At 58.7% G+C, this 68,967-nt stretch overlaps 1 protein-coding gene and 1 long non-coding RNA gene across 2 annotated transcripts in view; one reads left to right on the forward strand and one right to left on the reverse strand.

The window, feature by feature from the left end:
* Positions 1–30,805: 30,805 nt before the first annotated feature.
* On the reverse strand, positions 30,806–41,277 carry LOC133072662 (uncharacterized). The gene is made up of 3 exons (XR_009696790.1): positions 41,185–41,277; positions 32,945–33,048; positions 30,806–31,785 (listed from the first exon to the last, which is right to left on the reverse strand). It is a non-coding gene; the product is annotated as an uncharacterized LOC133072662 (long non-coding RNA).
* A 4,764-nt stretch (positions 41,278–46,041) lies between these two features.
* Positions 46,042–68,967, forward strand: part of SYT7 (synaptotagmin 7) — a 24,344-nt gene continuing 1,418 nt past the window's right edge. The window contains exons 1-7 of the mRNA XM_061166182.1: positions 46,042–46,547; positions 55,389–55,524; positions 59,935–60,205; positions 63,154–63,323; positions 63,965–64,079; positions 64,585–64,784; positions 66,909–68,967. The exon at positions 66,909–68,967 is cut by the window's right edge and continues 1,418 nt beyond it. Of these exons, the coding sequence (XP_061022165.1) occupies positions 46,042–46,547; positions 55,389–55,524; positions 59,935–60,205; positions 63,154–63,323; positions 63,965–64,079; positions 64,585–64,784; positions 66,909–67,013 (1,503 nt within the window). The 3' untranslated portion in view covers positions 67,014–68,967. The remainder of the gene's footprint in view (positions 46,548–55,388; positions 55,525–59,934; positions 60,206–63,153; positions 63,324–63,964; positions 64,080–64,584; positions 64,785–66,908) is intronic.

Below are 68,967 nucleotides of genomic sequence, written 5' to 3' on the forward strand. Positions count from 1 at the left end.
GCAGTGGGGAGCCATCAAAGTCCTTGGGGCCAGAGATCAGAGTGTGTTGGGGCCAGTGTTAGAGTGTCTAACTGAGGGAGGCAGCTGCCAAGTTTGCAGTGAAGGTGTGAGAGGCTCCACAGAGGAAGACTCTAAAGGATCTGGAAACCCATTAGATGTGGGGGCAGAGCGGGGGGGGGGGGGGGGCTCTGGGGCACCCATCTGGAGTCTGGGAGAGTGATGAGGACTTAACAGGTATGGCGTGATCCTGGGAGGGAGGGACTGCTTCCCAGGGAGAAGATGAGTTCATTCCACCGGGGTGGAGACGCTTCATTAGGAAGGCAGATGCCAGCTTGGGAGGGAGGTCAGGGCCCTGGAGACAAGAGTTGGGAGTTGGGCTAAAGCAAAAGCTGAGGCCTTGGGAGCGGATGAGCTCATGCAAGACAGAGTGTGGGGTGAGAAAGAAATCGGACTGAGGACAGAGTCTTGGAGAACCCTCACAGTTGTGGGGGGAGAGGAGCAGAAAGACAGGGGATCCAGGAAGAAAAGGAGTTTCCAGAGAAATGGGGGTGGTTCCCCTATCTTCTCCCTCTTTTCCAGTGCTACCCACCTTCTTCTCCCCCTTACTTCTCAAGAGGTGGGGTGGGGGCGGCCCAGAGGGACCCTGGTGCCTGCGTAGGCCCCGGAATGCTCCCAGGTGAAAGGCAGTCAAGCCAGACATTGGAGTGCTTGGGTTCTAGAACTCCTCGGAACTGGGGGAGGTTCGGCAGGGGGGACTGCCCCCTCCCTCACCGTTCCTGGCTGTGTGACCTCAGACGAGCCACATCCCCTGTGATCTTCAGCCTTTTCTTCACCTTCCCGAGGGGATCACAACAGGACTTCCTTCATCGGGCTGCTGCGACTATTAAGAGGGATAATGTGCGTTATGCACTTGGCACTTGGGCCTGGCAAGCCCTCAGAGCTCAATAAATGGTGGCTGCTGCTATTACGATTATTACAGGGCTGGGACTGGATTCTGGCGCTCGGTCTAGCCGGGCCAAGGAGCCCAGGAGCCCCCAGAGCCTTTAGCGAGGAAGGGGGCCTGGCAACCTGAACTCGCCCAGCTCCGGGAGGGCTAGGGCCCCTCCCATGACCCTCCCAAGCGCAGAGTCGGGTTTCGTGGAACTGGGGCAGAGTCACAGCTCTCTGTGCGCGGAAAACCGTTTCACCTGCTGAGAAAGGGGACCCTACCCCGACTAAAGTCTTCAACTCCAGATGGGGGGCGGGGATGGGGGGGGGCTCAGTCCGCGGGGGGCCCCGCGCCTGCGGCGCCTCCTCCTCCGGGGCGGACGTGGACGCGTCCTCTCCCGTACGCGGTAATTCACCAGCTCACGCGGGCTCCGCGGCGCCCCCTCCGCGCACGCGCGTCCCCGCCTCGGCCCCCGCCCGGCCCCAGACTCTGCTGCGGGCGCTGTAGGTGGGTCCGTCCAAGTTGACGAGAAGGACAGCCGCGCTGGGTGGGGGCGCCCGTCGCCGGGGGCTGGCGGCCTCGACCCCCATGCCTCGTCCCCCGCCTCCCGCGGATTTTGCCGCAGGGGCCCACCCGAGGCGCGCCTTCTGCGCCGCCCTGGAGGAACGGGAGCGCTGAGGGGCGAGCGGCACGGGCTGTGCTGGGGGCTTGCTGAGGGGGCGAAGGTCTTGAGTCGGTGGCTGCCGGCTCCTGTCCCCTCACAGACTGAGACCTGTACCCCAGACTTTTGAAAGCCTCGTTTTCCCTTTCTCAGACTAAGGGATCTTTTACTGGACCCTGGAAACAGGTTAATCGATCTCGTGGGCCGCATGCCCGTCTATGCAGCCTCATTAGAGAGGGAAGAAGAGGCGTGTTCCGCCAGAGTCTGGGGGATATTTACTCCTATCCCATCCTCTCTGGACCAGGCGAGGGGCGGGAGGTGGGGGGCTGCCTGCGGGGAGCGGGGCTTGACTGAACTGGACCTTCTACCAGCTGGGGTCGGGGACTGGGGTCCCGTCACTGCAGGCCGAGCCGTCCAGCGCTGAGAGGCCCCATTAACTAGGCCACCGCTGGGGGTGGGCGGTGGCGGCTGGAGCTGACCGGCTTGGGTCTCTGGGGGAGGTGGCCGCAAGGGCCAGGGCTTTGAACAAACCACAGAGGATTCTGCAATATCAAAAGAACTCTTAGTCACTAATATGTGGGGGGAGGGAGGCCGTTGGTGAAAGAGCTGCTGCCTGGTTCCCATCAGCGGAGGATCAAAAAGCATTTGGTCAAAGAACCTTTAAATACCTTGAAAGGCAGGTGGAGCCTGTTCAGTAGACTACAGGAGATACTGAAATGTTAAGTCTGAGCTGCCAGCAAACTGGCTCCAGCCACAGCGAGTGCTTGGGGGAGGGGGCCACTGAGGCAGGAGGGAGAAAGGGTGGGGCTAGACCACTAGCCCACCCCCAGCGTGACCCAGGAATCCCTGCTGGGTAGGGTGAGTTGGGCAGAGAACTGGGCTCAGACTGTCAGAGCTGGAAGCCAGCTTATAAACCTCTGGCTCAGGGATGTTTATTTGGAACCTGTAGGACCCTCTCCCCCCGACTTATGGACAGAATGTTGTGTCTGTATTTGAATATGCGTTTTCCTAGGGAAGAGAGGTCCATGGAGTTCATTAGATTCCCAAAGGAGTCCAAGGCCAAATCAAGACTAAAAATCAACGTCCTTGTGGTACAGACTGGTAAACTGAGGCTCAGAAGGATCAAATCACTTACCTCGGGTCACTCATCTTGTAATTGGCAAGCCAAGGTGCTGCCAGAGTGCATCTCACTAGTCCCCTGTGGTTCTGTCTCAGGGGCCCAGAGTTGTCTGAGACTGGGGTAGGGGTGTCTCAAAACAGAGGCCAAAGGCCAAGATTCTGACTGAAACTGTGGCAGGCAGGGACTGGCAAGGACAAAGGGCACTAGCTTTCATCTTTTGGGGTGACGAGTGATTTGAGTGGCTGAACCAACCCTCAAGGGTGTCAGAGTGACCATGGAGAGAGATCCAGAGCCAGAATCTGGATACGGAGGAGGTTACAGGGAGAAAGGATGTGGGTGGGGTTGGGAGTGGGGAAGAGGTTTCTGCAGAGTTTCTGACCCTATGACATGACCCAAGGACGTGGAATGGGGGCCCAGGGCTCTCGGAGGTCAGCTTGGAGTAGTGTCTTTGGTACTTGGGGTCACCCCCAGGGAAGCAAGAAAGACACCTAGCCTTGTCTTGCCATCTCCCAAGTGTATTCTCACTGACCTATGTGGTACAACTATTAGCCCTATTTTATGGATGAGAAAACTGAGGCCCAGAGGTGTCAAGTAACTGGCCAAGGCCAAACAGCTAGATGGTGGCAGAGGCAGGACCAGAATTTGAGTCTTGGATTCTTCCTGGGATGCTGCGGGCCAGACCCTGCCTCTTTAGTATGAAGTATCCAAAGGAGGACCCAGCAGAAGACTGACAAGTGTGGGCCCTGGGTAGACAAGCTTAGGGTCTCCACTGTGATGAGGCGGGCAGAGAGAGGGCTGCAGCTACCTTCTAGAAGTTTGCCGTTGCGTTGTTTGTGGGGAGATGGCATCTGTTAATGTGATACCTTCTCCAGACTTTTGTGTTCTGTAGATGAGGAAAGGGAAGCCTGGGGAGGGTGTATCTGCAGGGATGGGGGACAAGGTGGCAGAACAAGTCACTCCTGGCCTGGCACATTGGCAGGCTCTGCCATTGCCCTGCACAGCTGCCTCTCAGAGCCCGCCCCTCCTGAATCGGGAGTGGTGCTCAGCCTGAGCCTCTTGCTACATGGATGGTGGTGATGAGAGAGGTGTGTTTGTTCTGTCACGTGAGCTGCACAAACGGCTTCCTCAGCATTTTATTAATAATTCAGCCTATGGCCAGAAGGGTAGGGTAGGGGGGGACGGGAGCTGTGGGGAGACAGCAGCATTGGAGACCAGGCCAGGTGGAGACCAGGGGAACCCAGGAGCCCTGCCTCCAGCCGTGACCTAGCAACGGAGCCAGGCGGCCTCAGGGGCCCTGTTTAGGAGAGTGCAGGCCTGGCATCTGCTCCTGTGGGGACAGAACGTCCCTCCCTGCTCCCCATCCCTCCTGAAGCCGACCCAGGACACCTGGGCTCTGATGACAGCACCGTATCAGAAACAGGCCTGAGGGGTCCGCAGCAAGCACTGCACCGGTCCTTGGAGAACCTGGTGCTGCCAGCATTTCCTGCCACGTCATGGAACCCAGGACACAGGGGCCAGGAGCATCAGAGAATGCGAGAGAGATGGGAAGGGGAGAGGCAAAATTCCCAGACCCTCACCACCTGCGAGGGAGCAGACAGAACAGGGGTGATTCACACCCTCTGATCTCCTTTCTCAGAGAAACTGCTTGCTCCCCCAGGCTTCATTTCTTGCTTGTGCCCAGTCCTCAGGGAGTGCTCAGAAGACAGGCACTCATAGTTGGCTTGGCTTTCAGTGATGCTCCATCAGGAGAGGGTAGCCTTCACAAGCAGGAGAACGGTTCAAGGTTAGACATCTGGAAGAACTTCCCTGACAGGCAAAGCATGGGAAAGGGGAGTATGTGGTATCCCTGTTAAGGATGAACAAATGATAATGGCATTCAGAATCAATCAAGACTAAGTGCTATGCTCTCAGTATCATTTTATGTGCTTTAATTGTACCATCTCATTTAATCTTTATAATAGTCAAAGGAAGTGGGCATTATTCTCTCCATTGTACAGATGAGGAATCTGAGGCCCAGAGGTGTCAAGTAGTCTGCCCAAGTTCACAAAGCCATGAATGGCAGAGCCACATAAATCTATATTCTTTCCTCTTTCCGATGACTCTGCATCCCCTAGACAGAGTGACTGAGGCCCAGTGAAAGAGTGTCTTTAGAGCTTTTCCTGTGTCAAGCAGGAAATAAAAACCCACCTGAGGTTTCCAGTGCCCCCGAGGCTTAGATTCCACAATATCTCATGGGGTTTATCCAGTATGTCCGAGGGACTGTCCAGCTCTGACATTCTGAAACAATGGTTGTCTAATGCCTGCCAACAGGGAATGAAATTGAAGTTTTTAGTTTTGTAAGGGATAAGCTATAAGCTCTGGGGTGGGAGCAAGCACTGGATCATCTCACAAATCTCACAGTGGTTGGCACAAGTCTGGGAGTCAGGACCAAGAGTTCTACTCCTGGTTCTGTCACCAGCTCCTGGGGCTTTAGCTCTGGGCTTCTAGCTTCCCCTCGAAGCCTCATTTCCATCATCTGTCACCTGAGGGGTGGCCTGGGTCATCTCTCAGAGGTCCTTTCCACCAACTTTGAAACACTCCATGATTCTAGATGCTTATAAAGACCTAGTGAGTCACAGTGATGAATTCTGCAGTACCCTTTCTGGATTCTCCAGTTGATGGTTTTGGGAGGTTCCTGAACCAGGAGTTTTTTGTGCAGTATCCATTCATGATGGGTGGGGGCAAAGGGGTGGAAAGGGTGGGTGTGAGGGGGGTGCACTATTTGCTCTTCACCAGGGCACTGGGCTTCCCTAGTGGCTCAGACAGTAAGGAGTCTGCCTGCACGGCAGGAGACCCAGGTTCAATCCCTGGGTCAGGAAGTTCCCCGGGAGAAGAGAATGGCTACCCACTCTAGTATTCTTGCCTGGAGAATTCCATGCACAGAGGAGCCTGGTGGGCTACAGTCCCTGGGGTCGCAAAGAGTCGGACATGACTGAGCGACTAACACAGGGCAGTGAGAGAGGCTGCTGGGGGTGCGGGTGGGAATAAACCAAGCCTAGAGACCCTGGAATCCCAGCCTGTTGGCTTGGCTTTCTGGGTTGTGCGAAAAAGGGGTGTGTGAAGAGTACCTGAATTTTTGGCCGTGGATGTGACTGGCTGCAGAGTGTGTGAAACACAATGGCCATTGACCAGGGGCGGAGGAGCTGAGATTTCTGGCCACTGAGGAATTATAGGCTAGAACCTACAGATGCCTTTTTTTTTCCCCCTTCCATTTTTAATTAGAACATTCAATCCAAGGAAATCTGTTCTCTACCGGAACAATCTTCATGGAGGTTTGCTTGGGGGAATTTCCTTGTCTGTTTCTCAACCAGAAAAGCTGTGGGTGGAGGTGAATGTGTGTGTGTGTGTGTGTGTGTGTTATAGGCTCCATGTGAGTTCACGGAGATGGTGTGTGTGTGAGTGAGTGTGCTGGGGGAGACTTGAGATGGAGGCTTGTCCCTGGGGTGCCGGCTGCTTGCTGCTCTGTGGGCAAGTGGAGGTGCGGCTGGGTGTGAGCCATGCAGTATAAAGTCCATTTCTCGAGGTGACAGTAGGAATCCTTGACTCTGGGAAGCCTGGTTTCCCTGCTGACTGCATTCTCAGTGGAGGGGAGGGGTCGATGCTGCGGCAGTCCCCAGGATAACACCCTCCTGCTTATCCCTTCAGTTCAGGGTAGGGGCGGGCCCTGTATCGTTTGACGCTTTGGTGTCTGTACCTCTTTGTGTAGGAGTGTATTTGTGTGCCTGCGCGTGTGTGTGTGTGTGTGTGCGTGTGTGTGTGTGTGTGTGTGTGTGTGTGTATGTGTTGGGGGCGGGGAGTGCTGTGGAGGAGGTGGTGTCATTGATTAGGTGTGTAGGTAGGTTTCTGGACCTGAAACCAGCAATGGTTCGGTTCCAGGCTTTGACAAGCCTTGGGAGATGGCCCCTTCTCCTCCCTGCCCCAGAATCGAACAGTTCCAGTTCTGTGGAGAGAGGAGAATTAGGGTTCACCTGACTTGGACTGTGTTGAGCTGACAGAGGCAGAGAAGGCCAAGTGAGCCCCAGGGTTGGGCGGGGGGAAGAGGCCCTTCCTTCTTACTCACTGAAGGGCTGCGGCCAAGGAAAGCAAGAGGGCAGTGGAGTGGTGAGAGGGAAGCAGGGACAGAGGTTGAGATGTCTGTTTTCTTCTACTGCGTGGCTGGGTTAAGTGGGGAGGGTCACTAGGCCTAGTCTCTCGCTGAGGGTCGAGATGTTAGATCTTTCGGTTCCAGCTGTGCGCAAGCTGTGGGCATGGCCAGGGTGGTGGACCCAGCTCAGCGTTGGCAAAACTCCACTCCTGGTTTTTGCACACACCAGCTTCCCTTCCCGGGACCGCCGCTCTGTCGAGCCACGAGCTGACGCCCTTCAGCCGCCACCGAGTGGAAAACGCGGAGCGGATCTGCTCGCCTTTTGGAACGGAGTCAAAGGGCACCTCGGAGGAGGTGGCCGGCCTCGCCGCCCCGCTGGGTTCGAAGCCGCTGCCATCTGGGGCGCACCGGCCGGCTGTGGCGCCCAGTGCGGTGGGACCCGCAGGCCCGAAGAGCCCCGCCGGCGGGCTCCGTGCCCTCCCCTCGGGGGCTGCGGGCGGGCGGGGCGCGGGGCGGCGGCAGTGCCCTCGGGGCGGCTCCGGGCGGCGGCCGGCGCGGGCTGCAGTACGGCTCGCGGCCGGCAGCGGGCACCGGCGGACGCCAGGCGGTGGCGGTGGCCGCGGCGCTCGGCGGCGGGCGGGCGGCGCCGGCGGTGTCCCGGGCGCGCTCACACACGCGCTCACACACACACATACACACCGCCTCGTACACACTCACACACGCTCCGGCGCGCACACGCGGCGCGCAGGCCGGAGGGAGGAGGCTCGGCGCGGCTCGGCGGCGGCGGCAGCGTGCTCGGCGGGCGGGCGGGAGGGCTGGCGGGCGGCCCCCGCTCCCCGGCTCCGCGGCTCGGTGCAGCCCGCACGGCCCCCGCCCTCGGACCCGCCCCCGGGGGTCGCCCGGCCCCATGCCCTGCAGCGGCGGCGGAGCAACGCGCGGCCGCGGGCGGCTCTGAAGAGCCCGGAGGGAGCCGGCGACGAGGGGACCATGTACCGGGACCCGGAGGCGGCCAGCCCAGGTAAGCGCGGCCCCGCGCGGTCTGGGGCGCCCCGCACCGGCGGGCAGGACGGCGGCAGCGCCGGGCGCCGTCTCGGAGCCCCAGCCGGGGGCTGCTGTCCAACCGAGCCGCACGGACTCCCCTCACCCAGGGTCACCCCAGCCCCGGGGGCGCGGGCTGGAGCGTCAGCAGCTCGGACCCCGGCCCCCGGCAGTCAGTCCGGGCACTGCCAAGCTTGATGCCCGGCGCCGGCTTCGCAGTGTCCCCACAAGGACCTCCCCCCCCCACCCCCCGCAGCCCAAGGACAACGTGTGTGGCGGAGAGGGGAGCTAACGCCCCCGCAGTGCCCTCAGAGGCACCCCTGGGTCCCCTAGCACTGGTACCTACCAGTGCTAGGGGACCCCGGGACTGGGATCCCGGGCAGCTTTCGGCCAAGGTTGTAGGCACCGGGAAGCGGAGTGACATCGGCCGTGACAACTGTGAACCGAGAGGGTGCCAGGGGGCAGGTGGAAATCTGGTGCAGCCGCAGGGGAGGGGGGCTTCTGGAGGGCGGTGAGCCCCGGGAACGATGAAGAGAGAGGCAGGGGTACCTGAAGGGAAAGAGAGCAGAGATTGGTGAGAATAGGGGTGCCAGGGGAATGTTCTCCTGGCCTTGGGGAGGGGGGAAGCAAAGAACCCCAAACTCACTCCTGTCCTGTCGGGGGTGGGAGGGGGAGGGGCCGTGCTCCTTTGCATTTCTGCGGAGCCCAAGCCGGGGAGTGGCCTGAAAGCCCACGTCTGCTAGGCGTCCTGGAAGCAGGAATCTTTCCACCTTTCTCGGGAAATTGCTCTGCCATTTCCTCCTTGGCTCCTGATGACGCCTCCTCACACAGTGCCCACCTGTAGGCAGGTCCCCTGCCACTCCTGCCCAGGCTCAGTCTCAACTCCCACCTGGGGTGCCCCACCCCAGACCCAGCACCCCAAGTCTGCCAGTCCTAGCATCAGGGTCTCTGCTTCTGGGTTTCTCTCTGATGCTGAAAGCACAACACACAAGCCGGAGGACTTGCTCCCAGACCAAGAGCCTCTAGGCTTACTGATGCTAACCTCCGGGGTCTGGGGGCCCTGGGGGGCGGGGAGGGACAGCTCTGAGGCCCTCTGCAGAAGGGGCCTAGAGCCCCAAGGCTTTTGAGGGCACTCCTGTGGTGCCAGCTTTACCTGCTCTTGTCCCAGCCCCACATTTGCTCTTTCCCTCTAGGGGCAGGCTCAGCCTGTCCCCGCGTCTGTCCTCACCCTCATCAAGTCATAGCAGCTTGAGCCCACCCAGGAGGACCTCCTGGGTGCCAGGCATTGTACTCATTCTGCGCTTGCGTATATGCGTGAAAGAGGACTCAGTCTCCCACTCTGCAGCCTCATGGCCACCTGTGAATGTCCTCTAGGTGACGGCTGAAGGGACATTGCCTTTGGAGACCCCTTCCTTCATCTCTCGGGACCCAGATCACCCACCCTGGCATCTTCCCCCAAGTGGGCTGCTAGCTTCCAACACTGGGACCAAGGACAGAGGCGTTCTCTTGCTTTGATCGCCCTCTCAGAAGCCAATAGCTCAGTGCAGAGACCAGCTCTGGGGTGTGAAAATGGAAGGGGCGATGCAGTGAGAACACTCCCCTCCCCCTGCCAGGCTAGCAGCCTCCTGTTAGGCCAGTGGCCTGGGCCCTGCCCTTGTCCTTCTCCTTCCCTCCTCTTCCCTCCCACGCCTGGGCACCATGACATCACCACAACCCCAAGCACCTCTGCCCTCTCCACGGAGGCCAACTTGATGTGCTTGGCATCTTCTGGGCAGAGGGCCTGGAACCCAGTGCTGCCCCCTGGCCTGCTGGCAGCCCCTAGACTTTTCCTTCTCCCCCTTGAATGGGCCTCCTGTCTGGGTCAGAGACCTGTCTTGCCCACTCCAGTTGCAGGACTCACCAGTCCTCTGGCAAGGCCAGTTCTGGTGGAAACAGACTGGCCTTACTTACGACAAGGTTTACTTCTGTCTGAGGTGGGCAGTAGGCTGGATGGGGTCAGAAATAGGCGGCAGAGGGCAGAATTTGCTTTTGATCCTAGATCTCTGGGGATCTCTGAGGAGCCAGGGACCTCAGTCTGGACTCTGTGCCCCCTGGCATCCCTGCCCACCTCTTCTCATCCCTACAGCTCCAGGCCAGGCTTTCCCCCTTCCCCAGCTCACCCCAGGCTCCCCGGACTCTGCTCCCCCAGGCAGGGAGTGTGTCCCCCAAGGCTGGCACTGGGTGGGAGTAAGATATGCCAATGAATTGCTGTGTGATTCAGGCCCATCCCTCTGGCCCCCCAAAGGCCAGTGGACCTTTTACATCCTCATCACTTCATCCCACTGCCTGGAACACCTGCGGCCCAATCCTTTCAAAAAAAGATCTTCGTCTCCTGTCCTCTTCTGCTCCCCCATGCCCTAGGCTGGTTCCAGAAGGTCCCCGTGGTACTCCCTCCTGTAACCCATGCCCTCTGCTGCAGGTCCCCACAGGGCTCAGCCTACTGCTAAGACCCTTACCCCAACAGGGGACAGGCAAGCTCTGTGTGGGCCCCTGGCCCCCAGGCCCTTCTCTTCCGGATCTGAATTCTCTTCCTTGGCTGAAGCAACAGACTGTGGGGCAAAGCCCAAGCCTAGTGAAGAAGGAAGACCAGCCCCCCACCCCACACCTCCGTCACTCCTGCTCCAAACTCTGCCCCGCCTCCCCCCGGCCAGGTCTGCAAGCTCTCCTGCACCCTCCCGTAGACAGGCAGCCCTCTCCCGGCCCACGGCCTCCATCTTCTGTTCATCCCGAAGCTGGCCTGGCCTGGCCGCTCTGTGTCCCTGTCCCCTGGCAGGGCAGGGCCTCGGCCGGCCCACAGGGGTCAGCGTTGCAGTGGGCAGGCAGGACGGCAGCAGAGAGGGAGGCAGGGAGAGATGACCTTGCAGTGAGCGAGTGAACAAGGCCAGAGAAGGAAAGCCTGGGCTGGTGCGGTCGCTCTGGGAGAGAGTTCAGGTCCTGAGGGCCGCCAGCCCTGGCCCCAGCCGTCTCTGAACTTGTCCTTGGGGAGAGTAGTTCTTAAAGCCTCCTCCATCTGTCCACCTGCTAGCGGACTCTGCTCCCCGCCCCCTAGCAGCTCTGCCGGGTACGTCATTCCTAAGGAGTGTGGGGACACCCCACGGGCCAGGGGGCCTTGACATAGCAGGTCTTCTCTCTCAACCCCAAGACCAACCCCTCCACCCGTGATCACAAGTGAGGAGCAGAGGCTGCTGGCTGGTGTGTGGGACAAGAATCAGGGCCTGGCCAAAAGGGCAGATCGGGGCTGTACACTGTGAGGGCCATCAAGGTTAGGGACGGGGGCTGGGGTGTGGGATGGCCCAGGGAGGCCTGACCATCTGACTGCTTCACTGACAAACTCTCCCCTCCCACCTCCCACCCATCCCACCTGCACCGGCCCAGACCTCTCAGGCCTGCCTCCTGGGCTTGAGTCAGAGTCTCGAGCTGAAGATCACAAGACCTCCCAATGGGCCATGGCCCGTCTGAAAGGCAGGGCTGGACGTGTGACTTCTGTGGGGCTTGGGTCAAGGTAGCCAGCGCCCCCAGGCTGTAGCATTTCCAGAAAGACAGGAGCACCCCCCCAACCTTGGCCTTAGGTCGTGCTGTTCAGTGGCCTTGTGGGGACAGCTTGACTAACAGGCTGAGGGGCTCAGAACCAGGGGATGGTGGCGGGGAAGAGAACCTCACAGTCCCTCCTGGTTCGGGAAGAAGGGCTCGAGCAGGCTGGACCGGCATGGGAACCCACAGGCCAGCAGGTGACAAGTGAGGGACAGCTGGAAGGCAGAGGAACAGGTGGGCGTCAGGTGGACAAAGACAGGTCCCGGGCAGCTAGGGCCTGGCTGACCCCAAACTCAGGCCCAAGGGACAGTTAGGGCAGCGTGGGGTGACAATTCGTGACAAGATGACTGTCCCCTTCTCGCTGGCTCCGGCCTGCCCAAAGGACAGGCAGAGGAGGAGTGGGTGGGTAGTCCCCCCTTCCCCCTCCTCTTCCCCCTCCCACCCCCCCCCCACCCCCATTCTCTCAGGGACTTTGAATTCTTATTGAATCTGCTGGACCATTTTCAATAGCTGCTTCCCCCAGGGGAGTGAGGCCTGGAACAGCAGAGAGAGGCGTGGTGAGGGGGGCCTCTAGGAGGGTGTGGGGGCTGGGGGTAGGGGCGGGAGGCCCAGTCCTGAGCAGAGGCTGGAAGAGGAGTCAGCCGCACAGGCTCCCCAAAGGCGCCCAGGTCTCTCAGGTGGGCCCGAGCGGCCCTGCATGGACCCAGCACCCTGTCCCCTGGGCATGCCCAGCAGGTGGCACATGCCACCCGTAAGGTCAGCGCTGTCTGTTGGGGCGGTCACTGGTCTGGCCTGATGCCGGAGCCAGCCTGTGCCAGACCTAGCCCGGGTGCCCGCCCGCCTTGCCAGGGAACCCCAGCCAGTGGTACCAGGTGGACCGTGCCAGTTCCACGGACATGGACGTCCCTGACCTTCTGGGCAGCGGGGGCAGCCTTGCTGGGCCTTGTCCAGCTCGTGTCTAGAGGGCAGGGCTTCGTCTCACCCAGCAGAATTCCCCAAGGGTTGGAACAGAATTGGCAGACAAAATGGGACCTGTGGAAGAGGCTGGATGGCTCCCAGAGCCCGTGCCTGGAACTCTGGACCCAGCTGGTTGGAAGGTGGGCTGGCGCGTCGGGCCTGCCCCGGGAGGCTCTGCAGCATCTGCCTGGAGGGGTCTCTTGACAGAAGTGTATCGCCTGCGGGGCTGAGCTGGGAGCTGACTGGAACGGTGAGCTGGGAGGTTTGGGGAACTGATGATCGGAGTGACTGCGGGTGTGGGGCCCCAGCACCCAGGAAAGGGAGGGCAAGGCGGGTGGGCAGAAGTGCCGGGCTGTGTGTACCTGGGTGCGTGCGGGTAGCAGCTGGACAGCCCTAATAGCTCATCCAAGCGCCGTGCCCGCTGTAAACAGGAGCTAATGAGTGGATTTGTAGCGAGGTGTGTCAAGGTGCGTGGGGAGCTGTGACAGAGAGCGTTGGGGGAGGGCCGCTCCCCTGGCCCTGTACCCAGCCAGGCGGAGCCTGTGCCCTCCAGGGGCCCTGCCTGCCCCCTGCCACACCCTCCCACCTGCCAGCTTGGCTGCCTCCAAGGCCTCCATCTGCTGGGAGCAGGGCCTCACCTGGCTGTTCGGCGTGCACAGCAGGGATGTTCATGGGGGTGGCGGGGGGGTTGGAGCTTTGGTGTGTACAGATACAGGGAGGTCCAGGACAAACTGTGAGTTTGTCAACGTGTGTGTGTGTGTAACTGGGTGTGTATACGTGTTTCTCCGACTCGATGTGTGTGTGTGTATGCACCCCTTCCCAGAGCTCTCAAAGGAGAACTTCCCCCCCATCTTGGTAGTGGCCCTGCTCTTCTGATGCCCTTCCTGGGGCGGAGGGAGCTGGGGTTCTCCAGCTGACCGGGGGAGAAAAAGAATGACCCTTTCTGCCCATCAGAGGAGGTGGGCCGGAGGTATTGGTTGCCTCGGCGAAAGGGGAGAACTTTGCACCTGTAGAACCCCCACCAGCCCCATGGCTCCCGAGCACTTAGGAGCCCCCAGAGTGAGAGACGAGAGGTGCCAAGGGGTCCCTCCTAGCAGGTGGGGGTCTCACAGAGCCGGCTGGCAAAGTGTGTACCCTGCTTCCAGCTGGGGTGGGGGGTGGCGTGGGGTGTGGGAGGCCTCGAGGGGTTCCGGCGTGAGGCGCTCCATGAGGGGAGCAGAAGAGGGAGCTGTGTGGCAAATGTGTCCAATTAAATTACTTCAAACCCTGCCGCAGCAGCTGCTCCCGGCGGGGCCCTGGGTACAAATTGGATCCGTCTCATTACCGTGGGGTGGTGTCAGCGGGGCCATAGAGCAGTGGCCAGCTCAGCTAGCGCACGGCCGGCCCTCTCCTGCCCTGCCCAGCCTGGGCCTGCCGTGACACCTGCAGGCACTGGCTCCCTCCAGCATCCCTCGGGTTCCTCAAGGCCCCTGGGTCCGGATCCTGGGCTCCCTGCACACCTCCTTGCCATCCCAGCCCCCACTCCCGGCAGCCCAAGGCTTGCTCTGCACCCTCACTCTTTCTCCAGGAAAATGGAGTTTCCTGTTTTATGGCAACCCACTCCCATATCCTTGCCTGGAAAATCCCATGGACAGAGGAGCCTGGGGGCTACAGTTCATGGGGTTGCAAAGAGCTGGACTTGACTGAGTGACTGAGCCCACACACCCTGCTTTATAGGGGGTCCAGCCTAAGGAAACCCCTCTTAGATCACCCAACAGACCTTGTTCTCTCCCCTGATAATAACAGTAGGACAATAATAGAAAGTTCTTATTTGTGGAGCATTTGGTATGTGCTACACACGTCACGTCCATGCAGCAAGGGGTGGCTTGCTTAAGCCAGGTCTGTGGGGTCAGACAGCTTCTGGTAGAAACACTTGCCACTGTGTCCCTAGAGCAAGTCCCCCCACCACCCTGGGCTCAGTTTCCTCCCCTGTTAAATGGGTATGATGTTGGTTCTTACCTCCCGTGGAGTCAGAGGATGAGGTGAGATAAGGCAGGAAACATCTTTAACAGAAAGCCCAGCACATAGTAAACACTCAACCAGCGACAGCTGTTATCAGCATTACCCTGCACTGAGTGATTGACATGTGGGATTTGGGTTCTGGAAGCTCCAAGGATGACAGGCCTGCCTCAGCCCCACTCCACCCCACTGCCGGCAGTGCAGAGGGCTTCACGGAGGCAGTGTCGATCCGTCTACTTCAGAACAGCAAAGACATGTGGAGCGTTCAGTAGATGCCAGCTGCTCTTCTAAGCCCCCAGCGTACGTTAGCTGGTCCATCCTCAGACCACCCTGGGACGGGGGGACTTGCAGTTAGAAGTTGATTTGGGACCAGCCACACGGCCAGACCCAGGAGTGTGAGCCTTGGGTCCTGGATTTTGGGTTTTGGAGGGAGAATAAGAGCTTGCCATGTGAGCAGGCAGGGAGGAGTCGTTCCGCGTGGTGGGGACAGCACGTGCAGTGCCCCGGAGGTCTGTCAGATCTCGGCTGGTCAAGGCAGCAGTGGATGTCTAAGCCTGCAGGGCTGGAACGGAGGTCTTTGGGGGGCAGTAGCAGGAGTCGGAGGGCATGGCAACCGAAGTCAGTATTCTTGCCTGGAGCATCCCCTCGGACAGAGGAGCCTGGTGGACTACAGTCCTTGGGGTCACAGAGAATCCGACACGACTGAGCAGCTAAGCACAGCAGGAGTCAAGGCTTGGGTGCAGGAAGCTGGGCCAGCTGATGAAGCTCCTGGCATTCTGAAATAGGAAAACTGGACTTTTTTTTTAATCTGGGCAATGGCAGGCTATGGATGGCTTTTAAGCATATCTCTATGAAGAACTTTAACGCAGCAGTGTGGAGGGTGGGAAGCCTGGAGGCAGGCCCATCTATGGAGCTGGATCCCCAGCCATTAATGTATTTGTTTCCACCCTTGTCCAGCCCCTCCACCGTCTCTTACCTGCACAGGGCTGTGTCCAGAGCACCCGTAGCAGGAGGACTGGGGCCCTGCCCTTGGAAAGCCTGTGGTGGGTGATGGGCAGTCAAGGGAACAGCCTGGTGCAGGGGGGCATGACTGTACACCCCCAGGGGCTTACCTAGGGGGCCAGGGTATCAGAAGAAGTCTCCTGGGGAGAGATGTAGAGCCAAGTGGGGTGGTCCCAGGGCCCAGTGAACACAGTTAAGGCTCCTGAGAATCAGTTCTGCACCCTACCCCCCCCCCCCCACCATGGGCATCAGGGCCTGGCCCTGGAGGAGCCATACTGCTCAAGCTCCAGCTGCCAGGCCTGAGCTCCAAAGCCCCACCGGAGCCAGCCTGTCTCCACAGCAACTAGGCAGGCCACCCCCCTCTCCATGCCCACGGCCCCTGGCACAGGGGCCCATTCACAGCAGGGCCTGGGTACGTCTTCCCACTTCCCTAAGGGGGTCATCCCAGAGCGAACGCCCTCACACCCAGGCACTGCAGCAGATGAGCATGTTGGCATTTGGGTCCGTGTGCACGCACAATGGGTATGCGTGCCCCGTAGCAGGAAGCAGGGGGTGGGGATGGTATATGTTTTCTGCCCACTTTGGCTGGGGGACTGGTTCCCTGGGGGAGAAGGTCTAGTGGGTACCAAAGAGGATGAGCTCTGGGCTCCTGCCTCAAGGACCATGGTAAGGAGGAGGATTTGCTGGTAGGGGAAAGCCATAAGGAGGCTCTCTCAGCAGTGCCTGGTGGATCCACAGACCACCTCGTTCTACACATACGGCTTTCATGTAGCCCTCGCAGGAGGAGCCCCTCGAGGGAAATATTAGCGCTGTTGTACAGATGAGGAAACTGAGGCCCAGCAAGGTGGAGCGTCTCTCCAGGTCACTCAGTAGAGCAGGGATGGAATTGCACGTCAGCCTCACTCCCAAGTCCTGGTCTTAACCACGGCGCCACACTGCCCTCATCCCACTAGATCTGAGCCAGCCAGCCTCTTGATCCATCGCCCAGAAGGGAGGGCTGGGGATGGGTACTGGCCGCAGAGCTGGACCCAAAGTGTGTCCCAGCACCTGCTTTCATGCCTGGCGTCCCCTAAAGCTTTGTTCCCAGGCCCCTGGAGTGGGGCGGAGCCTCCTTCCCAGCATATCTTCTCTCCCTCTCTCTGGGCGCCGTGGAAAGATCCTCTCACTCAAAAGGAGGCACCCCTTACTCCCTACTTGGCACCTGCCAGCCCTGGAGGAGCCTGATGAATCGGCTGTGTGTGTGCCCCCCCCACAACCCCGTTCCTCCCTCTCCAGCCCCCGCCTGGTTAGGGAGGTGCGAAGGGAGCGATTTCACAGCCTGTCAGCTGAGGCCTAAAAATACACAGAACTCCGAGATGCTTGGGCAGGGGGAGGAGAGAGCAGGGACCAAGGATGGGGTGGTGGTGGGGGTGCACCGGTAACTTGGCCAGAGTAGCCCTCTCGGCACCACAGTCCTGCTCGGCAGTGGTGGACAGAACCTCCGTCCCCTGGTTCCCCATCTGGCCCCATATCTGGGAATGACAAAGGGGAGTTGGCATCTCTAGGGTCCTGAGGAGCTCAGCTCGGCACTCAGACCTAAGGGAAGGCTTAGTGTCAGATGGGAACCATAGCCCCCGGGCCCCCAGAGCCTCTGATCGATGGCTCTTTCTCCCTCTCCTCCCCCGGGTTGGCTGGCATCTTTGGGCTGTGGGAGCCAGGCTGGGCCTGTGCCTGCTTCCTTCCTGGAGAAGGTGCCTGCTTCTGTTAGGGGAGAGGCGTGAGGAAGGCAGCGTGGATGGGGGTGCCGGCAGGTGCACGATGTGACGTGTGAGCCACCCAGGCACTGGGGCGGGGGGGGGAACGCAGAGGAGAAGGGGTGTGGCGGCCCACGTCACCGCCACGTGGCCATATGCCGAAGCCTGGCACACGGCTCCCTCGAGTCAGCCAGTGCCCAGAAAGGGGGCCGTGCGTGCGCGTTCATGTGGGCCTGCCAGAGCTGGCCTGTTCTTGCGGACACGGACTGTCATGTGTGGCTATTCCAGACAGAAACTGGGTGGAAGCACAGGAGTGGGCGTGGCAGCATGAGCAGACGCATGTTGTGTCATGCAGACACGTGACGGCGTGTGCACTTCCCATGTGGAAGCGTGATGGCGTGTGTGCCAGGGCCGCGGGACATAAGCGGATCTCTCTGGGGCACCAGGCAGGGGCCGAGAGAGTCATTAGGGAAACAGTGCAGAGTGGCAGGCAGAACGTGGGCTCTGGATCAAAAGTAATGGGGCCCAAATCCCAGACCGGCCATGTATTGATTAGAACTGTGGCCTTGGGCAAGTTACTTAACCTTTCACTGCCTCATTTTCCCATCTCTAAAACAGACAATAATAGCTCTTACTTCAGAGTGGGCTGGAAGGGGCTGCTGAGTTAATGTCCATACACTGCCTAGAACTGTGTCTGTCACAAAGTTAGTGTCATATATACCAGCTCTGCCAGGAGAACTCCATGGACAGAGGACCCTGGTGGGCTACAGTCCATGGGGTTGAGAAGCGTCAGACATGACTGAGCAGCTAACACACACACACACACACACACACACACACACTAGCTCTATTATCTGGTCCTACCCTTTGATGGAGAAGGAAATGGCAACCCACTCCAGTATTCTTGCCTAGGAAATCCCATGGACAGAGGAGCTGGGGTGGGTGGGGCTACAGTCCATGGGGTCACAGAGGGTCAGACATGACTTAGTGACTAAATTACAGCTCTTTGATGATACAGGTGGGAGAAGCAAGGCCCGAGAGGGCAAAGGACCTGCCCAACATCACACAGTATGTGAGTGGCAGAGCCAGAACTGGAACCCAGACACCAGCACTGTAAGACAGAGCTTAGTCAAGTCTAGGATCTCCTTTGGGCCATTGGAAGCCTCCACAACACAGAACTGTAACCCCATTGGCATCTGGGGCCTAGATTCTACCAGGGCTGGGCTAGGATCTTGCAAATTCAGGGCTCTGAGCATCTTCAGATAATGGCAGGGTGCAGGGGTCCTCAGAGCAGTGGCCAGCCACCCAAGCTAGAACCGTGCCACTGGTTAATCTGCAGACTTGGCCAATTACTCAACCCTCCTGAGTCTCCGTTTCTTCCCTATAATAGAATAACAGTAATACATACTTTATAAGGTTATCATGGGGATTAAATGAGATCTGCATGTAATGTCTTAAGTGGCTGGAACACTGTACCTAGTAAGTGCTCAATAATGTTAGCTGCAATTATAACCCATGCAGAACCCTCCCACCCAGGGCTCCATAAATGGTGACTTCCTTTGCTTCCCTTCCAGCCCCTGGCAACCCTTGCTCCCTTCTGCCTGCCACCCCACACTCCTCAAGGCTTAGACGGATCAGGGACTGACTTGCTGGCAACCAGACCTGTCTTGTCTCCTTGGCCCAGGAGGGAACAGGACCCACCACTGAGACTTAGCCCCTGAGCCCTTTTCATCTGGCCTCCTCGCTCACTTGTTCTGTGACCTTGGACAAGCTCTGTTTCCTCTCAGGGCCCTTGATCCTCCCCTCCATAAAGTGGAGGGGCTGGACCACACAGTCCCAGAGCCCCTTGGTCACATGGCTTTGTGACCCAGGTGGGTCGTGGCTTAGCCTGCTGGAGGGGGCGGCAGGTTGGCAGAAAGGAGAGTCGGCTGGCTGCCCTGGATGAGTGAAGCATCTGGGGCCTGAGCCGGCTGGTGGCCTGCCATCCTGCCCGCCCGCACCTGTGGCTGCGTAGGAGGGCAGGCAGGCCCGGCTGGCTGAGCACTGACATTGGGGAGGTTCAAGGACAATGACGTAGAGAGAACCCTTCTTCTTGGGGCCCTGGGAGCGGCCACACCAGCCGTCCTCCCCCGCTCTCCTCCCCTCCTCCCCAGGGCTTTCCTTCAGCAATGCCTCCTTCCTCTCTCCTTCCCCCTTCCTGGAGTCCCCCGGCATCTCCCCACCCCTACCTTTTCCACTTCTGTCATCTTGACCATTTTCCAGGGTTCCGTCTTTCTCTCCCTCAGCAGAGGGGAAATCTCTCCCTCCTCCTCTGTCTCCCTGCTTCCTGAGATGCCTCCTTATTCCTTCCTATGACGTGTCCCCGTTTCTCTGGATCTTCCTGGCTCCCCCTGCTCCTCCTAAGCCCAGGTCTCTCTCTCACTCTGCCCAGCATGTCTACTCTTCTTCCAGCTTCTTGTCCCCTGGATCTCTCTTAAGTCAGAGCTGTAGCATCCCCACCTCCCTTCTTCCCATTCCTTGGAGCACCTGACCCCCCCACCCGTCCCCCCACCCCCAAAAGTTTTCTGGCCTCCTTCCAATGATGGGGCTGGTCCAGGCAGTTGCTGTGGCTGGTGCTGCTCCCTAGGATCTCAACAAATCCCCCACCCCTGTGAGTTGAGAAAAGGGGTCAGCCCAGGGCCCAGGGACTGGCAGTCTTGCCTCCTAATTAGCAGGAAGTAATTGCCTGGAAAAAAAATTTCATTTCGAATGAGACTCCGAGACTCCAAGTTAGAGCTGAGCCAACTGATGGCCCCTAGGGAGCAGGAGCAGGGAAGCAGCTCAGGGCAGGGCCTCAGGAAGCCCCCAGAAGATGAAGGTCCTTAAGACCCCCTCGCTGGTTTGCCTGCGGGACCCAGCCATGAAGAAGTAGGGAGAGAGAGCACTGGGCTGGGAGCCCCGCCATCTTCACCTGCGTTCTGGCTCCATTACTCATTGTGTGACTTGGGACAAAACTTATTCCTTTGAGCCTTAATTTTGCTTTTTTTTTTCCTCCCCTGTAAAATCGGAAGAGGGCCTCAGTATCATGAGAGCTGATTTGAACAGTGGCTTTGAAAGCAATTCGCAGGTTGTAAAGTGCTGTGGGAGGGTGGAGTGTTACTGTCTTCCTCCATGTGGCTCTCAGCTGAGACATGAGGATGGTGGAGGGCTGGGGTGGCTTTGGAAACTCCTAAGGGGGCAGTGAAGCCTCCCAAAGAACATGGAAGGATAGGGTGGTAGACCCAGTTGAGCTGTAAGGTTAAGGGCAGATAGATGTGGTTTCCCTTGCTGGTCTCAGTACTCATCAGCTGCACCAACTGAGTGGTCACCTCACCTCTCTGAACCCCACTTTCCTTATCTGTAGGATGCTTCCCTGGGACATCAGGGTTTGGCCAGGCTAAATGAGATAATGTTCACAGAGCTCTCAGCACAGCGCCTGTCCTGTAGTAAGTGCTCAATGTAAATTAGCCACATCTGCTGTAATTAAGTGGCTTTCCTGGTGGCCCAGCTGGTAAAGAATCCGCCTGCAATGCAGGAGACCTGGGTTCGCTCCCTGGGTTGGGAAGATCCCCTGGAGAAGGGAAAGGCTACCCGCTCTAGTATTATGGCCTGGAGAATTCCACGAGCTGTATAGTCCATGGGGTTGCAAAGAGTCGGACATGACTGAGCAACTTTCACTTCACTCACTGTAATTAAAGGCTATTATCTTTACTCCCTGCCTGGATCCAGAGAAGCTGATTCGGGGTGTTGTCTTCAGGTGGTTTGATTTGTTTTGCTGTTTGTTTTAGGAAGAGGAGAATTTCTGCACCCAATGAGGCTAATACAAGCAATCCCTAGAGACACCAAGTGGCTCTGCCTCTCCAAGAGACCCTAACTGTGGGGTGGGGAGAACAGACGTGGGCTGCAGCTGTGGCCCTCTCCCCCAACCCCCATTCTTCATAGGAAAGAGCTGTGGGCACGATTCTTATTTGAGTGGATGTGAGGTAGGGAGTCTGTGCCCTGGTGAAGGCATATTACAGGCCTTAGTGTTCATCTTGTTAGGACTGGCCTGGCAGCAGGAGAAAAGGTTACGTTTGTTTAAACAGGTCTACCCCACCCACCTTGGAGGAGAGAATAGGAAGTTTCACCTGGTAGGGTCCAGCTGTGTGGGTTGAATTTGCTGTGAATGGAGCAGCACAGCACCCCAAGGCGGCCGGAAAACAGTTGGACAGCCTGCAGCGTTTGGGTGTTGGGCAGCGCTGCAAGCTCAGAGCTCCAGATTGCCCCAGGAGGGGTGAGGGGGCGGCGGGGGCCGACCGTCTGCCGCTCCTTCCCCACACTCCCGGCGCCACCGCTGGGGACCTTCTGTGTGCCTGCTCTGAGCGCAGTACCCGCGCCAGCCGCCAGGAGGCAGTGTGGTGGGGGGCTACCCTGAGGGAAGGGGCTGCCGCATTTACATTATCTGGAAAGCTCTTTTTATCAGGAACAGGGCTGCTGACTGCGGTTCTTGGCATCGGTAGGCCTCACCCAGGAAAGGGGGGCTCTTGAGGTTGGCTGCTCGCTGCTGTGTCTTCAACTTGGGACTTATCAGGGAGTAATTAGCAGAGGAAAGTGGGACCGCCACGCTGCAGTCCCGGAAAAGGGCGCAGCCCTGGGACCGATTTCTGTTTCAGCACCAAGGACAGAGGCAATGTGCCGACCGTGGTTTCAGTACCGCGGACAGAGTTCAGAGCAGCGGGCTCTGTGAATCCATCCAAACCATTTGTAGTGCAAATAATACCACCAGAATATGGAAGAACAACACCCCCAAGAAGGAATCTCAGACCCCTTATATTCTAACGCGGAGACGGGGCCCAGAGAGTTGAGTTAGTTGCCTAAGGTCACACAGCCACAGTGACAGTGGGTGGCAGATCCACAGTGGTTTCTCTCCATCCACCTCCCCCCACACTTGGATCCCAGCAAGTTATATCCCTCCTTCTTGAACATCTTTGGGAGCAGCTTCACATTATGTTGCATCCCTAAGAACTTTGAGCTGGCGAGGATTAAGTGTACCCTCTCTCCCACCAAAAACTCAAGTCGGGAATCTGAATACCAGGAGAGAAGATTCCTAGCCCCCATGGCTTTCATGGCTCCAAGCCTCAGGTGGGAAGGTGTCATGGCAGGACAGGTGCCCTGTCCTGTAAGGAAGTGTATGACTTGGGGAGGTAGAGTTGAGTCATCAGCATAAGGAACTCTTAAGTGCTCTGAGGTCCTCAAATAAAATATAGCACACCATTCCAATCCCAGCTTCTTTGCAGCTGTGTATTATTAATAACAATAAGATGCTGATTTAGGCCAAGGCACAACAATGCATTATTCATAAGAGTAACTAGTGGTCAAGGCCTGCACTTAATCATCACACGTCCCTGATCCTGCCCCCGCTGCACACTCCTGGTGGAGAGGCCCTCAATCTGAGCTTCTCCTTTTTCTGGGCTCTTGCTGCCCTGATGGACATCATCATTTTCATGGCTACCCAGGAAACTCATCAGCTTTGGGGTCAGGGTGGGTGACAGGTTCCAGACTAGCTTCTGGCTGGACACCCTTCAGTCTGAGCTCCCTCCTTAGAGCTGGTACCTGATCCTCTCTGTCCTGAGTGGCTTTCACCCTGAAGACTTCCAGACTCACTAGATCTCCGATGTCTACAGATGTCCTGTCACCCTTCCTACACACACCCTCTTTTGAGGCTGAGGACTGACTGAAGCCAGATGCACCAGACTTCCCTAAGCCAAGAATTGTAGGAGTTTGGGGGTATGGCTGTAGTGAGAGGAGGGAGACACCAGGTAGAAGATACCCCGAACACTTCCATTAAATATGACAGTGGATTGAAAACCCTCAGTAAACTCTGGAGCACTCTGTCAACTGTTCTGCACTAAACAAACCTGAGCCGTGTTACCAAGGCCATGCTCTCTGCTGGAAGACAGCAGAGGTAGAGAAGGCGTGGATGAGGTCCTCGTAGTTCACCAGGCCCCAACCCCTGATGAGGAGTCGGAGTTCTTGTGGATCCTGGCATGTCCCCGTCCAATTTCTTGCTGGAACAGCTCCTGGCCCATCCAGATAATCCTTCATTCGCTGTTTACTCACTTGGCATCTCTTCTGAATTCTAAACTGTCTGCATCCAGCCGGCCTCTGCGGCCCCTGCCAGCACACTCTCCCTGGCTCACTCACGCATTATCTGTTTTTATTACAGTCAAGGTTGAGGAGGCTTGCTCGTGCTAAGCCCCTATTTTCAGCTACTTGTAACTTTCCAAAACAATTCCCCTCAGGCCTCCTCTTTCACCAGCCTTGTTCCTGCCCCAGGTGAGGCCAGAGGGCTTGTGGGTGCCTCCGCTGGTTTCTGAAGGACACTCAGAGAGACTGTCTGGAGGGTATGGGGGTAGGGCCACAGCCCAGCTCTCCTGGGAAACGAGAGGCTCTCTTTCCTCTCCTTTTTCTTCTTTCCTTCTTTCCTTCTACCTGTCCATCTCATTTTCTTTTTCTTGTTGGAAGGAATGAGCTGCCCCCATTCCCAAGATGGGTGGCCTGGAGTGGGGGAGTTTTCAAGTGAAGAGCGGGCAGAAAATTCAGCATGACAGGAAGCCTGGAGCTTTGCCTGGCTGTCTGGGGTTCAGAGTTTAGCTCACTGGTTTTCTGTTGCTTTCTCCCACACTCTGCCTTTTTCTGGCTTCCTTGTGCATGTTGGGTCGAGAAGAGGAAGGGAGGTGGGGTAGGCACCAAAAATGTTCCCCTTCCCATGCCCAAATAGCCCTGGGGCTGGTAGGCTCTGCCCTTCCCCTGCCACCCTCCCCCGTTTCCATCTGCTCTGCATGCACATGGAGGGGTGCTTCCTGTGGAAACCTGTGACTCCAGCTTTCACTGTTTTCCCCCCCGAACATCATCCTGCAGCCACCAAAGGATGGTGGGGGGAGGTGCTGGGGCATGATACGTTGTGGTGCAGAATCAAGTGGGAGGAGGCAGCAGCGGGATGGGAAAGTGATGGCAGATGTAGCCCCAACCACCCCCAACATCACTGCCTCATCTCTGGAAGAGTGGTTGCTCCCTAGTCAGCACCTGAGACAGGGCCCTGCGTGAGTCCTCAGATACCCCACCCACCCCTTCTTCCTGCTCCTACCCTGTCCAGCCCCAGACACCCAATCCCCAACCTATTCTGAGACTTTAGAGCATCTCAGCATCTATCTGATGAGGATGCTTTACTGAGGCCAAGGGCTGGACCAGTTGAGGAAGGAAGGAGCAAAGATGTGTGGGTAGGAGGGGTCTCTTACCCACTTCTCTCCAAGAAGTGCTTGGAAAAGTTTGTGGGAAGTGGAAGCCCTTTCCCTTTTGATGTGGCGCAGTTTTACATTTTTTATTGAATTTGCTACAGTGTTGCTACTTTTAAAAAATGTTTTGGTTTTTTGCCACAAGACACCTGGGATCTGAGCTCCGGACCAGGGATAAAACTTGCACCGCCTGCATTGGAAGGTGAAGTCTTAACCACTGGGCTGCCAGGGAAGTCCTCCTGGCTGCTTTTTATATTTTGTGTTCACTCGTTTCTTTCTTCCCTTCTGTCTATCCTTGAAGCAACTTATTTTAAGGCTTAACTCCAGTGGGGCACAGAGTTGAGGCTTTCCAGAATCCAGGTCCACTCTTGGCTTTGTCTCTCCTCTGCTGTGCGTTCCCAGGCAAGTACTTACCCATTCTGAGCCTCAGTTTCCTCCTTTATGAAATGAGGATAAGAGGATTTACCTTCAGAGGGCTGCTGAGGACCTGAACGTGATTCAGTGTTGAGCATACACTAGTTACTATGATTAAAGTAACTTGGTGAGGAAAGCAAGGCCTTGCGATCTGAGTTTGCCCCAAAGAAGGATGCAGTCTAGGTTAGGAGGGTGTGAGGGTAATGGGACAACTTTGGAAGGGCTGGATGTCGGGAGTGTGAATGTCACCATCAGACTGTCAGAGCAAGTGAATTCTGGGGGAAAGAGCCTGTATGCCCAGATTCCCAGCATGTCCACTGGTTTCTGTATATTGTGTCCTGGGCTATGGGCTGTGGGAGATCCAAGCACTGAGGAGAACCCCATAGGTCCTGCTTGAGGGACAGACCTACTCCCAAGAAAAGGATGTTGGACAGTAGACAGTTACATCAAGTTTGGAGAAGGAAGAGACTGCTGTGAGCACTTGTCATCGGGGAGGGCTTCCTGAAGGAGGTGAGCTCATGTGGGGCCTTGAATAATTTCATGCATTTGTTTAGCATTTATTTATCCAGCCTCTCTTGTGCACCAGACCTTGGGCTACAGAGATGAGTGATCCGGGGGTCTCAAACCTTCAAGTGTTCCCAGTAGGGGAAAAGACATGGAAAATGCTAATTATTAATCCACAGGGATGAATTGCCATAGTTACAGGGGAGGTAGAAAGGACTGTGGGAGGAAATGAAGACCATCTTTGTCTAGAGATCTTGAGAATAAAAGGAATAGATGGTAGAGAGTAGAGGGAAGAGCCTTTGAGGCAGAGGGAACAGCCTATGTGGCGCCTCAAGGGTGAAACAGGTTGGCCTTCGTGAAGGAAGGGAGTGGGTTGTGGCTCGCCGGTGCAGTGTGGCATGTTGCAAAGCCTCCCGCATGCTTCAGCTCAGAGGAGGGCAGCCCTCGCAGGATCAAGGCCAAGTTCAAGTTGCCTTAATTCTCCATACCTGTTCCTTCCTCTGCAAAATGGAGATAGTATAAGGTTGGGGAGATCACACCAGATGGTGCATATAAGCTTCCTGGCACAGTGTCTGCCACAAAAGGCACGTGTTCAATGACTGTTAGCTATTCTTCGATCCTGATGTCGCCCCAGCAAGAGAGGTCAGGGTTCTTATCATTATGTGGAGGTAAAACACTGAGGCCCAGAAGACTTGCCCTGGGCCACAGGCCAGGTGCAGAGGTGGGACTTGAACCCAGGTCAGTTGCCTCCAAGTTTACTTCCTGTCCCACTGCTCTGCCCCCAAAGACAAACAGGGTCCACGGGGAGAGGTGCATGAACACTTAGACCTCAGGGACAGCAGAGTGGGCTAGGTATCTGTTCATGACTGTGACCGTGGGTGTGTATTCACTTGTGTGTGTGAGAGCATGGGTGTCCATTCATGGGGTAAGTCAGGATGGCTTGTGTATATGTGTGTATGTATGTGTGTGTGTGCATGCATCTATGCATGGGGGAGGGGGGCATAGATGTCTGCGCCAAGGGTAAGTCTCCATGACTTATGTATGTGTATATGAGTCTTGGGTGTCTCTGGCCTGTGTGTGTGTACCTGCTCCCCCTCTGGCTCCCCTCCTGTCCCCACTGGGCAGCTGTGAGCTTGCCTTCAGAAGTCCATTGCGTCTCCAGCAGCTCCCCAGGGCCTCCCAGCAGCCACAGCCTGTTTGATTCTATTCATCTATAAATCATGGCTTGCTGAGGACATGAGGAGGAGTTGGGCGTTGGGGCAGAGTCCTGGCAAGGGATGGGGTCAGCTCTGCGGTTCATATCTGAAACCTTGCCTGGCTTCCAGCTGTTGCCCTCCTCCCCCGCCACCCCCCCCCATCATGCCTCAGCTCTCCCCATTCCTTGTTATAGGTGTGCACTGAGGTTTGCTCTTGTTAAGCCCTGGGCCAGGTCCTGGGGAAGGGGTCAGGAGGACACAGGATTGAGTGAGACATGACCCCTGGCCTCTGGTATCCTGTGGGGAAAACTAAATGTGTTTTTAGTATTTCATTCACCACTCACTGAGGGCCAACTTCGTGTCCCAGATGTCTCTAATGCAGGGCTCGATGTGGTAATATTATGATAATAGCTAGCATTTATTGCCTACTTATTCTGTGTCAGGCACTGTGCTAAATGCATTGTATGTGTTAATTCCTTTAAACCTCACAATAGTCCTATGAGGCCTGTACTGTTCTGGCCCCTGTTTATAGATGGGGAAACCAAGGCACACAGAATCAGAATTTGAGCCCAACAGTCTGGCCCCAGAGCCCTGGCACTTAATCACTGCACCCTAAAAGAAGAGTGCACACTCAGAGTGATGGGAGTTCAGAGGCAGGAGAAATTCCCACTGGGCGGATTAGGGAAGGCTTCCTGGAGGAGGTGCTTTTCATCTGGGTCTAGAAAAATCAGGACTTGTCAGGCAAAGATGGATATGGGAGAAGACCAGAATGGATCCTGGGGTGTGTATGTGTGTGTGTGTGTAAAAGAGAGAGGCTCTCAAACCCTCCCATCTCTTCTCTCCTATCTTGCTTGGGTGACAAGGGAGGTCACATATGCAAACACTGGGCATTCAGCAAATATTTACTGAGTACCTTGCATGCATTGGCCTGTCACAGAGACTATGGGAAAAAGCAAAACAGAAACAGCCCATTCCTTTATAGTCTGGTACACAGTAGGCACTTAATAAATGGTAGCCTCTATTATTATATTTACCCCTAGAGGCTTGGAATTCCTCCTCATGCATTCTTTCAACACCAACAACATTCTTTATCAAGCACCTACTATATGCCCAGCTGTCCTTGGTGCTGGGAAGACAGTGGTGAACAGGAGGTCCAGCCCCCTTCTTGTGGAACTGATGTTCTAGAAGGGAAGACTGTGTGTGGACATCTTGTACACCTTCAGAGGGGACCACTTCCTCATGCACACAAGTTTTATTTACCCTGAGAGCTCCCAGTGGGATGGCATGGTCAGGACCATGGTCTCTGCCCACAGCACCTGGCGAAGCCCACAGCACTCCACCAGATGGTCATCAATCCTGGGCTCTGACCCGTTGACATGGTGGCCACAGTCCTGGGCAGAGGGGCAGGGACGTGCCTGAGTTCACATCTCTCATCCTGGCACCCCTGGGGCTGGACCCCGAAGGCCTGGCTCTCCTTGTTCCTGGCTCACCCTGCCTCCCAGGTCTCCTGAAGTCATCTGTCTGCCCTTGTCTGTGTCTCACCCCTGGGATCCAGATGTCTCCTCTGCCCAAGGGTAGGTCGTGGAACTCAGCCCTGTCAAAAGGCTGACTAGGGCCGCATTATTTTGTTTCCCCAAATGTTAATATGCTGACGCTAAGGGGACTTGAAACCATGTATGTCATCGGAGGAAGGGTTAGAAGGGCCGGGGCGGCTTTGTCTGGAGAAGACCGGAAGGGGACATGAAAGCTGTCGGCAGGGATTTGGAGGCCTGTCATGAGGCAGAGGGAGCCGGCTTGTTCCCAGCAGCTCCACAGGGCAGGCTTAGGATCTCTGGGGGAAGATCGAGGGAGACAGGCACAGCAGCCATAGCTGCCAGTGCCCGTTCGTGGAGGGTCTGCCTCCTTCAGAAGCAGCTTCCTGTCCCTGGCAGGGCTGCCCAGGGGGTTTGTTCATTGATGGGGCCTGACTTCCGAGGTCCCTTGCAGCCAGAGACACAATGACCCCACACTCTGGGAATGGTTTCACTCTGGCTGGCAGGCAAGAGCATGCTTGCCCCCTTTGGTGGCAATATCGCGTGCTGGTCAAGGGCGTTGTGCCGCTTATTTGTGGTATCAATGCAGTTTCGCACTGGCAAGCATTTTGTTTTACCCTAGATTCAAGGGCTGTTCGAGGGTTGCTTGACGGGGGGCGGGGGGTGGGCAGGGAATCTTTGGGAGAGAGATCAGCTGTGTGGAAGATGATAGCATCCACACAGACTGCAGGGGGTCCTAGGGTCACTGATCCAGGAGGGTTCAACTTTCCTTAGTAATATTTCCCTTTCTTCACATTGGATGTTCCATGATATGAAACAGGGAAATCAGGTTCTTTTGGTTGCAAACGGCTTGAGGGGACACAGCCCTATCTACTCAGCATCCATCTCTGTCTGTGGCCCCTGAGAAATCCCTGGGAACCCTAGGTGTTCCAAAAAACACACTTGGAAACCACTGATCACCCTCCTCTGTAGTGGGTGTGATGTCTGGGCAAAGAGTGTAGGCTCGAATTCAGACTGGGTTTGAGCCCTCGCTCCAATACCTACTAGGTGAATGACCTTGGACAAGGTACTTGACCCCCTTTGTGCCTCAGTTTCCACGTCTGTAAGATGGGGACAATCTTAATACTCCCCTCAGCTGTTGTGCGGACTAAGTTGTCACTGCATGTAGAACACCTTGAACACCTGTTCCTCATCAGAGCAAGGACAGGTCAGCTCTTCCACACAGGAGGGCACTGACATCTAACAGGCTGAGTGCCTTGCATCTGGTTAGTGGCCAGAATAGGGCCTCGGCCTCCTTCTCCCAGACTCCCAAGTTCGGTGCTCGCTCTGCATGCCCGCAGAATGCTGATTGCTTAAGACAGGTGTTTTCTGGGTCTCTGGACCGTTCAGAGGGGCCACTGGCTTCTGGGATTGACAGGCTTTGTCCTCAGGGGCTCTTCAACTTACAGCACAGGTCAAGGAGCAGTTTTTGATAAGGACCTTGTTTGACAAAGAGAAAAGGGAGCTCCAGGGAGGTGATGCCATGGAGAATTGCCCTGTGGCCAAGAGATGGGGGGCAGGGTGAGTGCGGAGAGGCACCAGAGCAGAGGAATCACCTGGGGTGTAATTGCCAACCACAGCTCCCAGCTCACGAGCTTGCTGACTCCCGCCTCTGATCCTACTCTCCCCCCTGCTCAAAAACCTTCCATGGCTCCCACAGCCCACAGACACAAGGAGCCCCGCAGTGTGAAAGACAAAAGCCCTCTCCATCAGGCCCTGCTCTCATTCCCAACCCACCTCCACCACTCCCTCCCCATCCCCTAGTCCAGATCTTCCAACAACACGCCTGACCGTTCTTCCCCTCTCACACCTTTGCTCTTGCTGTTCCCTCTGCCCAGACTGTGCTGCCTTCACGTCCTGTCCCTCTCCCAGACCACACCAAATACCACCTCCTCGGGGAAGCCTTCCCAGATGGCTCCCTCATCCAGCAATCACTTCTCCATCTGTGCTCCTGGAGCTCTCTGTATCACTGAGAAAGAACCGACACTGCCAACCCTAATAATAATCCATATTTGCTCGGTCGCTTCAGCCGTGTTCAACTCTTTGCAGCCCCATGGACTATATAGCCCACCTCTGTCCATCGGATTCTCCAGCCAAGAATAATGGAGTGGGTTGCCATGCCCTTCTCCAGGGGATGTTCCCGACCCAGGGATCAACCTGAGGCTCCTGCATTGAGGGTGGTTTATGTACTGCTGAGCCACCAGGGGACCCCCATTCTGTATCTACTGAGTACTAACAGCAACCCCATGAGTGGGCGCCATTATTATCTTCACTTTATTTTTTTTTTAATGTGGTGGTGGGGGATTAATTATTTTATTTTATTCTTTTGACCATGCTGCTCAGCATGCAGGATATTAGTTCCCCGGCCAGGGATCGGATCTGTGCCCCTGTGGTGGAAGCTCAGAGTCTTAACCACTGAACCACCAGGGATGTCGCCTGTCTTCACTTTGTAGGGAAAATGGAGACACTGAACGGTTAAGACACTTGTTCAAGGCCACCCAGCTATGAAGAGGCAGACTGTACTCACACCTGAGTCTGTTCTTGGGTCTTCTGGAGTCTTGAGCTTCAGCCTGGGTGTCAATCTGCCACTCCCTGGTTCTAGGACACATGATGTCCTAAGAACAATTAGCTGACTTCTCACCTGCCCCCTGGGCCTCAGGGTTGGTTCTTAATAGATGGTGGTTGAAGAAAGCTCAGCCCAAGGAGGGAATAACTTTATTTTAAAAAGTGAGTTCAGCAAAGGAAGGTCTGCTCTCCCAGCCCACACAGCACCCCACCCCCATGCCCCCTGTGGGGGCAGGGGCAGTTCCCATGGAGAGAGCTGGAAAGAGCACTGGCCCCATTCCCAGAAGCTATGACCACACATCTCTTGACCACAGGCCTGAGTCTGGGGGCTTATGGTATTATGGTCCCTCCGTACCCCCTGGAGCCTGAAGGTTCAAGATGGAAGCCTCCCATCTGGCCTGAGAACCACGACACAGGTGGCCCCTCCAGCCTCAGCAGAGCTGTGCTCTTCTGCTGGATGGAGGGAAAGGCAGGACCACTTTCCCAGTGTCTGCAGGCTGTCCAGGCCAGAGCCCCTGGGTGCTGTGGACTCTGAGGTTGACAGTGAGCTGGGTGCAGTGGCTTTCTGGGGGCCGAGGCCAGGGACTCAGGACAGGAGGAAGTATAGATGGCCTGGCAGGTGGACACGGAGGGGCCTGGCAAGAGTGGCCTTTCCCCACAGCTTGGAGACTCCAGACGTTGGAGTGGGAGGGGTGGAGCCCAAGGGGGATTCTAAGGAGACCAGACAACAGTACCGGCTGCCCAGAGCGCTGGAGTCGTGGTGGGAGGCCGCCCAAGGGCCCTGAGCGCTGGAGCTGACCACTGGGTTCTCCTCCACAAGGCCCCACGGCAAAGCGACAGGGACCAGGCACCCAGAAGCTAAAACCGCAGGAACCGGGAGCAGACAGATATCTTCGACTCTTAATTACCACCATCGCTGAAACCAAAAAGCCCACGCAGGCTCCTCTGTAAATAAACAGCGTCTCCTTGACTTGAAGATCCATCCGGGCGCACACATATTTACAGAGCACGTGTGATCTGTGCCGGTCTCTGTCGACTCACTCCCCCACACGATAATCTCTGGTCAAGTTTCGCCTTCCTTACATTTAGGTTTGAGCTCATGTTCACAACCACCTGTGAGGAGGGAGGGAGGAGGGTTAATCCACATTTACAGCAGGAGAAACCTGAGCAGTTAAGTGACTAAAGCCGCATAGCTAGCAAGCAGTGGGATTTGCACAGAAACCTGGGCTTTGGCTCCCAGGGCAAGCCCATCAAGGTTCCCATCCTGGAAGCTTAGGGCCCCTGGGCTCTTAGGATGGAAGCTGTGGGGCACACCCTTCCCCACCCACCCCTGCCAGAAGCAGGCAGGGGCACTGTGAGCAACCAAGGCGAGGCTGAGCTGGGGTGAGGGGGCTGGTGCGGGGAAGGACTGGAGGCAAGCCCTGGGACTAGGGCAGGGGAGGACAGGGTGTGCAGAGGTCAGTTGGGTGGGCTTCCAGCCCAAGAAAAGCTGAGCTAAAGGGGATGAGGACTGCTCAGGGGGTTCCAGATTCCCTCTTTGACTACCCATGTGGCTGGCACTTGCGGAGGGTCTGTGAGGGCCCATAGGGCACATGGCCTCAGAGGAGCTGTGGGAACTAACCCTTTTGGCAAATGAGGCTGCAGTTGTGGCTCAGAGTATGTGTGTGGGGCCAGGGGCGGGGTGCGGGTGGGGTTTGGAAGCATTCTTGGCAGAAGCTCTTTAAGAGGTACTTGAAAGCCCAGTGGGGGCTTCCCTGGCGGCTCAGACAGTAAAGAATCCACCTGCAGTGTGGGAGACCTGGGTTCCATCCCTGGGTTGGGAAGATCCCCTGGAGGAGGGCATGGCAGCCCACTCCAGTGCTCTTGCCTGGAGAATCCCATGGAAGAGAAGCCTGGCGGGCTACAGTCTATGGAGTCACAAGGAGTCAGACACGACTGAGCGACTAAGCGCAGCACAGGAACCTCAGTGAGGTCTCGGTAGGTCAGGGGCACACTTGACCTCTCCCTTGGGGGGCATGAAGTTTGGGGGCGGGGAGTACCCCATGCAGGGTCCATGCAGTGAGGGACTGGGAGAGACCTACCAGAGGTGCCCATTTTACAGATAAGGAAAGGGAGGCGCAGAGAGAGGAAGAGACCACCCAAGGTGAGCCCGCAAAGCAGAGCTGAGTGTAGAACGTGGGGCGCACAGCTCCCAGTGTGGGTTCCCCAGCTGTTCTGGGGCGGAGCTCTGGGCTGCGGGAGAATGGCTGGCCTTGACCAGTGAGGGTCTGACCTGTGCATGTCTTCTCCAGGGGCGCCCACCCGCGATGTCCTGCTGGTCTCTGCCATCATCACCGTCAGCCTTAGCGTCACTGTCGTCCTCTGCGGCCTCTGCCACTGGTGTCAACGCAAACTGGTGAGGCTCCTAAGTGCCCCCGGGGGATGCGGCCTGGCCCTGCACCCCGCCCTCCTCAGTGACAGGCTCGTGAACGCTCTCAAGGGCGCCCGCCCACGACTCATCTGCCCACAGAGCCGGGCACACTTCCGTGGAAATTCACCCCGGGCACTCTGTGTCTGCTGGGGCTTGATCCCATATGTCTGTGTGCACACCCAGAGCCACACACCTAGGCACACACTGGTGGACAGACAGGGGTCTCACGGGCGTTCGCACGCTCGTGACTACGCGCACACACGCCCCACTTCCCGCAGAAAGGACCGCAGGCACACACGCGCAGACTGAGAATGGAGACCCCCCACCCCCACACCCAGCGCCGCGCGCCCCCGCCCCTCCGCCCGCGCGTTCCCGCCCCCACCCAGGGCTGGGCGCGGCCGAGCCGCGCCTCCTGTCCAATGAGGAGGCTCCGCCCGCCCCGCCCCGCCCCCTCCCCCAGTGCCCGCCCATCCATCCTGGTTCTCCGGGGTTTGTACAGGCACAAACGGCTTCTTTTCATTTTTAACGAGGGCTGGGAAATTAACGAGCAGGATTAGGCCATCAATAAGTAACGAGACCGTCAGGAGGGACATTCATCACCGGAGGGCGCCGGGAGGGGGAGTCAGCCTGAATCACCCTCCTGCACCCCCGCAGCTCCCCAAGGGTGGCTGCCCTTGAGGCCGCCCCCCCATCCCCGCTTCTGCTGCCCCAGTTTAGAAGTGCTGCGGGGTCTCTGAGGACTGCAGGGGGCACCCCCGGAGGTGGGCCCAGAGATGTCCCAGGTGTGGGGCGTTTCTGAGGCTTCTGTGAAGGGTCCCTGGCAGACACCTTCCATGCCCCAGATCAAGGATGGTGGGAGTGAGGGCAGGGTGCCACATTTTTCTCCCTGCCCGATCACAGAGGGGCAAGGGGCGGGGAGGGCTGTGGCCATGGGTACCATGTAGATGGGGGCTCCATGCCTCAGTCCTAATGAGGAGAAGGGACAGATACCCTTGGGGCCAGACCCAAGAGGCCAACATGCTCCCTTCAGGAAAGGCAAGCCCAGGAGTTGGGGGTGTTCTTTATCCTGGGATGTGCAGTTTCAGGCAGCCCTGTTCCCTGGGGAGGAGCCAGGGAGCAGGCCAACCCGGCCCCACGCGCGAGAGTGTGCGAGTATGTGTGTGTGACTCGGGCCCACTCCTTGCGTGCAGGTGCCAGGCTGGCTGCCCTGCATTGTTCCTGGATTTCCTGTCTCTGTGTCTGTCTCCGAATTCCAGGGGAGGGGGAGGAGGGGGCTTGGCCACGTGCCTGTGTGTGCCAGTGTCCTCGGAGGCCTGGGAGGGGCAGAGCCTGCGCTGCAGCCCTGTGCGTCTCGTTGCAGGGCCCCTCAGGCTGCCCATCTGTCTGTATTTGAAGGTAGGGGACTGTTGTATGAACAGGCACTGCTGGTGACCTTGAGTGGGGGGTCTTTTGTGCTGGGGGCGTCAATTTTGAGGACATTAGTGCTGTGTGCATGTGTGTGTGTGTGTGTGCTGCCCTGCACGGTGGGATGTGGATCATCTCATCACATCCCCATGTAAGTGCTGCAGTGTGTGTGTGTGTGTGTGTGTGTGTGTGTCTGTGCGTGTGTCTGTGCGTGTGTGCGTATCTCTGTGTTTGTTGAGGGCCTCACCCCCACTCACCTGGGGACAGGAGTTCAGAGATGACAGCTTTTGTAGCAGGTGGGGGGGGCTGTCACTGCAGGAAGTGCCTTGGGAAGCTGAGAGCTGCAGAACCTTCCCTGGCCCAGCCCCTCCTCCCAGCCTCCAGCCAGGAGCTTCCTCCAGGGTCCAGACCAGACCGGCACGTGTCCCTCTTTGACTTGATCCTCTGAGCTGCTGCTAGAACATTACTTTGCCGAGGACCCCCCAGTGCTGCCTCCCCTTCCCCCCTGCCCCTCCACCTGGGTCTCAGAAGCCAGGGAGCTTTTTGTCCAGATTGTCTCCATGTTCCACGGAAGGGGCTTTCAGCTGCACCCACCCCCACCCGCACACAGTTGCTGGGCTCTCCTTGCCTGCTTGTCCCCTCAGCAGCAGTGACGTGATACCTGACAGCCCAGATCCCATTTCCAAACATTAATAACTTCCTTAATCTCCAGATGGCTTTTTCCGGATCAGCCTGGCCAACCCCCTCCCTGCTAAGCAGGCTGGGGGGATCAGGCTCCTTGGAGCCACCTAAGTCTCCAGTCGGGGGGGGCTTCTTAAATGGCGCTAGTGGTAAAGAATCCACCTGCCAATGCACCAGACGCCAAGAGACCCTGGTTTGATCCCTGGGTCGGGAAGATCCCCTGGAGAAGGAAATGGCAACCCACTCCAGTATTCTTGCCTGGGAAATCCCATGGACAGAGGAGCCTGGTGAGCAGGAGTCCATGGGGTTGCAAGAATGGGCCACGACTGAGCACATATCAGCAGCAATGTCTCCAGGGCCCCAGCTGGGGTTCCTCTCTTTGCCCCATTTACTTCCCCCTGACCCCTAAAGCAAGTCCTACCTCGGTTCCTGTCCCCCATATGCCCCAGCTCCTCTACAAAAGGATCGTTGCAGCTGGAGGGGAAGCTTCCCTGAGCTATGGCAGGAAGAGAGGCAGGCAGAAGCTTCCAGAACACCCTGGGCGAGCCAAGTGCCTGGGCTTGGGGCAGGGGCAACAGACCAGTCTTAGAAGAGGGTGCTGGGCAGAGCAAGTTCCCTGAAGACCAGGAAGAAAGAGGAGAAGGGGTGAGGGGTAGGATGGGTACCACCAGCAGATGCTCCCTGCCCCAGGTCGCCTGAACAGCTGGAGAACCGCGGGGCCGGAGCTTCAGACTAAGAGTCCTGCTCATGAAGGGCCCTGGGCCACCAGAGAGGTGCTCCAGGCTCCTCACCTTCCCAGGTGGAACTAGGAATTGTTTGGGGCTTGAACTTCTGGGTGGACAATGGGAGGGACCAGAGCTGAGCTGAGAGAGGGCAGCTTTTGTGGACCCAAGGGATCCAACAGCTCTGGTTTTGTTTTTCTTTTTTTAACTCTTTGGGTTCTGGCTCAGAGCATCAGCCTGAGGCTGGGACGCCAGAGTGGGTGGGGTACCACACCAAGTCCCAGAGCCCATACAGTCCCTGCCACTGGGGGGCTACCTTCCCAGGGCTGGGAGCTGAAGTAGGTAAAGAGAAACACCAAAGCCGTGATGAGAACCTTGAAGGGTGAGGGACGGGGGCTCATCCGGGGATGCCACACCGTTTCAGGACGGAGGATGGGAGGCCGGAGAGGGTGAGGGACAGGGGTGCTGGGCGTGGCATGAGGCCCCTCCCCCAGCCCCACCCCCACCCCCCTTCCTGCGAGCTCCGCTGTTGTTGGCCCTCAACAGGCAGCTCCGGTCCTGGAAGGGGCTGCAGCTGGCAGGAGCGTCGGGGAACACGGCTGTGCGGCTTTTATTTTACTTTAGGGAGAATGGAATAATTGACTGTTGTGGCTATGGTCTTGGCGCGCATGACGGGATGTTGGGGAAATGTATGCCTGCTTGTGTGTGTGTGTGTGTGTGTGTGTGTGCGCGCACGCACGCGTGCATGCGTGCGTGTACACGTGTGTGTGTGTCCCTGTCCCTACTCCGCTGGGCAGGGACAGGCCAGTGCCCAGCGGGTGACAGCCCCAGCCCCTGCACTCCCCCTTCCCTGCCCAGGCCTGTGGCCCCTGGGTGCGCGTGAGGACGATCGGTGGCCGCCAGGAATGTTAATGGTGCCGCGCTCTGCAGGAGCTAAATTTAGACACCCAAACTGAGAAGGTGAATGGTGCTCACCTTCCCAGCAGCAGGCCCAGTCACCGCTGCAGCCGTGGCCCTTGCTCCAGCCAGGGGACCTGGCGTGCCCACCCCGTGCCCGTCATCCTGCCCGGCCCAGCCCTCCACTCATGCTGGTTGAGGACCTCTAGGCGGCTGAGCCTGGCCGCCCCCAGCCCCAGAGTCCGTGGGCAGCCCTGCTTCCTTCCTACAGTGGTGGGTCCTCAGGCCCAAAGGCCCCAGGCCCCTCACAGGCCCAGAGCAGAAGCTCCTCAAGGAGCCCCCCGACAGTAAGGGACACGGCCCAGCAGGACTAGGCACCGGCCTTCTCCCCGCCCCCGCCGCTCACGTCACTGGCCACTGCCAACCTTGCCCTGTAGGATGCCACCCCCACCATCTGGGGGCAGTGACGTGGCCCGCGTGACGTGGCCAGGCGCCTGAGAGCCGTCTGTCCATGGCAGAGGGAGATATGTTTCTGGGAGCCGAGCCAGAGCCCCAGGAGACAGGCAGGCGGGAGGGGCCTCATCCCCGGGGGTCAGGGATGCAGTGCAGGTCAAAGGGGCGGGGCATGGGGCCCAGGAACTGCCAACTGGGGAGCAGGGAGGGGTGGGGGCCGGCACCCCTGGCTGGTGGCACCTCACACATTGGCCCTGGCCCTAGCCGCCGAGGCTGGGCTCCCATCCACTCCCCTACCCGCTGGGACCTTGCTCTGGGGAGGCAGGGAGAGTCCAGGTCCTGTCTCCCAGGAGTGACCCTGGTGCTGTCTCCACAGGGCAAACGCTACAAGAACTCCTTGGAGACGGTGGGCACGCCAGACTCAGGGCGTGGGCGCAGTGAGAAGAAGGCCATCAAGTAGGTGCCAGGCTTCGAGTCTGGGGTGGGGCACGCAGGCAGTCCAGGCGGGAGGAGCCCCCCGGGTGTGGTCACACACAGTTTCCCCCTTACACCTGGGTGCCATTCTCTCTCCACCGCCCCCACCCCCATTTACGCCCTCCCAGCGCCTCAGAGTGACTCCAGGGCTCCGCTTTCTCTACCCATGCCTCCCAGAACCCTCTGAAGGCTCCAGGTCCCCCAGCCCCAGCCCTATCTCTGGCTGCCTCCTCCCTCAACCCACATACTGGGTGCTCCATCAACCTGCACATCCCACACGTGGTCCCCCAGCCCTGCCTGGCTCCCCTGCACCTCCAAGCTCCTCTCCCATCTGGGGAGCCCCTCCATTGGGGGGGTGGAGGGGGCTCAGACCCCACCCATGTTCTGAGGGTCACCTGGAAGGAGAACAGACAAGAACCCTGGGCACCCTGGCAGAACCCAGTGCTGGGCAGCTCTTGGAGGCAGAGCGATGGGGGAGGTCTCCCTGGTCACACCTGGTCCCCACTGCACGTCTTGCTGCCCCGACTCTGCCGGTTCCCCCATTTGGCTCTGCAATCCCTCTTCAAGTGGGCAGGTCTGCCTTGCCCTGCAGACCACTCCTGAGGGTCACTGGGGACACTGAGATAAACTCCCAACCCCGCCACTGGGGACTCTAGAAACTGGGTGGGGGGGAGACCTCTTCCTAGAGGACTTTCTGCCCTCTGGCCCAATGGATTGCCCCCTTCCTCTCTGCCTAGCCCCGGCCTTCGCTGAGAGGTGGCTGGGCACCCTTCCATCTTAGCCTGCCAGGGCCGAGCCTGCCAGCCAAGGGCTCTGACTGGAAGCGGGGCCTCCCCCAGCCCTCCCTGCCCAACTCAAGGCCCCACTGCTCCTGCTCATGCCTCCCCTCCTGCCCTCCCCCTGGTCCATCTTCCTCTCTCCCTCCTTCCCCCACCCCCCGCCCTGCTCCTGAGGGCTCCCTCCCTGCCCTTCCTCAGGCCCCCCTCCTCTTTTTTCATCTCTTGCTCTGACCCTGTTTGGGGCCTTCACAAAAGCTGTGGGTGTGTGTCTGTGGGGGGGCGGGTAAGTGGAGGGGTGGGCCAGGCTGAGGTTGGGGGTGGGGAGGAGGCTCGGGAGGAGGCTGCCGGGAGCCTTTGAAGCTGGGTTTGGTTGCACACTCTCCAGTCTTCAAAGCTGAGAGCTGGCAGGTCTCAGGGGCTGTTGCAAGAGCCCAGGCCCCAGGCTTTCGGAAGGAGGGGAGGGACCACGTGGGGGAGCACGGGTCCAACCCAGCTCCTGTGCAGCCTCCAGGCCTGGACTCCAGTTGCCTCTGTAGCTACGGTCTGGGCCAGGGGGCCTGTCTGCCAGGGTGACCATCATCTTCCTGGATAAGGGTGTGTGTGTCCCAGACAGTCCTAGAAAGGGCCATGAGAGGAGATGGGATTCCGACAGCGGGGAGAGTAGGCATCAAGGCGGGCAGCAGGCTCTGTGGGCTGGGACAGGGTCCACAGGTATCAGACCCTCTACCCCAGGCGAAGGAAGCCACATTTCATGGCTACATGCCCCCCGGTCCCTAGCCTTTGGTTTTTGCCTGGGCCCAAGCCAGTGGGCTCTCCTGGCGGCTCTGACAGTAAAGAATCCGCCTGCAATGCGGGAGATCTGGGTTCGATCCCTGGGTTGGGAAGATCCCCTGGAGAAGGGAGTGGCAACCCATTCCAGTATTCTTGCCTGGAGATTTTCGTGGGCAGAGGAATCTGGCAGGCTACATGGGGTCACAGAGAGTCGGACAGGACTGAGTGACTAACACACACACACAAAGCCAGTGGGGCAGCAGGAAGCAGGGTTTACCTGCTGCACAATCTCCCCGTGGGCTTGGGACCTCCTCCCAAAGGATCGTGTTAGCAAGGGTTCCGAGAAGCTGCATCCTTTAATAGCTGTTTTTCAAACTGTTAATAGTGTTTCTCAAGCCGTGTTCCTCAGAGCACTCATGCCCCTGTAAAAGATTGATAGTGATCCCCTGGATCCAGGGGTCCGTGACCAACTAAGTCTGGGAAACACTGATGTGCGTGGGTACGTTAAGGCCCTGAGAAGCCCTGCAGTAAAGGAATCAGTGTTTTGCAAACTGCTTTAATGAAAGAGCCTCTTTTCTGGTACTACCACGTACAACCTGAGGGACCGTGGGGCTTCTTGGAACACAGCAGAGGAGGCCAGCCTGGCAGTGATGACCCCGGGTGGATCTTTCTCTCCAGGACCCTGGGTGGGATGGGCCTCAATTTTGGAGATCTGGAGGGGACAGAGGAACAAAGGCCTTCCAGCTGTTCCATTGCTCTGTTACACTAGGGGAGAGGACCAGAGCACGTCTCTCGCAGAGTAGGGAATAGGGTCTTCTGTGGGGGGAACCTCCCCGGGGAGTCCCCCACCACCACTAGGGTTCCCTCCCAGTGGCCTCCCTTACTTCTCCCACCCCCGGCCCCCGCTGCCCCCTGAGCTGGCTGAGGGCTTGGGCCTTGGACCCTGCGTCCAGAATCCCCTGTGAGACATTTCCAAGGCACACTCTGGCCTGGCCGAGACTCTCCACACCAAGGAGGCCCAAGGGAGCCCTGCCGGCCCACCCTCAGGCCCGGGGCACTGTCTCCTCCTGGCCTGGGGAGACTTCTCAGCTCTGCTTCCTCTTTTTCTCCTTTGTTCCGCAGTCTGAGGCTGAGAACCAAGGTTGAGGTCAAACGCTGGGGCTGGTTGGAGGGAGAAGCAGGCCCCCCGAGAACATCCTCTATCCTCAGGGGTTGTGCCTCCTGACAGTCCCCCCCCCCCCGCCAAACAGGGCCCTCACCTTGGCCTTGAGCAGTGGCATGGCCTAGGCACACACCACGCCCACCCCCGGCATGCCTCCCCAAGCCCCTTGCTGTCGATGCCTTCCTGAGGGCTCAGATGTGACTCCTTTCTGGAATGTTCCTTTGGCCTGGGGGTTGCCCTCCCCTCCCTGTGCTCCACTTCTGCTCTTGGGGGGCTTCCCAGGAACCCGACAAGCTGGTGGAACCCCTGGTCTTCGACTCCCAGGTTTTCCAGGCCACGCCTCCTGCCGAGGCTTCTGCTGCCCACCACCAAGGGAGCAGAGGAGGCCAGGGGGTCCTGGGGCCAGTGGGAGGGAGAGAGACCAATCAGGAGCGGGGCCTGTCCCCAGAGTGGCTCCCTTAAGTAGGTGGAAGGGCGGGGAATTTCAAGTCTTCCAGAACTGGGGCCTCGACCCCAGCCTGGGAATGCTGATGGCCCAGTGTTTGCTGCCAACCTTCCAGTTTGACTAGGCAGGGAAACCGAGGCCAGGAAAGGGGGCACCTAGCGGGTAGGCAGCAGGGTCTGATCTACTTTGCAGTCATTTCCAGCCAGAAACCAGCACCCCCCGTCCTCCACCCCGTCCTCCTCCCTGTCCCCATGCCATCAGCATCCCACCCCAGGCTGCGTCCCGGCCCCTCCTCCCCCCGCCTCCTCTCTCACCATCTTTCTCTCTCCCACCAGCTTCCGGGGTGCAAGGCTCCAGTCTGCCCGCCTGCAGCTCGCCTCCTCTCACCGACCTCTCCCGCCCTGGAGGGTGTGTGTGTCTGTGTGTGTGTGAGCGCGGTGTGTGTGTGTGCACGTGTGCGTGGGCCGCCTGCCTCTCTTCCTCCCGCAGGCACCGACCCCCCGCCTGCCCCACCCTCAGTTCCCCGCCAGGGGGCCCAGCCCTTCTGCCCACACGGGACTTGGGCGGTTCTTGTTTCTTCTTGTATCTCCCTGTTTTCTCCCCTCTCTCTCTGCCCCTCCAGTGATCTAGACAGAGACTTTTGGAATAACAATGAGAGCACAGTGCAGCAGAAATGGAGCTCCTACCCTCCCAAGGAGTTTATTCTAAACATTTCACCCTACGCCCCTTATGGCGACCCACGACTGTCCCTCAAGTGAGTGACTTTACCTGGTTTCATCATATGTACCCACTACCCTCGCTCGCCCTCCCGCCCCCTCCCGGCCCCTCCCCCCACCTCCCCACCCCTGCACCCCATGGGCAGGCTGACCATGGAGACGAGCAACCCCTCCTGCCCCCCCCCGACCCCCGCCTGCCTGCCCCTCTCCCATCCCATCCCCCAGGGCCAGCCACCAGGAGCGCCCCCCACCCCACTCCGCAGCCACACCCGGCCCCCCAACTGGTCCCCACGGCCCCCACCCCCTCTGTGCAGTCAGGATGGGGTTGCCCGTTTGGTTTTTTTTTGGTTCCCCCCCTCTCTCGGTGTGGCTCGCTTTTTCCTCCCTGCTGTGTGCTGCTGCCCTGGCTGCTCCGGTTGGTGGTCGGTGGTCTCTCGTGGAGGTGGTGGCGGTGATGGTGGTGATGAACTCTGACTAACACGGCTTTCTCTCTCTCCCTGCCTTGGGGCCTCCTGGCCTGGACAGCCCGCTCTTCCTCCGTCGTTAACCCTCCGTTGTCCTGTGGGATAGACTTGGAGGTGGCTGCCCTCCCCCACCCCCGCCGCCCGGGCCCCAGGCGGTGGGGAGGGGCCCCCCTCCGTTGTCGTGGTGCGTTGTTCTCCGACCCCCAGCCCGCCCCGTCCCCTCTCTCCTCTCTGCAGGCTCCGCTGGTGACCCATTTGCAGTGCTGACGTCTCTCTCTCTCTCTCTCTGTCTGTCTCTTGTCTGTCCGTCTCTCTGTCCTCCTCCTCTCTCACTGCCTCTTTCTTCCTTTTATCTGTCGTTGTTTCTCCTACTCTGACCCCCCCCGCCCCCACCCCCGTGTGGCCTGCCCTCTCCCCCACCGCCACCCCCGGTTGCCCCTCTGGCCCGGCTGCCTCATGGTCCATACGTCCAGTGGCACCCTTCTGGCGGGCGCCAAAGTGGCCGCCGCGGCGGGGCTGGCGGTGGAGCGGGAAGGCCGGCTGGGGGAGAAGCCGGCAGCGGCGCCGCCACCCGGAGAGGACGCCTTGAGAAGCGGCGGGGCTGCCCCCAGCGAGCCGGGCAGCGGTGGCAAGGCGGCGGGGAGAGGCCGCTGGCGGGCGGTGCAGAGCCACCTGGCCGCCGGGAAGCTCAACTTGTCCAAGTGAGTGATGGCCCCACGGCCGCCGGAGCCGTGAGCTCAGGCCTGACCCCCCATCTCCGCCCCCCCGCCCTCCCCCGCCAGTGTGGACAGTGGGACCCCTGGCATGCCCGCTGCTGCCCCCAGAGGTGCCGTCCTCGGCCCCTGGCTCATCCCATCCCTTCACGAAACTCCCATCGTCCTTGCCACCGGCACAACTGACTCAGCCATGCACCATGCATCTCAGCCTCCGGTTGCCACCCCCATCCGTTTCTCTCTTTGCCAGCGACCAGGTCATTTCATTTTCTGCCCCCAGGGCAGCTTCATTTCAGCCCTTGGGTCATCCCATCCTCTTTGACTGGCTGCCCCATCTCGACCTCCATGGGCACCAGGCCACAATTGTTAGCCACCAGACCATCCATCTGTGGGGAGCTGGCCCAGCCTCAGCCTGTTCTCTGCCGCTCATCTGCCACCGGGCCTTCCCTCTTGCAACCAGCATAAAGCTCTAGACCCAGAGGTCGAGCCATTTCATCTTGACCATCAGGTGACTCCATTGGCTTATCCCAGTCTTGCTTGCACCATGACACCATTTGTTCCTTGGGCCCGCTGTGAGCAGCTGGGAGGTCCCCATTGGCTCATCCCTGTCGGCTGTCCCGGTCTTGGTCAGTGACCTGTCCCGCTCTCAGCTGCTGAGACTGGATGTTCTTGGAGATTGGGTTGTTGAGCCCCCAGCTAACTTCTCTTTTCTGACGAGGGTGGTCTGGATGTCAGACAGAAGAGCCATTTCCCTTTTAATAACTTCTGAGCTGGCCAGTCAGTCAGTCCAGTCCCCGCCCTGGGAGCAACAGACATAGGGTGGGCCTCTATTCTCTGCAGATATTAAGTTCTTCCCTCCCCCCATGGGGCAGCCTTATTCTCATCTTGGCTCTTAGAAGCTTCCATTTCCCCACAGCTAAGCCTCCCAAGCTCTAAATCCTTTGAACTATGACCGTTCTCACCTACTGGGATGTAGGTTCCATTTTCAGCTTTTAGAACCGCCTCGTTCCCAGCTAATGCAGGAGCCTCTCACTTAGAAGGCCAACAGCCCTGACCCCTTCTTGGTGGTCGGGCCAGTTCTCTTCAGCAAACCTGTGGTTCCCGCCAACGGGACCACTGAGGACCACCACATTGAGACCTCGTGTGCTCATCGGCCTGAATGAGCACGAGCCAATGTGCTCCTGACGTGGAGCCTCAGGAAGGCCCCAGAGGGAAGCCCCACCATTCTTCAGAGAGCCAGGCCCAGCGCCCCGCCCTCACAGAGTTACCCCGGCCACAGACTCTAGGCTGGCTGAGGCCTCCATGCCCTCCGCTGGCTCCAGGCCTGGAGGAACCGATGTTAGTTTCCCTGTGACTGAGAGGTTGTAAATTGGACTAATTCTGGATGTGATAGAAAACCAAAATGAGGTCAGCGAGGAGGAGGAGGCGGCCGCCCCGGTGCCGGCCTCCCGGCTCCTTAGCCTGCCCCCGGGGAGTGTGGGCCCACCCAGCCAGCCAGGCCAGGGCCTGCCCCTGGGGGTCACCCCAATGCCAGGCCTGAGCCAGGCGAGGCTGCCACCCCTGCCAAGACCCCAGCTGAAGCCATATTTTGCTTTTCTCTTTCTTCCTTCCTTTCTGTCCTTTCTTTCTTTCTCTCTCTCCTTTTCTTTCTTAACTTTCTCTCTTTATTCTTCTCTGGCTTTCTGTCCCTCTTCTCGCTTTCTCTCTCTCAGCCCACAGGGGCAGCCTAACTGTTGTCCTTTTGGTTCCCAGGGTGGGCTCAGGGGTGAGCCAGGCTGCCTGGTATGGTGGTGAATGTGGCTCCGAGGGCCCTGGGGCCTCCCTAGGGCAGCTCAGGGCGGGGGGTGGGGAGGGGGGTGTCCCATCTGCCCTGTGGCCCCAGACTGGGAGGTGGCAAGCTATCTCTCTAAGAGATCTGATACGAGATAGGCTTTGCAAGTCAGGTAGTCTCTTTTATGACTACTCAGCCCCGCTTTTGCTGCCCCAAAGCTGCCATAGACAACATATAAATGAATGCCAGTGGTTGCATTCCAGTAAAACTTTATTCACGAAAACAAGTGGCGAGCCACATTTGCCCCACAGGCCAAATGACTGAATGAAATGAAATGAATGAATTCAGTCGTCCTTGGAGGACTGAATGAAAGACGGAGGGAAGGAACAAAAGATGAGAAGGGTGGGCCCCCTGAGGCTCTGGCCCTGCAGGTGCTGAAGTCTCTGGCCAGGAGACAAAGCAGATGGGTTGTCCAGGAGGCCAGTGGTCTGAGACCTCCTTCTGCCTCCATTTCCTGAGACATCTGTAGCTTCCCCTGGCAAGGGAGCAAGGACCAGTAGCATATTTCCCTGGGTCTGACCTCTTTAGGTCCCCATGGCAACCCTGTGATGGAAGCAGCTCGGAATTTTTACCCCATTTTACAGATGGGTAAACTGAGAGGTAGCCTCCTTTTCCCAAAGTCCCTCAGTGAGGAAGCGGCCAAGATGGGGCCTGGACCCTGGGTCTCTCTGAGCCCAGACTGCCTCTGATGAGCCATGTCCTTCCTGTTGCCAGCGTGTTTCAGAGATGTTGGTGGCCTGTGAGGTAGGTGCCCTATGGCAGCTGCCTAGAGGACAGGATAATTACCCTGTTCTTTGTCAGAACTTGGGTAATTCGAGTTCTGCCAAGCAGCCGGCCAAGTGTTTTCCTAAGTCCCCTCGTCTGACTGGGAGCCATTCCCAACATACTGGGAAAGGAAACTAAGCCTTGGAAACAAGGAGCCCCAGAAGGGTTCCCCGCGCCACAGCGCGAACCCTGAGGGAGCGCCGGCCAGAGGGCAGAGGTCCCGGAGGCCCGGGACACGCCCCAGCCTCCGAGGACAAAGCAGGACAACTGTTGGCGGCTCCTGACTCACCGCGCATTACTAGGCCAGCTCCATGCTGGCCTGGATTTCCTGGCGTCTCCAAAGGCCAGTAGTACTTAGAGCACAGAGGCGGACTTTCTTGGGGTCCCCCAGTGAGATGGCGGGAGGGGGTGGCCCAGCTCCCTCCACCCCCCTCCCACTCCAGCAGGACAGGCAGCCACGGGGCCCTGGGACCCGCCTTCACCACGCGGCCAGCGGCGCAGCTCCGCGGCCCGCTCAGACCAGCACAGAGGTTGGCTCAGACAGGAGATATCGGGCACTAGCTGAGCCAGGGCCGGGGTGGGGGGCTCAGCGGGCCGCCCGGGGGGCCTCTGGGTGGGCGCGGGGCCCGGCGGCGGCCTCCTGGGTAAGTTGGTGGTGGCAACGGCAGCGGTGACAGCTCGGATGGAGGCCCGGCGAGGTATTCCGGCAGAGCGCGCCCGGCCCTGGGGCCTCCTCGTCCTGGCCCTAGGCGTCTTTCTCCTCCACTGTGATCCCTTCACCTGCTTCTCCTTTCTCTCCTCTCCTCCACCCGCCCCAAGTTTCGAGGACTCCACCCTGTCCACGGCCACTACCCTTGAGTCTATCCCCAGCTCCACGGGAGAGCCGAAATGCCAGCGACCCCGCACCCTGACGCGGCAGCAGAGCCTGCAGCAGCCGCTGAGCCAGCACCAGCGGGGCCGGCAGCCCAGCCAGCCCACCACCAGCCAGAGCCTGGGCCAGCTGCAGGCCCACGCGGCCTCGGTGCCCGGCCCCAACCCCCGGGCCCACGGCCGGGGCCAGGCACGGCAGGGCTCCTCGGCCGGCTCCAAGTACCGGCCGGCCGGCGGCCGCAGCCGCTCCAACCCGGGCAGCTGGGACCACGTGGTGGGGCAGATTCGAAACCGAGGCTTGGACATGAAATCCTTCCTGTAAGTGCCCCACTCGAGCGGCCTGGCCCCCACCTCCCTGACCCAGCCTCTTTTCCTCCCCGTTTCCTTCGGAGCGGCTGGCTCTGAACCACGCTTAGCCCTCCGTCTCCGAGGCAAGGTGCCCGGCAGACTCGGGCACCCTCTCCCCAGCCTCTTATGGCTTGTGGCTCTTGCCTGAAGCGCCGCCCCCACCACCGTGGAAGGACTTATATCTGAGCCACCCCCTGAGGACCCCAGCCCCCCTTGGTCCCCCCCAAAAGCCAGTGGAGACACTAGGGGATGCTCCTGAGGTCCCCAGACCTGTCTGTCCCCTTCTGGCCAGGCCCAGGCTCTCCTGGCCCCCCTGTCAGCTCTCTCCTCCTCTCCTCCTAAACCTGGTCTCCTTGACTCCAGCGCCCAGGCCTCGCTCCTCCCGTCCCTGTAACCTGAATCTGCTCACCTTCCGGCCCTGCACTTCCTCCCTCCCTCCCTCCCACTTCCCCTGTCCCTGCCCTGGGCCCTGTCCTCTGTCCCTCCGACGACCTTCCACAGCCACCTGCCCTCCACCTCCCCCCCTGGCTCCCACCGTGACCCGCCCGTTCCCTGAGAACAAACCTCACAACGTTCCCCCAAAGCTTTAGAAAGTGTCTCTGGATCAGAGGCTTCTTTGACGTGTACAGGTCAGAGAGGTAACAACACCCCGTCTGTGTCTGGCCCTAACCATCCCCCTCCGCTGGGTATGCCCCTCACCCACCCCCTGCCGTGTGCCCGCTTGCCCCCTCCTGCATCGGCAGGGCCCCACCCGGGGCACCCTCTGCCCAGTGTCCCTCTGGGCATCTACACGCACTCTCTGATCCAGGGGCAGGCCTGGGCTTCAGTCCCTGACATCACCTCCTTCCTCTGGCCTAACGTGACCTTCCTTCCAGGCTCTGGGGATTATTCTCAACACCCAGGTCTTTCCTGGAAGCACTTTTCATGGAGCAGGAGACCAACACACTAAGCCTGGGAGAGGAGAAAGGGAGGAGGAAGGGGAAGGCCAAGGCTCACTGGCAAAATGTGAGGATTCTGAGCATCCTTCAGAGCTCGTGCCTCTGGCTGAGACCCCAGCCCAAAAGGCGGTCAGGAGTGCTACCCCTGGGAGGGGCAGCCCAACGGAAGACACCCCACCGTGCCAGTTCCCATACCCTTGGCCCCAACTAGGCAGGGATATGCCATGCCGCCTGTGACTCTCCTTGGCCAAACTGGGCAGTGCATCTGCTGGGGCTTCTCCCCACCCAAGGACCGTCAGGAATTCAGCTGGACGCCGGCCTGAGACAAGATAGCCGACGGAGCCTCCTGGCCTCCAGAAGGGCGGCTTGTCTTGGGGCGGATGCCGTGGCACCGGCGTGGATTGGAAGAGTGATGGGAATCGGTTCTGCCGTGGCTTGAGCAGGACGGAGAGGTGGCCGGAACCCTGCACCCCTCTGCTCCTCCTGGCTGCAGGCGGCCCTCTGCACAGCCATCACCCTGCCTCCCATTCTGTAGCTGTCACATGGGAGCAGGACCCATGCCCAGGCTCCGGGAAGAAAGCAGCCAGCCTCAGAAAGACCACTGGTACCGCCTCCCCTGCCCTCCCCCTCTCTAGCCAGCCAGGATTCAATGAGCATCACTCTCGAGTGGGCATCAGCGTGTCTTATGCCTACGGCGGTGTTCGCGCCCCTCACCAGCCAGCCATCCCCAGAGCTCACCCCAGTCCTCCACCTCCTCCACTTGTAGTCCCTCACAGCAGGGGTCAGCAAACTTTTTCTGTAAAGGACCAGATTTATAAATAATTTAGGCTCTGAGGGACACGTGGTCTCGATCACATTAAAAAAAACAATCCTTTAAAAATGTACAAACCATTCTTAGCTTGTGGGCTGCACAAAACAGGCCACCAGCTATAGCTTGCCAGCCCCTGACCCCTCTCACAGTTCAGCTGGAGTGCTTCTGACATCCTTCTCTTGCCCCAGATGCTGGGGGCCCACACAGAGAGTCAGGGTGAGAAGGCTAACCAGGCCCCCCGAGACCCCACCCCCTCTTGCAGGGAGAAGGCATTCCTCCTGCTTCCAGGATGTGACCCCCCATAACACCACCAGCTTCTCCCCCAAATCTCCTCCTCTTGCCCTTCACTCACGCCCCTGCGGCCTGCGATGCCACAGAGAATGACAAATCAGGAACTTATGCAGAGCAGCCGTTTTGTTTTTAAGAAGAGCCAAAGGAGTATCTGAAAAATGCATTAACCAGGGAAAAACATGTTTTCGTTGGGTTTGACTTCCCCCAGCACAACCAGCTTCCAGGCAGTCAAGTGGAATTTTACCAACTGTGAAACAGTACCGGTGGGCAGGGAACAAAGGAAAAAAATGAGGATTTGTCCTGAGGAAAGGGGGCGTTCTTTCCAAAAGTTAGATGCCAGTGCAGGTGGCAGCCTGGAGCAGCCGTGCCCAGGACGAAGATGCAAAGACAAAGAAGTCAGCATCCACCGGCTTCAGACCCCACGGCCGTCCCCCGTTTTCGGAGACCCCCGCCCCTCCCCTCTGTCGTCGTGTATCACTCGCCTTTTTGACGACCTCTCCAGGAAACCACCACATCCAGCAGGTCCTCTGTGAACTTCGCCCTCTTGGATGGTGGTTGAAACAGGAGACCTCCTGGCCCAGGAGTCCCACCCTCTGGGACGTCCCATCAGGCTGACCTTCTTTCCCTCGGTCTCATGCCTGCCGCTCCTGAGAATCGCTCTCCCCGTGTTCAGCTGAGAAGCCAAAGCTGGGGGAGCTCAGCCAAGCACCCAGAAAACACCCACAAACTGTGATGGCCTAGAGGGGCAGAGGGGCACTTTTGCCCCCTGGAAAGGGCAGGCGGCCCCACAACTGCCCAGCGGTCCTCTGAGAGAAGCTGGCCCAGAAGATGTCACCCCTTGACCTCTGGCCCCACGCTGCTGCCCACTTGATGATTCCTGGGCCACCTGAACCGAGCCTTCCTCAGCGCAGGATTCCTCCAGACCACCCTGATTGTGGGCACAGGTCCCTCGAGTCCTGCCAGGCCCTCTCCAGCCCTGGCCAGCTTCCTGCACTTTCTGTCTCTCTCTCTCTTTGCCCCTTGGCACCTTCTGGACTGAGTCTCCAAGGAAAGGCCCATGAACTGGACCCCAAAGCCTTGGTGGCTATTCCCGAGATCTCCAGGAAGGGGGACACAGGAGAAGGTGCAGGATGGCCGGTTTGCCATATGCCAGAAGAGACTAACCTTCTCCTCCAATGGGCTGAGTCTCTAAGGACCTGGGAGGGAGCCCCCCAGACCCACCTCCTGGTGACCCCGACCCAGGGATGTCTTGATGAGGGACTTCACTGGATGCAGCGCCCTCTGGGTTTCCCAGCTTTCTAAGAACTTCCTGCCTGGAAGCCCAAACCCCTGCCCACAGGGTCCCCAAGCAAGATAGCAGCAGAGGGCCTCCCCTGCTCTTCTCCTAGGGGCCCAGGTGGTCTGAGTAGCCTCTGGCCTTTGTTCAACTGGAGATGAGTCAACCTTGGATATGGACCGTGTCCGGGGGCCTGGGCTCCACTCCTCCTAGCCTGCCCCTCGGGTTTTCTCGGGGCATCCCAGCCACATGCCTCTGCCCAGCCCCTCCCCCGTGGTGAGCTGGGTCTCAGGCTGCAGACACCTCCACTCCATTCCCCTCCCTTCCCCACCCCCACCACCCGCCTCCTCCCCTTCTCTGCTCTACAACTGTTGACAGTGCTGAAGTTTGGTTTCTTTTCTGCAGGCCCAGTTTCTTACGCTTTTTTCTTCTCTCTCTTTGTCTCTCTGTCTCTCTCTCTCCTTCCCCTCCCTGCCCGCCACCGCCCCGCGGGGCCTCCTCCTCCCCTCTCCCTGGCTGGTGGGCTGCCCACCCCGCCCCCCGGGCAGGGAAGGCCGGATGGTGGTGCTATCCTTGGTCTTAGGGCTTTCGGAACAGGATGACTTTGCCAATATCCCTGACCTGCAAAACCCAGGAACCCAGCAGAACCAGAACGCTCAGGGGGACAAGAGGTACGCGCACGGGCGAGGGCCTGCGGCGGCCGTGGCAGAGAAGGAGGCGTGGAGAGGCTGCCAGCCTCGACCCCCGGCTGCTGGACGAGGCGGCGGCGCCTTCTGCGGATGCTGGAGCGGGAGGACGACCCGTCCCCAGCCGGCGCCCTCACACCCGCCACGCTGGTGGTGTCCCTTGGGGCCTGAGGCCAGTGTGGCTGTCCTGGGACCATTCTGGATCAAGCCTGCTCCCCGGGCCTGCCTGCCCTTGCCCGGAGCAAGCCAGCCTTTCGGCCCCATCTTCCTGCTTGGCTCCCCCTCTGCCTCCCCCTCATCTTTCATTTCTGTCCCACCCAACCCAGAAATCCCAGTTTCTCTGGCGGTTGGTGGGCGGCGGGGATGTTAGGGATGGGGTGCCAGCCTGTTCTCCCTCATCCCCGCCACCTCAACCTCCTTCTTGCCTGGAGGTCCCGCTGGGGTGATGGTCTCACACACACACACACACACACACACACACACACACACACCCCATCCCTGCAGAGATGTGACCTGGCTGCTCAGGGCTGATGGAAGAGGAGGCCCTGGTGGGGAAGGTCTGGGGCCTGAGAGAGGCCCAGGAATCAGAAAGAACCAGAAAGGCAGCCCCCCTTCCACCTGGGCCTGAGGTACCAGGAGAAGGGAACAGGAGAGGGTGGGAGGGTGAGAGCAGGTGGCAGGGGCTGGTCGGGCCCTCTGTCACTGGGAGCCTGGCTGCTGGCCTTCGGGGAGTAGCCCGCATGGCCCCAGCATGGGCTGAACAGAGGGCATTTAACCATCCATCGCCCTGGTCATCTGAAGCCGAGGGAAGCATCATCTGATGCCCCCGTCTCAAGGAGGGAGCGGAGTGCTGTCCTGGGGAAGGGGACCAGCAAAGGTCAAGGGGCCCAGGGTTCAGGCAGCATCACTAAGGCAGGATGACCCTGCACCTGGTCTGGCCTCCTCCTCCCGCCTGGCCTTGGGCTGGGTCAGGTACATACCTGTAATTGCGGGAGGAGGGTGCATCCCCTTGATTGGGTTGTACTTTCCATCAGACCAAAGGCCTACAGGAGAGCTGTCTGGCCTGGCAGCCAGGCCACCTCCGTCTAGCTCTGGTTTTGAGACCTTGGGCAAGTCACAGCCCTTCTCTGGGCCTCTGCTTCCTCGTCTGTCAAGTGAGAGATTGGACAGGGTGACCCCTTCCAGCTCAGACATGCCAAGCCTCTAACGAGGGAGCAGCCCCTCGGGTTGAGGCACGGGTCAGAGCCTGTCCGCCAGGCAGGGACCCTGACCCTCACTCACTAAGAGCCTGGAAGGCGCAGGAAAGACTGTCCAGGCTGCTGCCGGGGGCCTGTGCGTGAGGGGAGGACAGGCCGAGTTAGCCGACTTGCCTGGCTCTGCAGTGGCTTCTGGAAACCCAACTCTCCTATTTTTTTCCCGTCCCAAGTTCACGGTTGCATGTCTGGTGGGCAAAGCCACAAATGACCGGAGAGTGGGAGGGGAGCGTCGGACCAGCTCTTCCGCTCAGGGGCACAGATGGTGTTACACCCTGAGCCCAGGTCCTGGGATGCAGGAGGAGCCGAGTCTGCCACCTCCAGGCCACTGGAACCACCGGAGTGCCCGCTTCCCGAGCCAGGCCGCAGGCCGGCCAGAGGGCGGTGGGGGAGAGGGCTAGGGGCCGCAGGAGCGGAGCTGGAGCCCTCTGATAGACTTGCTAAGAACCCAAGCTCCTGGCCGACAAAGGTGTGAAGCGTGAGGGAGCAGATGCAGGCTGGAAACGAGATTTCACATCACCCATGTGTTAATTAACTGGCTCCATTTTCACCCACCGCCTATTTTTACCTCCTTGCCACTCAGGTCTCACTCCATATTTTAACACACTCATGCCTTCTGATCATTGCATCAGTCATCCCCTGCCTTTCTGGGAAAGGTGGGTATGGAGGTGAGGGCCCTGCGCCCTCGCCCCCACCCAGCCTGACTTTACGAGTGGACCCAGGCCATTCCCACCCAGTCACGCCTGCTCCATCCCGGAAGCTCATTTCTCATGGCTGTTTGGGTGTTTCTCGGGCGATGGGCCACGGCTAGGGTGCTTTCTGCCCGGCACTCTCCCCTCCCCCAAGCTTGGCATTGGCGTCACCCTCCGGGCACCGGGCAGTTTAGGGTCCACCCCTCTGGGCTCCTGGCTGCATGGACCTTGCAATGGTGAGCTTGGGTCAGCTGTTCCCTTCCTCCTCAGCTTCTGCCTCCATGTCCAGGGTTCGCCCTCCAGTCCCAGTGTCCCCTTCTCCACCCAGCTGACCCCTTGGCCGGGTGTCGCCGGGGTAACAGATGGGTGGCCCTTGGCTGTTGTTAGGGAGAGCATCCAGCCCCCCAGGTCTGTTAGCCGCAGGTTCCTGGGAGATAGGAGGGCCCTTAGGAGGAGGTGTGGCCACTCCAGGTCCCAAGCAAGATGGGGGTGCATTTAGCAAGTCACTGCCCCCCACTCCCACAGTTCTTGGTGGCCCTGAACCCCCCCATCCAGGATCCCCCCGGGCCCTTAGGCCTCAGTGCTAGAGCCCTAAGAGATGCAGACGGCTCCTGGGACCACGAGGGGGAGGGAAGGAGGCCACGGCCGCCCCTGGCTCCCATGCCCTGCTCGCCCGGCCTACCTCACCCGCGCTGCCCTGCACCCACGCATGCCTCATGCCCCGTCCGTCCCTCTCACCGTCGCTCCTTGGGATCCAAATGGTTTCCACCATGGCCCCACCCCCCCAGAGTGGGGCCGGGGGGCAGGGCGGGACCTGGCCACCCCATCGCTGCCCCCCGCTCCGAAGCCACCATGTCTCCGTCCCGGTGTGTGTCCCCGCCTCCTCTCTGCCTCTCCTCTCGGCCGCCTCGCTCCTTGTCGCCTTGTCCACCCTGCAGCCTCTTCACTCGTGTCCAACTAACCTTTCTCGGCCTCTCTCCCTCCCTCCCTGTCTCCTTCCTCCCATCTGCTCCTCACAGGGACGCCCCTGGGCCAGGCCGGGCCCCCTGCCTCTGTGCCCGCGTCTCTCTGTCTCTCTCTGTCCTGTGACCTCCGGTAGCTTCAGTGGCGCTGACCATCTTTTCCCGGGCTGCTTGGCAGCTGTGCTGATGCTGTGGTGTGGCCAGAATAACTCCGACTTTCTCATGCCTTCAGCGGTCAATCTCGGCTCTCTCCTCCTCTCCCACTCTATTTTTAACCTGACTTTACCTCTCCAGCTATTTCAGTCTCCTCTTCCTCCCCGTGCCTGTCTGCGTGAGCACGTGTCCGTGTCCGTGTGTGCGTGTGTCTGTGGGGCGTGCATGCGTGCGTGTGCTCTGCTGTGGCCCGCCTCCGGGAGGGTGCCCCGCGCGCGCCCCGGCTCGGCTGGGGCGGTTTCCGTGTTGTCTGGACGAGGCCAGGTTCTCACAGCAGCTGCACCGTGCGTCTGAGTCCCGTGGCGTCTGTCCCTGAAACTGCTGCCTGCTGAGTGTGTCCCAGTTCACACGCGCCCCTTGGCATGCCTGGGCCTCCCCGAACGTGTGTCCTCCTGGAATCTAAGTGTGCACAGCACTGCGTGTGCATCGTCTTGCTGCTCTGGTCGATCCTCCTGGTTGCCCATGCCGTGTCTCTCCCTGTTGCCTGGGTGTCTGTCGTACTTGTGTGCACTCATGTGTGTTTATGTGTGTGTGTGTGTGTGTGTGTGTTCACACATCCCGCTGTTGGGTCCTGGAGTCTCCCCTCCAGGGCCTGGCATATTCCATGCATGTCCTGTCTGCCTGTCGTAGCCAACTGTGGGTGCTGGTGGCTGGTCCATTCCGAGGGCCATGGCTTGCGTCCAGCCTGTGTGCCTCCGAGTCTATGGCTCTGGTAGCCTCGAAGCTGTTCTACCGTAGCCCGTCATGAGCCCCACGCTCCCCACCACACGGCCCCTTCCTCGCTGCCTGCCCCCACCTCTCTCCCTCATGGGATGTTCCAGCCTGGTCCCCTCCCCGGGCAGGCTTCCTGAATCCCGGCTAGATGGAGCCTGGCTCACCACCCAGCCGCTGGGCCAGAGAGCCCAGCTTCCCGGGGGGCCGCACAGAGTCAGGGTGTAGATAGGGGCCTGGAGTGGAACCATCAGAGTCGGGGGCTTCTCAATGGGACCCTGTCTTCCTCTGACCCCGGGTGAGAGCCTTATCAAAGTGCAGTTCTCAGAATGCAAGGAGGGTGGAGACTGGGGAGCAAGGCGATGTAGAGTTGCCCCGTCCAGTAGGTGGCCATTTAAATCTAAATTACGTCAATCAAAAGAAAAAATTCGGTTCTCAGTTGTGCTGGCCACGTTTCAAATGCTCAATAGCCACACGTGGACGTGAAAATTTCTAGTGGACAGGACTGGGTGGACACTGGTCCCAACCTCACCTGGTCAGTCTCAGGTCTAAAGGGCACCTGTATTCCTGCTGAGCCTGAACAAACAGGTGGGGCCTCCAGGAGACAGGAGCTCTGGGCGTGTTTGCCAAGGGAAATGACGCAGACAGGGGAGCTGGACACGCCATCTCGGGAGCCTCCCTTCTGGGCTGGGGCCAGCAGGGGTGGAGGGAGCCTCTAGAGAGGGCGGGTGCTCAGAGAGCACCCCGTGAGCAGGGGCTACAGGGTGGGGTACTTTCTAGGGGATGGGCCAAAAAAGCGCCTGCCAGGGGATGTCCAGCCGGATCACGCAGGGGCAGAGGCAAGGGGGAGGGTTCCTGCTGGCCCACAGGAGGTGGCAGCCGCTTGAGTACCAGAAGGTCCTGCCGCCTCCCAGGCCGGCGGCCCCCAGCCCAGCCCACCTCTGGGCCCACACTCATTCAGACCCCTCCTGCCCCCAGGTTGCCTGCAGGAGGGAAGGCGGTGAACACAGCCCCAGTGCCCGGCCAGACGCCCCACGATGAGTCTGACCGCCGGACCGAGCCCCGTTCCTCTGTCTCAGACCTCGTCAACTCCCTCACCAGTGAGATGCTCATGGTGAGAAGGGCAGGAGGCCCGGGGTGGGGGGCAGGGGGTGTGGAGCGTGGGGGTCAGTCATGCAGGAGAATGACCCTGGTGGCCGAGTGAGGCTGCACTGCGTCGTTCTCCAGCTCTTTCACCCCAGCAGCCTCTCTGTCCTCCAGTTTCCTCATCTGTCAAGGCAGACCAAGAATCCCCATCCTCCTCCTGTCTCTGGGTGGAGCCAGGGCCTTAGAAAATCTGATACATGATCCTTGGAGGAAAGGCTGGTGGGCCAAAGACTTGTGGGGGAAGGTGTCCCCTCTCTTGGAGGGACCGCCCGCTGCGTGGAGGCCTCGGGTGGCACTCTGGGTATCCCCTTCCCAGGGACCCCATTGCTGGGGGTGCGCTGAGGCTCAAAGCGGACAGGAGAGCAGAACTCCTCTGGTCCTAGTCCTTCTGTGGACCCTACCCTCCTGGGATCCCAGCCCTTGTGGATCCGAGGTGTTTTCGCGAGGGGAGAGAGTGTGGCTTCACATGGCGCCCCCTGGTGGCGGCACTGAGTCACAGCCATTTGCCCCACCTGCACTTTCCAAAGAGCTCCTTGGAGGGCCCCTGGCCCCAAGCCCTCTGTGATTGGGCAGCCGCAGAGGTCAGGCCGGAGTCAGTCAAACGCTTGGCAGCCCAGAAGTCCCGGGAAGGCTTGGCGAGGACCTTAGGGTGGGAACCCAGTGTCTGCTAGATTCCTAGTGGGGACAAATCATTTCCCATCCCTGGACCTGGGTCCCCCTCCCGCCTCCCCTTAGCTCCTCCCTGTCGTCCCCGTCCCTCCTGTAGAGAGAGAGGGAAGGGGGCTTGGTGGGCTCCTGGGCCCTTGCTAGACCTGACATCATTCAAGTCAGTGTTCCCTTACCCACCATTCTGACACCGCACTTCCCACCTTCCCAGAGACCCCCAGAGCCCCAGGCCCCACCCTCCTGCCGTTTAGGGTTCTGGTTGGCTCAAACCATCCATCCACACTCCCCTTTTCTAGATTGTGATAGGCACACACATCACTGGGAGATCTCGTTAAAATGCAGATTCCCAGTCAGCAGGCCTGCTAGGGACCCAAATCTGCATTTCTCTGGAATACAGACTAGGGTATCAGATTTTTCCACATTCCAGATCTGAGCTTCCTTCAGCCTCTCACCTGGCCCCTTCTTCCTGCCCACCCTGAGCGCCGCCTGCCTGGTCCTCCACCACCGTTCTGCCTGTCTTCCCCCACCCATGTAGATCAGCACGGCCTTCCTCTCCTCTGTACGGGCCTTCAGCACAGTCCATCCCGCCTCCCTGCACAGCCTCTTAATTGGTTCCAGCTTCCCGGTAGCCAGGTTCCCAGAAGGGACGGCCCTTTCCCAGCCAGCTCCCCTTTCTGCCTCCGGGGAGGGGCCGGCAGCCTCAGGCAGAAGAAGGGAGTGCAGGCCCCAGAGCCCTCTCACGTGCTCAGCGGGATGCTCGGAGGTGGGCAGGCAGGGTCTAATTGCCTAGCCTTAGGCCACAGCTGGGTCACTGGCATTAACAGTGATGATGAAGATGAATAGGGCAGAAGGAAACCAGGCCCCAGGCTGATCTCCAGGTCCCAGACTGTCCGAAGCTCAGGGGTCAGAAAACAAGTCGGGCACCCAATATAGACTTTCGGACAAAGGGACTGAGGGGAGGGGGTCAGAGAGGAGGCCTAGCCATACCCCCATCCGGGTTACTCCTGCCTGCTTACTTCTACCAGAGCTGGGGCTGAGGTAGCACCTCCTCCAGCCCTTGGTGGGGAGGGCGGGGGTGGGGAGGTGGTGGCTAGCTTGGTTGCCACGGAAACAGATCCAGGAGCTGCCCCAGCTGGTTAATTAGGACTCAGGGCTATAGTTTGGGAAGACTGGGAGTGGGCACAGAGCCACTGCCCACTTCTGAGGTGAAGTCAGTGGCCCAGGTTAAGACTCTCAGCCTAGACCACCCTGTTTGCGAACCAAGAGCCAAATAACCAGACCAGGTGGGGCTGGGGCCACCTGCACTCCGGTCACCAGGGTCTTCACCCCAATTTTAGAAAGCATGGGGAGGGGCGAGTGGTCCTGGAAGGGACTGCCTGCCCCAGGCTCTCAGTCCATGGCCAGCAGTGGCAGGGGCCAGGCTGCAGAACAGGACCACAGAAGGGTCCCTTTAACCTTTCCTGGAGCCCCATAACATAGGTCTGTCTCATGGTCCCACTCTATAGATGCAAAAACAGATTCAGAGGGAGTGGGGCCAGTAGGAGGAGAAGGAAGGAGCTCCCGGGGAAAACTGGACTTGAGTTGGAAAGCCAGATTCTCAGCAGGCCTGGATGGAGCTTGCACAGGGCTGCCTGGATCCGGCCAAGGGGTGGGGCTGGGGGGATTTCTGTGAGAAGAGGAGGGGAGGCAGCTCCGCCCTGCTCCCACCTCCAGGCAGGACCAGGGGTGTGGCTGGTGAAGCCCCAGACACTGGATCTAAGTGTGAGAGTGAGGGCAGCTGGAAGGGCATCATTCGTGATAGCTGAGCGCTGACCTGCGTTCAAATTCTGGCTCATCACTTAGTCACAGGCTGCTTGAGGCAGTAATCTCTGTGCCCCAAACCAGACTAGAGCCCGGCAGTGTCTGCTTCATCGGGAAGTTGGAGGGAGTAGCTGAGGGCACAGCAAACAGGACTGGGCCCAGGGTGGTCACTGTTGGTGTGATCTGGGTGCCTCTCACCTGCGGCAGGGGAGTCCACACACTGGCTTGAGAGGGGATGGTGGGAGAGTCTCAAAATCACCCTGGGATGTGGGCCTGCTCTGGTAGAAAGAGTGGACTTTCAAGTCAGAGAGAATCCATACTGCTATGCAATCTTGGACTTGTGACTTAACCTCTCTGAGCCAGTCTCCTCAGCTAGAGAGTGGTCATAACTACCTCTCCCGGCTATTGTCAGGATTCAGCAAGAAGGTGATGTAAGAGACTTCCGCCGTGGTCAGTGCACATCATACCCATTTGTGTCACCTGTATTAGTTAGTGGTTCAGAGCCTGGGGCCTCTCCAGGAGGAAGGAGGGGGCACAGGAAAGTATCCTGCAGGGGAAGGAGGGAAATCAAACCAGTTCCAGCAGTTTTGTCTTAAATGTGGTACCCTGGGCCCCACCCTGGCTCTTAATCACCTCAGACGCTTTTAGAGACAGGAATTGTTATTGTTCAGTTGCTGAGTCGTGTCCAGTTCTTTTGCAACCCCATGGACCGTAACCCACCAGGCTCCTCTGTCCATGGGATTCTCCAGGCAAGAACACTAGAGTGGGTTGCCATTTCCTTCTGCAGGGGGTCTTCCCGAGCCAGGGATCGAACTCAGGTCTCTGGCACTGGCAGGCAGATTCTTTACTACTGAACCACCTGGGAAGCCCAGAAACAGGAATGCCTGGACCGTGTGGATCCCTGGGTCAGGGGTGGGATCTAGGATAGGACCCGGGGAAGGACGCAGGTGGCTGGGGGAAGGACAGGATTCTGAAACCTAACCAGGTGTCCCCAGTGAGCAACCACGGCTGGGAACACTTGGCTGAGAGACCTTCCCCCAGTTACTTCCCACTTTTTTGACTTCCTTCGGGGAGTGGGACACCCATGCCACCCCCCACATCTGCTGGTTGCTGAGTTGGCCCAGCCAAATGCCAGCCCCGGGGGTGAGGACCGAATGCAGGTGCGGCCTCCTCTGCAGCCATCCGGGCGCAGTACTCTCATCCGAGGCTCCTAGGGAAAAACTGCCGCCGAGGCCCACCCCAGCCCCCAAAACAGGAGGCTCCCCAGGGATGCGGCCTGGGAATCTGCACTTTGCATGTCCCCGCTTTACACAAATAGACATTGCTTCTGAAAATTCACCTCTCTCATTTTGTAAATCTCTTTATCCTCAGAACCCCAGAGAGTCCCTTTCTAAAGAGATGCCGTGGTAAACTCTTTTGAGATGAGAACAATCTCCCTCATCTGTTTTGTAGCCCAGGTTTTTGCGTTGGTGTATTTCACAGGGGGCCCTTCCGTAGGGCTGATGGAAGGGTGGAAAGGAGGAGGAGGGAGCTGGGGTCCCGGGGCACACCAGGGGAGGCGAAGCAGCCTGTGGTGAAGCTGGGGGTGGGGGGCAGACCCGGGGCTGCGAGGAGAGGCTGGGGCTGGGGAGTGGGGTGCACACGGCTCTGGGGTTCAGGGGTTGTCCTGGCTCTGCCCCCTCTCCCTGTGTGATCCTGGTCAAGGCACTTGGCTTCCGCCTCGGCATCCTCATTGTGAGCAGGAGAGGTGCTGCCACCAACCCCACGTGGTGATGGGGCAGGGGCGGAGGAAGCTCTCCGAAGCTGGGCTGGCCTTGGGCACAGGGGGACCTCCCAACCCCGCTGGGCTGTGGAGGGGGCCTCGGGGAAGCAGAATTCTCCCCAACGCTGCCTGCCTCTCCCCTGCCCCCAGCTCTCCCCAGGCTCCGAGGAGGACGAGGCCCACGAGGGCTGTAGCCGAGAGAACCTGGGCCGGATCCAGTTCAGCGTCGGCTACAACTTCCAGGAGTCCACGCTCACCGTGAAGATCATGAAGGCCCAGGAGCTGCCGGCCAAGGACTTCAGCGGCACCAGCGACCCCTTCGTCAAGATCTACCTGCTGCCAGACAAGAAGCACAAGCTGGAGACCAAGGTGAAGCGGAAGAACCTGAACCCCCACTGGAACGAGACCTTCCTCTTCGAAGGTGAGGCCGTGCCGCCCCCGCCCCCGGAGTCCCCTCTTCCCCTTGGCTGTCCCCCACACTGCCCAGCCACACACACACACACACACACACACACACAGGCCTAGTAGCTCAGCCCAGTTGCCCTGATGCATTTCATGTCTGACTGGAATGAGGTTACAGGGCTGAGTGGAGTCAGCATCACAGTCAGAGGGCAAGGAGGGAAGCTGGGCCACTGCCCGGACCCAGGACCCATCCTCAGGCATGCAGGAAGGAGGGGAGGTAACCGCAGGATCCAGAGGAGGAACACCTGCAATGACCATAGTGTAGGGAGTAAGAGCCCAGGCTGTGGCCCAGGCTGCCTGAGTTCAAATCTCAGCTCTGCTGCTTGCTAGCTGTGTGACCTGGGGCAGGTTCCTGAACCTCTCTGTGCCATGGTTTCCCCATCTTTAAAATGAAGATAATAGTGAGGGTTAAACAAAATCAGCGAATGGTAAAAGCACTCACAACACCCAGAAAACACTTCATATCCATTTGTTAAACACTCTTTGGCCAGGTGACAGCCAGCTCACCCACTAAATAATTCCTTCAGGGTGAGCTAGTGGGTGCTTGTTTGTTTCTCCCCTCCTCAGTTCTACATGGGGTCCTCAGTTCTGCATGGGGTCCTCAGTTCTGCATGGGGTCCTCAGTTCTGCATGGGGGCCCGTTTAGAGACGGCATAACCAGTGAGAGGCTCAGCTGTCTGCTGGTGTAGGTGGCCAGCTGGTCGGGTGAAGTTTAAGGGCAGAGCCTCAATCCACTGATCCCTTCTGCAAACATTTACCTAGCATCAACTATGGGCTGGGCACTGTCCTGGGCACTGAGGGTACAGAATGAGGCACCATTATGACCCTTAAGGCATTCCTTGGAAAACACAGATGTGTAGATAATTAAACCATACATTGCATGGCAGATGCTGCAAGACTCCAATGTAAACTCCTGTTGGTGACACTGAAAACTGTTTCTCAGAGGCAGGGTCATTCATGGTGGGTTTTGATGGATGAATAGGAGTTTTCCAGATAGGAGACTGGTGTTGAAGAGAGCTGACTCAGGTTCAGGGACTTCTTTGAGCCTTCAACATTTCCAGAACACTTGTCCGCATGCATTTCACCAAAACAGATGCCAAAGGTCACCTAGGGAATTCCCTGGAAGTCCAGTGGTTAGGACTCCATGCTTTCACTGGTAAGGACCTGGGGTCCAATTCCTGGTTAGGGAACTAAGATCCCATAAACTGCATGGTGAGGCGAAAACAAAGTCACTTGAACAGGTGCCTGGGGTACTCTAAAGTGAGCAAGACACAGCCCATGGCCCCCCTTGATACGGGGCCCCCTCTCAAGAATTCAGAAGCTGGAGTCTCAAGGGACAAAGAATTTTCTTTTCGAGTGCACCTGCTCCTATCAGAGGCAACTCTGTGCTTCTAGCATCTTTGGTGGAAGGCACTAGAATCCTGCAGAACTCTTCCTCTCCCTTCATCTTCTCCACCAGCTGAGCTAAGATCTTAAGTATTCTCTCTCCTTCCTGCTCACACCCTGGTTCAGGATCGCATCACCTGAGGCCTCCAGGCTGGCCCACACCCCCTGCCCTCCCAGGTCAGCTCTTGCTCCTACTAAGCCTCCCAAAGCCCAGTGACGGACTCAGGCTTCAGACCTTCCTCTGGCTCCCCAGTATCTTCCATCCTGTCCCAGCGCCTTGCCCTGGCTCTCCGCTCTGGCCTGAGGTTCTGTTCCAGCCCAGAACACTCCAGCTGTTCCATCAGGCCCTTTCACGGGCATTTGTTCAGTGATTGATTCACTTAACAAATATTTAATCGAGTGCTTACTACAGCATGCCAGAAATGGTGTTAGACGCTGGGATCCGGTGGTAGCTGAGGACAGAGATGCCTTCCTGGAAATTCTAGCCTACTGGGAAAGCCAGACTCAAGGAAACATAAATCTCTAGTGCTGCCTGTGATAAGTGCTGCGAAAGGAACGGGCTAGTGTATAAAACAGGGGATCCGAGCCCCTCTGGGACGTTGGGAAAGAAAGCTGAGACCTGATGGAAGAGGATAGGCTGAGACACGGTGTGGTGGGGCCAGGGCAAAAAAAGCCAGGGTGGCTGGAGCCCAGTCATTGAGTGAAGAGCGGTCACGAGGTGAGCTGGGAGAGGACAGCGGGCCAAATTATAGAAGGACTTGAAGCCGAGGCAGGGCACCGGGCTTTTATCCTAAGTGCACTGGGAGCCATTGAAAGGCTTTAAGCCGGAGAGTATCATGATGTGATTTCTATTTTTAAAAGCTCACTCTGGCTGCTGTGTTGAGAATGGGCTCTAGGAGAAAGCTCACGAGCAGGGAGGGCTGTTTGGAGACTCTTGTGACTGTCTGGGCAAGAGGTGCCAGTGACTTGGATGGGAACGTGGCAGTGCAGACCGGGATGCTGCTGCTCTGTTGAGGAAGGACGGAAGGACGGGCTGATGCATTCGCGGGAGGCTAGGGCGAAAACGCAGAGTCCTGAGACAGGTGTCTGGTGCTGATTCTCCACGTTTGCCATTTCCCTCTGTCCTGTGTCCTCCTGGGTCTTGCTTTCTGGCAGCTTTGGCCATCTCAGGCAGGGCCACATGCCCAGGCTTGTCTCAGGATGATTGGCAGCGGCAGGACTGCCCAGAAGGCAAGGGGGCCACTGCCCGGCCGCCAGGATGGACTCGTGATGAACGAGTGAATGAATGGTCTGCTCTTGATTAGCTGTGGGACTTTGGGCCGATAATGTAAGCCATCTGAGCCTCAGTCTCCTCATCTGTAAAATGGGCACAATACCATCCACCTCACAGAACTGTCCAGGGAGACAGATGAGGCGGTCCTTGCTGACACTTGAGGGAGGTCTGAGTGCACATGTTCCTGCCCCACCCGGGCTCCCTGTGGCCGCTCCGCCCTGCTCCTCACCTGCACTGTCTGCCCCCAGGTTTCCCCTACGAGAAAGTGGTGCAGAGGGTCCTCTACCTCCAGGTCCTGGACTATGACCGCTTCAGCCGCAACGACCCCATCGGGGAGGTGTCCATCCCCCTCAACAAGGTGGACCTGACCCAGATGCAGACCTTCTGGAAGGATCTGAAGCCATGCAGTGATGGGAGTGTAAGGCCCTACCTGCAGGTCCCTGGCTGGGGAGCTAACAGACCAGGTCCTGGCTGTTGTTCAGTTCAGAGTTATGTATGACTCTTTATAACCCCATGGCCTCCAGCCCGCCAGTCTTCCCTGTCCTTCACTATCTCCCAGAGTTTGCTGAAACTCATGTCCATTGAGTCTGTGATGCTTTGCGATCCCATGGACTGTAGCCCACCAGGCTGTCCATGGAATTCCCCAGGCAAGAATACTGGAGTGGGTTGCCATTCCCTACTCCAGGGAATCTTCCCCACCCAGGGATTGAACTTACACTTCCTGTCCTGCACTGCAGGGGGGTTCTTTACCATCTGAGCCACCAGGGAAGTCCAGATAGAGTCCTGGTCCCTCCTCAATGGAAGGGAATCAGGAGGGTTGTGGGCGGGGTGGGTAGGCGGGGCCTGGCAGACCTGAGTTCCCACCAGCCATCTCAAGGCCAGTGCCAGTGCTCAGCACTTGGGGAGACTGGGCAGTGATAGAGAGCCTGGGGAGCAGGGCCCAGACCTGCCAGATGAAGGGAAACCAGCTATGCAGCTGTGACAGAGGGGGTGGGTAAGCACCCAGTTGCAAGGGGAGGGGTCCCCTGGTCCCCACGGCCCTCTTGTTCTCCCTCTCAGGGGAGCCGAGGCGAGCTGCTCCTGTCTCTCTGCTACAACCCCTCTGCCAACTCCATCATCGTGAACATCATCAAAGCTCGGAACCTCAAAGCCATGGACATCGGGGGCACGTCAGGTGCTGGCGCCTCTCACGGCCGGGGGCGGATGGGCCAGGGAGCTTCTGGTGCACACGGGTCATGCTGGATGTGAACAGCAGGGTCCTGGCTGTGGGCTTCACCCCCGACCCCCAGGCCCCACCTCCAGGCCCCACGCCTTTACCTAGAGCCCTGGTGGCGGCTTTTGGAGTACCCTCAGGGTCAGCATCATCTTGAACTCTGCCCTGCTCAGGATTGGGAAGAAAGTGAACACGATGGTGGGGGGGACTGGGGTTCTAGCCCCAGCTCCGACACGTCTTATCTGTGACCTCGAGTGAGACCTGGGCCTCTCAGTCTTCCCGTTTGTGTTCCCAGAAGGGCACTGGGCAATGGCTACAGTCCCTGGCAGCTCCTCCATCTGCTGATGCCCCAGGCCCCCCCACCCCACTTCTTCCTTGGGCTTTCCTCACCCCGCAGGGAAAGCGCACAGCCCTTCCTGCCCCAGCTTCCCCTTCCTCTCTGACCCTTCCCCCTGGTGTCCCCCAGACCCCTACGTGAAGGTGTGGCTGATGTACAAGGACAAGCGGGTGGAGAAGAAGAAGACGGTGACGATGAAGAGGAACCTTAACCCCATCTTCAACGAGTCCTTTGCCTTCGACATCCCCACGGAGAAGCTGAGGGAGACGACCATCATTATCACCGTCATGGACAAGGACAAGCTCAGCCGCAACGACGTCATTGGCAAGGTAGGAGGGGGAGCGCCCGGCAAGGGTGTGTCCTTAAAAGGAGCTGCCGGGGTAGTGATTGAGCGCAGGCTGGACAGCAGGAGGGAGAGGGGGTCGGTCTCTCTGTTTCATCTGAAAAGGAGAGGACTGGTCGAGATTTGCCCCTCAGCATCCTCCCATGGGTCCATCAGTTCAGGACAGACCACTGGAAGAGCAGGGAAAGAAGGAAATGATAGGGAAAAGTGTCCTGGGTCCCCCAAAGAGGGTTTTCTGGGCAGGACCCTCTGACAAGGTAAATCAGTGTTGCCCTGGGCTCTGCCTGCAGAGGGTAAGCAGCCTGGGGCTTGCGTTGAGAGCTGTAGTCAGGCTCCGAAGACCTGGCTTCGGTTCCTCCCTCCTCTGCTCTTCAACAGCTGTAGGACCTTGCCTCTCTGAGCCTCAGGGTTCTTATTTGCAAAATGGAGCTTTGCAGGGTATTGTAAGAACTGCCTGAGGCATGTGGACATTCTCCTTGCAGAAACTGACCTCTCTTTATCATATACTAACCAAAAGTCCATGCCTGGCCTTGAGTTTTTCCAGGATGCAATTCTGTACCGTAAACCCATCTCTCTTCTACTTTGAAATGTCTATTCCTTTGTTTGGCTATGGCTTAGTGTTGAGAGTGTGGGCTTGAGAGTCGTCCTCCCTGGATCCAGGGCCCAGTTCTACCTTTTAACAGTCATAACGTTTATGAGCCTCATTTCTTCCTCTTGAAATGAGAGTAAGACAAACCTAGCCTCACAGGGTGCTGGGAGGATTAAATAACACAGTCAAGATGCTTAACACAGCACATAGAACATGTATGTTAGCTACTATCGTAATGAAGTGTATTACTGAAAAGTTCCCAGTAAGGGCACGGGTGTCTAATCAGGCATGGAGGTTTGACCAGGAACAGTGCAGGAAGTCAGTTGATCAGGTAGGTACAGGGGAAGGGAAGATGCCAGGAGCAAGTGAGGGGAGAACATGGGTCACCCAGGGGGATGGCCTGGTATGAGGGAAATGGGAAGTGGCCTGGGCACCCACAGGGAAGGGGGCCGAGGTGGAGGCACCCCTCAGACAGACAAAAATGGAGAACCTAGCTATTGGGGGTGGGAGGGAAGCAGCTGGCCCCAAAGAGGCGAGCTGGCCCTGCCAGCCATCCAGCAAGGCCCAGGGAGTATGTATGACTTGCTGACCTGTGGTCTCAGGTGGGACGGGTCCCCAGGACAGCATTGCCCATGTCCCAGTGGGACCACGAGGGCTGAGCCCTTCCTTCACCAGCTTAGTCTTTTCTCAAGCTTAGCCTTTTGGAGTTGGGTGAGTCCTACCTTCTGCTGGCTGAACCGAGATAAACGTGGATTTGTTCTCCCTTTGGCCCAGGTAGCTTAGGGAGCCCTATGCTCTGAGCTAACCGCCAGTCACAAGGCTGAGCTTAGCCAGGGGACCACGCACACAGCCCCCCCGAGGCTGTGAAGCTTCTCACATGGAGGCAGGTAGGATTAGGTTGATGATAGTATAAAGTCCACAGGGTCTCCAAGACTCGGACACGTCTGAGTGACTGAACAACAACAAATGAAGCCCCAAAGACCTAGGTTTAAATCCCTCTGCACCACTCATAAATCCTGTGACTATGGGTCAGTCTCTTAACTCCCTGCACCTTAGTTTCTCCATCTGTAAAATGGGGATAATCACATACCTGCCTCACCAGGAAGGATTTGATGATCTGTGTGTGCAAAGTCCCTAGCTCAGCGCCTGGCAGGTAGTAAGTGCCTATGAAGTGTGGGAGTGTTTGTCAGTAAGGAGAGTTAGACAGTGCCCAGCAGATAGGTGGGGGAAGGGCGTGGGAGAATCCTGCCTCCATTCCCATCCATCTCCCACCACAAAACTGGCTGGGAGTTTAAGGGCCAGGCACGCCCAGGCTGCCGAGGGAAAGCATAATAAGGAAGATAGGTCAGGCTGGTGGGGTGGGGTGGGTGGGATAGGAGGGGCCTCTGCAGGCAGAGATCCCCTTGGTCCCCACGATCACAAGCTAGGGTGCCACCATGGACATGGGGTGTCACCACCAGTGGGGGAAGGGGCAGGGCCTCAGAGGGTGCCACTAACGCCTCCTCTTCCCTCTCTCCCCAGATCTACCTGTCCTGGAAGAGTGGGCCCGGGGAGGTGAAACACTGGAAGGACATGATTGCCCGGCCCCGGCAGCCTGTGGCCCAGTGGCACCAGCTGAAGGCCTGAATGGGGCCAAGGGAGCCCCAGGGGGCCGAGGGCCCGGGTCCCCATCATGCCCTCACCACTTTATGCACAAGGCCCGGCCTGGCCCCCCCCCAGCCACGGGTGAGGGAAGGATCCCGAGGGCTCGGCCAGGGAGAGGTCCCAGGAACCAGTCGGGCCCTGCTTCTAGGGAGCACCAGCCCCATTCCCCACCAGTCCAGCTCTGGGGGAGGGGCTCTGGGAGCCATTTTCCTGCTTTGCCCCTTTCCTTCCTGACTTGCTGATACTCAAGAAGCGGGGGAGGTGAGCTTGAGAGCCAAAGGGCAGATCCCTCCAGAGGCCCGCCAGGTGGGCACGGTCCCCCCGTTTTCTTTAAGGCAGCGCCTGGAGTGGAGGAAGGCCGCCCCCTCCCCCGCCCCCAACGTGGGCCCAGGAGAGGGGAGGTCGAGGCGTTTGGCCCGGCCTGGCCTGACCGAGAGAGAGGCCTGTTCCAGGGCAGTTTCAGGAGCCGGCTGGGCCCTGAATGCCGAGGATAGTATATAGCCTGCTCCGGGGGTCCTGGAGCCTCAGCCCTGTGTACTTGTGTTGTATCCACCGTGCGTGTGTAATGTGTGTGTGTGCGTGCACATGTGGGGGTGGCAGCACGCGCTCCCTGTGTCCCTGGGGTCACGTGCTGAAGACAATGCAGAGAGGACGGGGTTATGACCCGAGGCGGGCTGGAGGCTTGAGAAGTCAAGGCGCAGACCTAGGGGGTGGGAGAGGAGAGGCAGGTGAGGAGGGCATGGGGTGAGGCAGGGATGGAGGAAGAGGGGGGTGGGGAAGAGGGGCAGAGAGGAGCTGGGCTGCGACCTGGGCTCTGTCCTTCTCCTCCCGCCTCCCCAGAGCTCTCCACCGGCTCCCTCCCCAGCAATGTCATCTCTTGAGCATCTGTTCATGCCTTTCAGGCACCCACTGTGTATATCACATTCCACCTCTGCTCCTTTCTGTCTCAGGGGTCCCAAGTCCCCACTAGCTCTCTTCCCTAACATCCCCATCCAAAGACACCCTCCCACGTCCCAGTTGTCACATCCCAGCCACACTGGCAGCCCTCACCACGCCTTCCAGCGTCCTTCCCCTTCCTCCTCTCTGTCTGCAGACCTCCCTGCCACACACATCCCCGCTCTCCTCCATCCCACCCCACGCCCCCCTCTCCTCCATCCCACCCCACGCTCCCACCCCCGCTCGGAGACCTTCCCTTTCATTCCATCGTGGTCTCTGTTCTTGCATCACTTGAACAGCTCCAGGGCTGTCCTCCCACCTTTCCCACCGCCCCTGGTCCCTCAGAGCAGCTCCTTCTACCCCTCGGTTCAGGCAGAGGAAGCAGAGAGCATTCCCGGATTCTGTGAGTTTTGAGGTTGCCCTCCTCCCCCACAAAGAAGCTGTGGTTTCCCTGCCTCCGCGGCTGCAGAGACCAGAACTGGCAGCCCCACGGAGAGAGAAGATTTCAGGATGATCCCTGCTTAAGCCCCCTCATCCCCACGTGGGTCCCGGTGTTGATACAAGAGAGCTGGCGACCGCCTTCGAATCCCGGGGTTCGCGCGCTTGCGCCTGACATTCCCGGAAGATGCCGCCAGGTGGCGCCCGCACACCACGGTCTGTGGACGAGGCCTAGGACCACGGCTCTACCCCCAAATGGGTCTGACACCCCAGGAAAGGAGACTCTGGAAAAGGTCCCCCACTTCGCACTGCAAAAGCATGGGCAGTTGGGAACCATGTTCCTTAAGTAGACTTCCCTTTGAGCTGAGCGTTCTGCTCACATTTTTGCCCATATCAAAAGTTTCTTACATAAACTCTCACGCCTTCGGCCCTACCCTTGACCCCAAGGATCTGGAGGAATATCATACAAAGTAAGTGAATCATTTTGTAGAGTGAAGAGTGCTAACGTAAAGCAAGTAGTCACACACATTCCTTGTAAATCCCAATTTTTCTATATTGTAGC

The sequence above is a fragment of the Dama dama genome, chromosome 2 (assembly GCF_033118175.1).
Source record: "Dama dama isolate Ldn47 chromosome 2, ASM3311817v1, whole genome shotgun sequence".
Lineage (NCBI taxonomy): Eukaryota > Metazoa > Chordata > Mammalia > Artiodactyla > Cervidae > Dama > Dama dama.